The sequence below is a fragment of the Zophobas morio genome, unplaced genomic scaffold (genome assembly GCF_036711695.1).
Source record: "Zophobas morio isolate AGI-343-1 ecotype UQ-CSIRO unplaced genomic scaffold, CSIRO_AGI_Zmor_V1 ptg000009l, whole genome shotgun sequence".
Taxonomy (NCBI): domain Eukaryota; kingdom Metazoa; phylum Arthropoda; class Insecta; order Coleoptera; family Tenebrionidae; genus Zophobas; species Zophobas morio.
In genome coordinates this window covers 5,047,213-5,102,936 of record NW_026972114.1, presented here as the reverse complement: position 1 = coordinate 5,102,936, position 55,724 = coordinate 5,047,213, and the positions used below count along the sequence as shown (strand labels likewise).

At 33.0% G+C, this 55,724-nt stretch overlaps 3 protein-coding genes across 3 annotated transcripts; 1 reads left to right on the top strand and 2 right to left on the bottom strand.

Moving 5' to 3' along the window:
• Positions 1 to 27,852: 27,852 nt before the first annotated feature.
• Positions 27,853 to 33,551, bottom strand: LOC135125686 (uncharacterized). Its single transcript, XM_064051336.1, has 9 exons — positions 33,476 to 33,551; positions 30,302 to 30,333; positions 29,725 to 29,926; positions 29,552 to 29,672; positions 29,102 to 29,209; positions 28,954 to 29,053; positions 28,814 to 28,903; positions 28,612 to 28,767; positions 27,853 to 27,861 (listed from the first exon to the last, which is right to left on the bottom strand). The coding sequence occupies exons 1-9, from the start codon at positions 33,549 to 33,551 to the stop codon at positions 27,853 to 27,855; spliced, it is 894 nt and encodes a 297-aa protein (XP_063907406.1).
• Positions 33,552 to 37,066: 3,515 nt separating this feature from the next.
• On the top strand, positions 37,067 to 40,653 carry LOC135125685 (uncharacterized protein K02A2.6-like). The gene is made up of 6 exons (XM_064051335.1): positions 37,067 to 37,162; positions 38,289 to 38,464; positions 38,975 to 39,344; positions 39,498 to 39,719; positions 39,780 to 40,316; positions 40,411 to 40,653. The coding sequence occupies exons 1-6, from the start codon at positions 37,067 to 37,069 to the stop codon at positions 40,651 to 40,653; spliced, it is 1,644 nt and encodes a 547-aa protein (XP_063907405.1).
• A 10,545-nt stretch (positions 40,654 to 51,198) lies between these two features.
• Positions 51,199 to 54,001, bottom strand: LOC135125684 (uncharacterized). The gene is made up of 8 exons (XM_064051334.1): positions 53,935 to 54,001; positions 52,930 to 52,961; positions 52,404 to 52,605; positions 52,123 to 52,351; positions 51,781 to 51,888; positions 51,634 to 51,733; positions 51,494 to 51,583; positions 51,199 to 51,447 (listed from the first exon to the last, which is right to left on the bottom strand). The coding sequence occupies exons 1-8, from the start codon at positions 53,999 to 54,001 to the stop codon at positions 51,199 to 51,201; spliced, it is 1,077 nt and encodes a 358-aa protein (XP_063907404.1).
• Between the last annotated feature and the right edge of the window lie 1,723 nt (positions 54,002 to 55,724).

The window sequence follows — 55,724 nt, the reverse complement described above, 5'->3', positions numbered from 1 at the left end:
ATTAGTGCATGTGAAGTCCATGTGTCATTTTAGTTTTCGTGTAGGTACATATTTTGTCTGAACCATATGAATTCTGCAAAATAATCCTTATGCTTGCTGAGCCACATTTTAAGACTTTCATCTTTCTCTAGATTGTCTGTTTCCCGTCTAAGTATACCGGGTGTCCTACGTAACGCTTTCGGGCGCAACTCAGGTATTTTTGAACGGATTGTTATGAAATTTGAAATGTAGGTATTTTGATAGGTGAGGATTAATATGAACCGGTGAGAATAATCATTATCTTGAAAAAGTAAATTTTCCATGCCTTAATTTAATTTTGAAATAATTAAGTTTAATTAATTTGCATCACTTGATTAAACATGAAAAATAAATACTGTATGCAAAAATTCATGTCCGAAATACGTCTGGTTAGCCAAACCGATAAATTATTGCGAAAATAATTCCAAAAATTATTAAAGGATAGGTAGCTATGAAACAAAAAACTGCTATGCTCGCATTTTGGACACCCTTGCGGGAATTTGATACCTCTTTGCCAAGCGTTATTTTTCGAATTTTAAGAAAATACTAATTTTCAGTCATTAATTTTTTTGAGACAGCTGTATAACCAAATCTAAAAAATATTAATGCAGTGATAAATCACAAGTATAAAGTCATCATATTTTGCATATTTAAGATAGGATTTATTTAGCAAAATTTTGAGCTGATGTCATCAATTGTTTTTTAGGGTGGATTAGCAAATACATTTTGATCAAAGATTTACCATGTTTATGATAATTCAAAAAATACGAATAAAATGCGGATTTATACCGCAAAATTTTGATGTTTCATAATTTTGATTTTTTCCAAAAATCTGCACTTTTCGGGTAAAACTCAATACGGAGTCATAAACTACATGTGTAGGACTATGTTTTTTCATACAATTTAAAACCCATTTACTATGTGCAATTTTAAAGTGACGTCATCACATTATTGGTGAGGACGATTAGACAAATTTTGGTTAGCGTTTTACCATCTACATGATATTCCTAATATACTCGTAAATACAAAAATTTGACAACAATCGCCCCGTACTTTCGGAGATTATCTGCCTAATAAAAATCAGGGGCTGCAGACAGACGGACAGACGGAGTAATTTTTTTTAGTTTAAATAATCTACAAAATCTGGACGGCAGACAGACAAAGAGACCTATTTCTTCGTCCTGTAGGGGTAATGAAAGGTCGAGAAAACGTAGAAGTAGAAAGTCGGCCGATGGACTTGATTACAATACTTCCTTTACTTACGCTCAGTAAGTAAAAAATCAACTAAATGCGAAATTCTAACGAACAGAAATAAATAAAACATTTACCGACAAATATATTCATTAAAAAAAATTAAAAAAAAACTAAATGTTGCTTTAAAAAGATTGTTGTCAAAATCTACCAATAGATGTACAAATTAGATGTAGCTAAAAGAATGATCTCTGTCAATTAATATTAAGTGAGGATCAATTAATTTAGAATATAATCAAGTTCCTATCTTCAAATAAAAATTAAGTAAAATATGGATGCGTAGATCATTATAGCGAATTTGAAAATAAGAGAGGATTAAAAAAACTACACTTACAGAAGTATACAATTTTGCACTTTTCAAATTACATTCAGTTAAACGCTTTGGTGACCTGACCTGACCACGTTCATTATAACTGTAAATGCTCATTCACAATGGGCATAAAGCATAAGGATGTCGTAAGCATTAATGCATAAGAATTTATGTTTAGTGCTCTATTATGCTTCTATTCGTTTACAATGAGCATAATGCTTAGGACATCCTTATGCTTTATGCCTATTGTGAATGAGCACTTATGCTCATTGTGAACGAATACAACCATAGAGCACTAAACATAAATTCATATGCATTAATGCTTATGACACCTTATGCTTTATGCCCATTGTGAATGAGCACTAAGGCATAATTATGCAAAATTTTGAGGAGTCGTTTTCTAATTTCTGAAATTAATTGTCAAATGTTGTATAATTTTTATATATTTTTCAAAAAATTTACATATATCGTCTACTAAATATAAATACAACGATCTGATTTTAAAAAAATAATTTTTAACTTTCATTTGTTTTTATCTACGACATACAACTTATGTTTTTTAAATGACACCAGACACTTTTTTCTAAATTTATTGATGTATCATAGTGTACATAATACGTTAATATTTTCAAACAATAATAATTTAATACATCATATTTGCAATAAAATGTCTTTAGTTAATAATGTTTTCGTATAGAAGTTTAATTTTCAAATTTAAAACTCCTATACATTAATAAGTGTTATAAACCGTGTTAAACTTGCTATGTAACAAAAATTTTGGTACATTTTTCCGTCACAGTTACCTTGCTAAAAAAATTAAATTAATTTTTACCACAACTTTTTAACAAAATGCGAAACATGGTACATCAATGTATTCAGAAAAAAAAATCACAAGAATTAAAAAAAATATCTAGGATGTCATTTAAAAAACAAAAGTTGGATGTCATATGCAAAAAATAGAAAGTTAAAAATCAGTTTTACAATTAAGATCGCAATACATTTAAAATTATTCAATTTGATCTATTCAAAAAAATAAGATAGCTACGGTCCCGGGCTATTTTTTTTCGAACATATGGTATATTTAAACTAAAAAACCTTATCTTTATTATTTTTATTAAACATAAGGCGGAATTATGTATTTAGTTAATTAGCATTTTACCCCTGTCTCCACGATAATCCTAAACTGTATCTAGAATTTCAAAATAATCTGTATAGTATATAATTTTGGAAATTGTCTCTAACAGGAACGGCGGACAAATGACAATGAAAGACATAATTTTTCATATTCTAGATCTAATAAGAGTTATGTAACATCGAGAAAACATGAAACTAGCCATTCCTCAAACGATTCATTGTAAAAATGCTTTATTAATTCAAATAACATATTTTTACTCAATGCAAGCAGTCAGATACAAGTAGAATAAGAAAAGTACTCATGATTTTCTTAAATACTGAACTGATCTGCTAGAATGCAGTGTTGCAGATTTACGGATCTGGTAACGTTGGTCCGATGTGGACGATTTTATGCAGGCAGATATTATATATACAGCTAAGCGACACGACGCCCTCTGCAGAAAAGGGGAATGAACTATTTCTGTATAAAATTTGACGTTCAACAGTTTTACCAGACCCACTTTTTTATTTCAATTTTTAATTGTACTGGGCCCAAGAAGGTGATATACATGGTTAAACGTTATCAGACCCGAACCCGGGTCTGGTAACGTCTCAAATGGTCTGGTAACGTTTACTAGATATAGCGAGTCGGGACTGTGTAAGCGGTATAACAACTATATATATATATATAGTTGTTATACCGCTTACACAGTCCCGACTCGCTATATCTAGTAAACGTTACCAGACTGTGTAAGCGGTATAACAACTATATATATATATATAGTTGTTATACCGCTTACACAGTCCCGACTCGCTATATCTAGTAAACGTTACCAGACCTTTTGAGACGTTACCAGACCCGGGTTCTGGTCTGATAACGTTTAACCATGTATATCGCCTTCTTGGACCCAGTACAATTAAAAATTGAAATAAAAAAGTGGGTCTGGTAAAACTGTTGAACGTCAAATTTTATACAGAAATAGTTCATTCCCCTTTTCTGCAGAGGGCGTCGTGTCGCTTAGCTGTATATAATATCTGCCTGCATAAAATCATCCACATCGGACCAACGTTACCAGATCCGTAAATCTGCAACACTGCATTCTAGCAGATCAGTTCAGTATTTAAGAAAATCATGAGTACTTTTCTTATTCTACTTGTATCTGACTGCTTGCATTAAGTAAAAATATGTTATTTGAATTAATAAAGAATTTTTACAATGAATCGTTTGAGGAATGGCTAGTTTCATGTTTTCTCGATGTTACATAACTCTTATTAGACCTAGAATATGAAAAATTATGTCTTTCATTGCCATTTGTCCGCCGTTATTGTTAGAGACAATTTCCAAAATTATATACTATACAGATTATTTTGAAATTCAAGATACAGTTTAGGATTATCGTGGAGACGGGGGTAAAATGCTTATTAACTAAATACTTAATTCAGCCTTATGTTTAATAAAAATAATAAAAATAAGGTTTTTTAGTTGAAATATACCACATGTTCGAAAAAAAAAATAGCCCGGGACCGTAGCTATCTTATTTTTTTGAATAGATCAAATTAAATCATTTTAAATGTATTGCGATCTTAATTGTAAAACTGATTTTTAATTTTCTTTTTTGTGCCTATGACATTCAACTTTTGTTTTTTAAATGACATCCTAGATATTTTTTTTAATTCTTGTGATGTTTTTTTCTGAATACATTGATGTACTATGCTTCGCATTTTGTTAAAAAGCTGTGGTAAAAATTAATTTAATTTTTATAGCAAGGTAACTGTAACTGAAAAATGTACCAAAATTTTTGTTACATAGCAAGTTTAACACGGTTTATAACACTTATTAATGTATAGGAGTTTTAAATTTGAAAATTAAACTTCTATACGAAAACATTATTAACTCAAGACATTTTATTGCAAATATGATGTATTAAATTATTAATGTTTGAAAATATTAACGTATTATGTACACAATGATACATCAATAAATTTAGAAAAAATCTCTACATGAATCTTAAAAAAATATTCAGGGTGTTTGGTGTAATTTAAAAAACAAAAGTTGTATGTCGTAGATAAAAACAAATGAAAGTTAAAAATTATTTTTTTTAAATCAGATGGTTGTATTTATATTTAGTAGACGATATATGTAAATTTTTTGAAAAATTATAAAAATTATACAACATTTGACAATTAATTTCAGAAATTAGAAAACGACTCCTCAAAATTTTGCATAATTATGCCTTGGTGCTCATTCACAATGGGCATAAAGCATAAGGATGTCATAAGCATTAATGCATATGGATTTATGTTTAGTGCTCTAGGTTGTATTCGTTCACAATGAGCATAAGTGCTCATTCACAATAGGCATAAAGCATAAGGATGTCCTAAGCATTATGCTCATTGTAAACGAATAGAAGCATAGAGCACTAAACATAAATTCTTATGCATTAATGCTTATGACATCCTTATGCTTTATGCCCATTGTGAATGAGCACTTACAGTTATAATGAACGTGGTCAGGTCAGGTCACCAAAGCGTTTAACTGAATGTAATTTGAAAAGTGCAAAATTGTATACTTCTGTAAGTGTAGTTTTTTTTAATCCTCTCTTATTTTCAAATTCGCTATAATGATCTACGTATCCATATTTTACTTAATTTTTATTTGAAGATAGGAACTTGATTATATTCTAAATTAATTGATCCTCACTTAATATTAATTGAAAGAGATCATTCTTTTAGCTACATCTAATTTGTACATCTATTGGTAGATTTCGACAACAATCTTTTTAAAGCAACATTTAGTTTTTATTCCATTTTTTTTAATGAATATATTTGTCGGTAAATGTTTTATTTATTTCTGTTCGTTAGAATTTCGCAATTAGTTGATTTTTTACTTACTGAGCGTAAGTAAAGGAAGTATTGTAATCAAGTCCATCGGCCGACTCTCTACTTCTACGTTTTCTCGACCTTTCATTACCCCTACAGGACGAAGAAATAGGTCTCCCATTTCCGTCTGTCCGTCTGTCTGCAGCCCCGGATTTTTATTGGGCAGATAATCTCCGAAAGTACGGGGCGATTGTTGTCAAATTTTGTATTTACGAGTATATTAGGAATATCATGTAGATGGTAAAACGCTAACCAAAATTTGTCTAATCGTCCTCACCAACAATGTGATGACGTCACTTTAAAATTTCACATAGTAAATGGGTTTTAAATTGTATGAAATAACATAGTCCTACACATGTAGTTTATGACTTCGTATTGAGTTTTACCCGAAAAGTGCAGAATTTTTGAAAAAAATCAAAATTATGAACATCAAAATTTTGCGGTATAAATCCGCATTTTATTCATATTTTTTGAATTTACATAAACAGGATGACACAAAAAAAATATTGAATGCGTGATTTATTTTATTAATTTAATCAGGAACTGCAAAACCGAATGTTTTAAAATCATGGAGATGTTTAAGATTATCATAAACATGGTAAATCTTTGATCAGAATGTATTTGCTCATCCACCCTAAAAAACAATTGATGACATCACCTCAAAATTTTGCTAAATAAATCCTATCTTAAATATGCAAAATATGATGACTTTATACTTGTGATTTATCACTACATTAATATTTTTTAGATTTCGTTATACAGCTGTCTCAAAAAAAATAATGACTGAAAATTAGTATTTTCTTAAAATTCAAACAATAACGCTTGGCAAACAGGTATCAAATACCCGCAAGAGTGTCTAAAATGCGAGGATAGCAGTTTTTTGTTCCATAGCTACCTATCCTTTAATAATTTTTGAATTATTTTCGCAATAATTTATCGGTTTGGCTAACCAGACGTATTTCGGAGATGAATTTTTGCATACAGTATTTATTTTTCATGTTTAATCAAGTGATGCAAATTAATTAAACTTAATTATTTCAAAATTAAATTAAGGCATGGAAAATTTACTTTTTCAAGATAATGATTATTCTCACCGGTTCATATTAATCCTCACCTATCAAAATACTTACATTTCAAATTTCATAACAATCCGTTCAAAAATACCTGAATTATTGCGCCCGAAATTGTTACGTGGGACACCCGGTATACTTAGATGGGAAACAGACAATCTAGAGAAAGGTGAAAGTCTTAAAATGTGTCTCAGCAAGCATAAGGATTATTTTGCAGAATTCAAATGGTTCAGACAAAATATGTACACGAAAACTAAAATGATACATGGACTTCACATGCACTAATTTCATTGTAGCGTTTGCCACGCTAAGTATTATTAAGGGATCGAGATCCTTCGAGGGCCTGTAAATTTGCAAACGTTTTATGCATTGAGTTTTGACACTAAGATTACCGATAATTCATGAAATTATTTTTTTCTATTTAACAACATAGACAGAGACAAGCTTAAAATTACAGAAAATTATAGAGCATTTTGTTGTGCTTCTAAAGTTGCCAGCTAGGCTTAAAAACATTTTTTGGTGATTCTGTCTCGAAATCATTCATTAATTACGGCTATTAATAAGCGAGATATATATTAATGGGTTAATACAGCAATCAGATATACCCCCGCGCACTTGATGTGAAATTTTTTATTTAAATGTTCTAAATATCATGAAATTTGAAACTGATTTTCAGCAGTTTCGTGTATGAAATTGCAATCACCGGAGAAGTATTGCAACCAACTCGTTTGTTAATAGGCGATTATTAATCGCCCTTATTAACAAGTATTGATTAAATAATTGCTATGGAGCATTGTAACTTTTTTGAAGAGGGTCTTTTTATAACTAGTTTAGCGTTCTTAAATTTTTTAATTAATAATTTGAAATATTAAAGTTACTCTTAAAAAATATGCAATTTTAGATCTATAAATCAATCTTAAAGTTTCTAACACATATTGTACCATTTTGTGGTTAAAATTTCGATTTTTTTAGGATTTTAATATTAAAAAATCTTAATTTGTGATTTATGTTAAGTGTAAGAAAAGCTTAGATATCATTTAAAAACTTTATGAAATAAACTAGAAAATTTTTGTGCTAACATTTTTTTTACAAATCTGTAAGCCTAAGGTCAAATAAAAATTGCATTAATAAATCCCAAGTGTAAAATTATGTTATTTTATAAATTTTCTTGAAATTTTAGGTGGGAATAGGTATCCAAATTTTGGTTGAACTAACTCGATAGACATGTACAACTAGTAAAAAGAAAATGTTACTAATGTCTATCAAACTTGCATATCTGTTAATAAAAAAAATCGCCTTGGCGTTAATTTTATTAATGAGTTATCCGTTTGTCATGGCACTAATGGCGTCAAAAAGACAGGCAGATAAGATATATTTTTGGTTTTTATTATTTTCTTTTGTGACACTTTTGCATATCCACTGGTTGTAAATTCAACTTTCAAGATACACAAGAAATTTTACAGATCAATACAATGTGAAGCGATTTTCCATAAATTTAATGTGGCAACAATGTCGGGATTGATAACGTCGGTTTACTGTGCTATTTATACTGACACGGGACTGAGAAAGCTGTTGAACATAGTGGGTCTGGTAACGTTGGATGAATATGGTGTTAACATTTTTCAAGGAATAATTTTACCCCTCTACTTTTTTTTAAGTTTGTTATTGCAAAAACCATTAAATTTATTATATTATACTCGGAAAAACAGCCGGGCTTGGTAACGTCTGTTTAATATGTTGGGTCTGGTAACGACGGTTGGATACGTATATATATATATATATATATACATTTAGTTTATTTTGTTTTAGTTGTTGATTTAATTAATATACTTATTAATATAGTTCTTTACTTTTAAGAACAGTATTGTCATGGACGCGTGCTAAAATGTATCACATTTATTTGCACAATAAACATGTTATTATTATTAATATTATTATAGTTTCGTTCATTAGTGCAGTTCATAGCACCGATTTAACGTACATTTGTGTTATTTTTGACTTCTGATTGCCAGTATTATGGAGAAAACCATTGATAGCGAGTGCACGGAGGAAAATCTAAGGTAAGGGCTATTTTAGAATTACGTATTATTTAGCAACAAATGATTAAGGTGCACCTTTTTTTACCAGGGTGGCAGGTTATTGCACGAGGTGAAGCCGAGTGTAAGCAACCCACTCGCGTAAAAATAGTATACATATTATTATCGAGTTGAATAAGACGCTCATGCGACAAGTATGTTATACATTATACAACGAGTGTAGTAGGTCACACTATTGTTTCTATTTTGTTGGACAATTTTAATAAAAAGTTTAAAATTTTGAGTTACAAAAATCTACTTTAGTGTTATGTGTGACACTCGTTCTGACACTGTTTTTAGTGTTATAATGAACACATTGTACAGGGTTTCTATAAATGAATATAGAGTCGGAGTAGGTCATGTAAACGTGCCGCCTCTCAGATTTAACTGTACGGAGGTCCATACATCCCAAGGACGCATGACACACATGGACCACACACACATGTGTATAACTGGTTGCCTAAACGCTTCATATGTTTTTAAAAAAGAAAACTAATTCATTACGATAAAAAGAAACAAATTTATTGCGGTTAAACATCGTAAATGTTGAAAATGTTCATCATTCTGTTCATGGCACATGTTCACTGTCTTTTTAATTTCAAAAATGTTCTGTAACATCTTTTTGTCAAAACTTTGGACCCGTTGTTCAATTGTTCAATTCTGCTTAAGTCGTCTCAAATCATCAACAATTTCCTCAGATGAAGTCTTCCACGAGATTTCTCTTTGTTGACACTGCCAGTTCGAATAAATCTGTTGATTACATCTCTAATGTGACCCTTTGACGATGTTTCTTGAATTATTAAATGACGGTATTTGGCCAGATATTCTTGTTTTCAAGCGGATACAAAATACACCCACTCTTCGTTTTCGAAGTCCCATTACGATATCAAGACATAACGATGAAAGTGTCTTGTTCAATAGAATAAACCATTTTCACAGTCTTCGCTTCCTTGTACAAAAACAAAATCTTAGTACGCAACCGCCAAGAGTTTTAAAAAGTAGTATTTTGTTGTTTTGAGCTTGGATCAACCAGAATTACTGTAATTCGCATTTGAAAAATATTAAAACAATAAAAACGACGACTTTAAAGGACAAGTGAGAACTGTCATAATGATGCATAATCCCAGGCATAATTTCAGCGAAGCGGGATTATTGAGATCCATGGCCAACTACGCCCTTAGAATCATTTTTAAAAGCCCTGTATAACTACAAATGCTTTTGTATTTATTTTGTAATATGTAAATAGAACTGGGAAACTGATTGTTTGCAGGTATTACTTTTTTTTAAACCTTTTTAACATTGTAAGAATGACAGTTAAGAGTGATTGTTACTTTTCAAACTTGGTAGGTACATAAATTACTCGAGAATGTTTTCAAGCATGAACTGAAAAATAAAAGATATCGTCTAAAATGTGTACTTAATTATACAATATAATTTTAATAAACATTTTTTTATTTCACGTTTATAGCCTTTCTAGTCATTTTGTATACATCTCTGCTTAACGTCTTTAAATCAGTATACATAATATGGAATAAGACATTTTCAGTGCCTGCAAAAAATTTGCGTAAACTCAAATGTGCTAAATCTTTTGTGGCTTACCGAAACTAGAAGAGGAAGTGAAAGGTAATTAAAAGGGCCAGCAGTGAGGTAGAAAATTTTTTGACTCTTTAACAACATAAATAAGACATCTTTTTGCAATTTTACATCAGCTTCATACCACTTTGAGAACCATAGCGACGATATAATTGATTCGCTCTAGAACAAGTTGCAAAGTATAACTTAACTTATTGCGAAGTACTCACAGCATCAATTAAAATCTGACCAGAAAAACAAGCAAATACTAGAGTGACAACCCAGGTAGACAGATGAGTTATAGCAGCAATATAATCGCCCTAAAAAGGTCAATTAAATTATTGGTAATATTACTTTGCTAAGAGTTACCTCAGCAAACTGCTTCTCTATACAAGCACAAACAATGATTGTGATTGTGATATGTGTTAACATTCCATTTGAGAAACAATAGTCTAAACAGGTGGCCAATCTGTAAAAAACATGAATAAAATAATGAATAAATATTCGGTTTTTGTTACCTCACTATTTCTCGGTGATACGAAATACATTTGTTTAGTTTCTTACGACAAATTATGTCATTCTTATTTTCAAAACAGTCGTGAAGCATTTGCTTTAAATGCTCAATTTTTAAAATAAGGTGTTGGGTTATTTCAAATGCGTGGAATGTTATTAGCAAACTGGGTTTTATCAATATCTGGGCACCGACTGATATACATATGTAGTAAATCCAATAAACAATTACATTTTTCGTGCTAAAGGGTGTCCAGACTGGTAGTATAAATCCGCAATTATCTTCATAACCAATCTTCTCGTTCCTTGCTTCGCAAATATTTTTCTGAGTGTACTTTATTATGCTGTACTGTGTTGGAGTGCAAATGAGATAGATAAAAACTACATTTGATATGAAATTTAGTCTCCTATTTTTTTCGTCAAAATTGGGGGGTTTTCCAAAAGTTTTAAAATCGGAAATATCCTTCAAAAGGAGTGCTATTTTAGCCTGATTCTTTATGTACATAAATGCCATGTAGTACATTCCACCAATGGATGCGACTCCGTCGATGTCCTCTGTGACTGGTATGTCCAAGTTTTCTGGTAAAAGTGATAAGTAAAATTAGACCGATTTAATACATTTTGTTGTTGGCAATATACTTATCGTAGTGACCACGAGGTGTAGCAGTACCGACAATGGAAAAACAAAACTAAGTAAGACAAATAGGGTGATTGTGATGACGTAATTTCTACCAGTTTTCAATTCTTCCTTTTCATTCGGCCATAATAAGGTATATCTCAAATTTCTTCTTGTCGACTGACAAATGATAATTTCTTCATTCGGGAGTGCCATTTAGTATAGCTAAAAAAGTAAAAAAAATTGGTCGAAGGTTATTTCTACAGGACTTCCCTCTCCCCTGAAGTAGAGTCCAATAAATCCCATTTAGGTTTGCCGACTAAGGTATTTTGACCCGTCACACCTCTATGGTGTGGCGTAATTAACATCCCCGCACCCCCTACGTCTTTAAATTTGAAATATATTTAAAGCACCTAATTAACGAAAAAAATGTAGACAATTTCAATTTCTCAGTATATGCTTAACTTCGACTGTTTATGCTTATACCAAATTTGACTACTAGCACAAACATCAGCGGTTAGAAGAAAATGAAATTTGGTTGATTTTGTGTCCTCAACGCAGAGGAAAGAACTGATCGATTAATTCATACTCAGTTTTTTTTAAACACTGATAAATTTGAAGAAATTTAGCAAAAATGTAAGGTGACAGACAAATTTTGACTAACGATTTATCATGTTACAAATAATCTTAAAATATTTGCACGATTTCATAGAATTCGGTTTTTGCTATTTCAAAGATACATTGTAAAATATTGATATACAATGTTGATTTTTTTTCCAAAAAACTGGACGCCAAGAGTAAAAGTCAGCACGGATTCATAAGTCACATCCAGAGATAATATATTTTATAGAATTTACAGAAGAGCATTCCTTCCAGAGTTCGTCCTTGAGAACGGACAATTTGCCCTTGCTGTCAACACCGACTTACTTCTAATCGCATGTCATAAAAACGTCCAGCTTACCACCCCTATAGTAAGAATAATTTATGGATCCAACCCATTGAAAGACACTCATTTCTCTCGGTATCGGATTCTGTATAAATTCTTAACTAATAATTTGTATTTTGCCCTTATTTTTAGGGGGGGATGAGCAAATCTATTTTGATCAAAAATTTGCCATGCTTATCATAAATTTAAAATATTTCCAAGATTTCAAAGCATTTGGTTCTGTAGTTGCTGATTAAATCAGTAAAATAAATTCACGTATTCATTAATTTTTTTTGGGTCACCTGTATATGCATATCCAAAAAATATGAATGGAATGATAATTCACAAGAAGAGACACATCATATTTTGTACATTTTAAATAGGATTTATTCAGCAAAATTTTGGGGTGACGTCATCAATTTTTTGGAGGGGATAACTAAATATATTGTGATTAAAATTATATCATGCTTATCATAACTGTAAACCATCTGCAAGATTTCAAAGCATTCAGTTTTGTAGATTCCAACTTAAATGTCAAAATGATTTTCCTAATTTTGATTGCTTTCCGAAAATCTGGACGTTTCTGGCAAAATCTCAATTCGGAGTCATAAACTACATATGTAAGACTATGCTATTTCATACAATTTAAAACCCAATTATTATGTACAATTTTGAAGTGACGTCATCTCATTAGTGGTGGGGATGATTAGACAAATTTTGGTTAGCGTTTTACCATCTACATGATATACCTAATATAAATACAAAATTTGACAACAATCAGCCCAGTACTTTCGGAGATTATCTGTCTAATAAAAATCCGAGACGGCAGACAGACGGACAGACAGACGGAAACGGGAGACCTATTTCTTCGTCTTCTAGGGGTAATGAAAGATCGAGAAAATGTAAAAGTAGAGAGTCGGCCGACGGACTCGATTACAATACTTCCTTTGCTTACGCTCGGGAAGTAGAAAGACTGTTTTGTTTAAAATCCAACGAAATAGAATATACGAAAAAAAAAAAGACAAGACACACACACAGCACTAGACAAAATTCAACAAGTAAATGGTGTGGTGACTAGACCGAACAAACAGGTAAATTTGTACCAGTACCCACTGTCCGGGTCCTTTAGAAGGGATTGCCATAAATCAACCCAGACACAAACGGCGGCTAATTATGATGGTCTGTTGTAAATCAAAATGAGACGAAGAAATTTCAGATGTTTAATCGTTACGTCTTAAATACTCAATTATTTATTAAAATTTTAAGTTCTGATTTTCAGCAAACTAATTTTAAACATAGTATCTCCAGGACCGTTTTTGCAAATTACTACTTTTCGATTGATAAAGCCTTAAAGCTAAACCTATGATATTTGGTTTAATTATGCCCTTAATTTCGAAATGATGCCGAACGAAAATTTAAATTTTTCTAAATCCGTTCTGTTGAGAATATTAAGAACATTACATACATATAAAATTTTAGTCAATATTGTTGATGGTTCGCAAGATATTTGTTCGGGTAGATGTATTGAGTCTCCCATAAGAAAAATACGGAAGGAATCCTCAGAACATCTGTTCGACAGAATTCTAAGATTATGATAATTTTTTCTGAATGCCTTAAACGAACAAATTTTGATTAACGATTTATCGTCTTTTCTATAACCTTAAAACGTTTGCAATATTTCAGTAAATTCGGTTTTGCAATTTTCAAGTTAAATTGTAAAATACAATTTTGAATTCTTTCCCAACAATCTCGATAGCTAGGGTACAAACTCAACATGGATTCATAAATCACACATACAGGAGTACGCAATCCTATAAAATTAAATATAACACCAAAAAAAAGGACAAATTAGTAGTAAGTAAAGTGGTACTTTTCACTCCACATTTTGTTTTTCAATTTATTATAAGGTGCTCTATCATTTTTAACAAGCCAATTTTGACGTTGAAATGTTTTTTTTTAGTTTTTTATAAAAATCTCAAAGTAAGCAGTTTCTATCTGGATGCGCTGGATTCATGGTCAAAATCTTTAGAAATCCACAATTTTTTAAAACGTAACCTTAAAAATGAAGTGAAGTGTTAAAAAAATTTATTAAAAAAAACTTCACGACAAAAATTGACTTTTTTATTTTATAAAAAAGCACTAAAAAACTTCTACGTCAAAAATGGCCAGATTGCTTAAAAACATGATAAAGCACCTTAAAATAGACGAAAAAACAAGAAATAAGCTTAAATAGTTGAAAAAAAAAACGTGAGGTGAAACGTATCATCTTACTTTCTACTGATTTCAGTTTAGAAATTTCATCTAAAATGTCCAATAATCCAATCCTTAAATCCGACTCATTCAGATGAGAATTAGATTTGAAATAATAAACAATGCTTTTAGAATTACCAAAAATTATATTTGGTAAATATGAATTAAATCGACAAAATTGTAAAATCATATTATTATTGTTTTAGAGGGACATGAACGAAGAAAATTTGATTAACGATTAAGTTGCAAGATGTCGTAATTTTGAATTTTTCTTCGAAACTTCGGATGTCTAGGATAAAAATTCAATAGGTGTTCATGAACCATATGTGCAAGGGTATTGTATTTTATAAAATTTAAATAATATTTGCTACTGTAAATTTTGTAAATGGCGTCACCAAATTGATGGTAGGAATTATTAGCCAAATTTTGATAATCTACACAATATTCGTAATACACATATAAAATTTAACAACTCGTTCAGTAGTTTCGAAGAGTGTATGTTTAGTAAAAATCCGGACAGACGGCAGACAGACAAACAGACAGATAGACAGACGGAAAGGGGAGACTTACTGTTCCGTACTGAGTTTATGCTCTGAAAGTAAAAAGATGCTTTTAATTAATATTTACATATATCGTTTATTATGTGTCTGTTATATTTTTAGGAATATTCATTGCATTTGTAATTGTAACATCCTCCATATTATGTGAAAAATGTAAATAATTGTGTCAAAAAAAAAGAGGTAGATTGTTTCGAGGCCCACCGGGATATTTACTTTTGTTCTTTGCATTTTAGGGAAGAGATTACGAAAATTTGTTAAAGAAAATTTTTTTATTTTTTATTTATTTGGCTAAAAATTATCACGTTTAATTTTGATTAAGCACGCTTTATAAACCTCGGGATATTTTTTTCATCAGGAAGGATGTGGAGTGAAAAATTCTGGACTCATTTTGGATTATTTGAACATTCCACAACACATTAACAGGTAAATCGATGTAGGATGTATATGTGTAAACATCCTAGTTATAATTCAACTTACTGTATTTAAAGCAAAAATGGCAAGTAAATAAAATTATAAATAAAGATATAAATAGATAATACAAGATGTATATTCCCAATAAACAATACAAAAATAAATAATAAATAATAAAAAAATCCACTTCGCATTCGAGCGCAATATGTTACGAAATTACACTTGTTTATATTTTCTCTGGAGTAATCATGGCAGGAAAGGAATTAACAATTATTACAATTATTATAACCAAAAATCTGCATACACGAAGGTAGAGTTTATGCCCATTCAATGATGAGTTTTCCCATTTGAGAATATTTCAGTTGACATTATTTCAACAAGAACACGTCTGTCAATTCCGACATGCAGTGTAATACTAATAATAGAACAGGTTCCTGAGATTGAATCAATAAAAAAGTCTAATATCGTTATAGTAGTAATATAATAATAAACAAAAAAATCTATCTAATTTTGGTTAGCGTTTTACCATCTACATGGTATTCCTAATATAAATACAAAATTTGACAAAAATTGATCAAGTAGCTTCGGAGATTATTTGTCAAAAAAAATTGACAGATGGCGGACAGACGGACCTCTAGACACACGGAAACGGGAGACTCATCAGGAAATAAAAAATTATAACGGATTGTTTTTTAGACTAAATAAAATCAAAACAAAGAGAATAGTGGGAGGTACGAGTAAAAAAGAATACTTTAAAACAGGCAAATTACCGCTAAGAACACCACCAAAGGAGAGAGAAGAAAGAGACTAATGAGAATGACTGACAAGAAATGCAAAACACAAACAAAGGAAGAAAAAAAAAGAAGAAACAATAAAATAATTGAATAGCAAAACGTTTATACAGAAGAGATGAGATAAAAAGAGAAGGGACAACAAGAGAAAAACAGAAAGGGGGTTTACACCCTCTGTACCAGTACTATTACTGATTTCGGTCCAAAAATCAAGAGATAACAGAAACAAGGGTAATTTAATAACCACTTTGGTGTAGAAAATGGACGGAAAGTGAACAAAACAAATATCAAAGAAATAGCATAAAAGGGGTATCATGTTAAAAGAGCCGATGCTGAAGGAGAAGGAAGGGAGCAGTAACCTAATTAATAAATAAAATAACTATAAATTTAATCAGGGTGGGAATATATTAATGAAAGGTTAATGAAAGTACAAGAAAGATGCTAGAATTCAAGAGAAAAGGAAAAATCGAATAGAATTCGCGACAGAATATATAAAATATATCTGGTGATATGAATGCTAGACTAGACAGTAAACCTAAAAAGTGAAAGATGGAAAAAGATGATAGGATAATACGGGAAATATATAACTTAAAAGCCAGAGTGGAAAGATATCGTTAGAGTTTTTCATAGATAATTACTAACCTTATCTTGAAACATTATAGCAGAAAATAAGGAGCAAAAAGGCATGAGATGTCGTGGGATACCCGCATGGAACGAAGTTTATTACGCTTGTATATAATTTATGAAATAGTACAATGAATACAAATTTAAGAACTACTATGTTGGATATCATAAACTGCTCCCAGTCAACGCGAAAATTTGTATATTTGTAGATGACAAATAATAATTGGAGATTCAGAAAATAATCTAAAAACACATATAGGGATATGGCATGGATAACCAAAAAGATGTGGACTAGAAATCAATTATGGGAAAACACAAATAACGCAAATAACCGAAAATAAGGACAAAACAACACAAATGAAGCATATATAATAAACGATGACAATATGGAGCAAACGTCACATTGCAATTGTAATAAATAATAAGGAAGGAAATAAACAACATAAAAGAAAAAACTGGGAAACTAACTATTAAGAAAAAAAAAATCTAAGAAACAAGAAAATATGGAAAAAACAGAAATAATGGTGTACAAAACAATTCAAATACGAGTTTAGTTACATGAGAAGTGAATTCTGACAGGATAACAAGAGAATACAAGCAGCAACAAAATAAGAAATACAAGTATACGGAGAAAATTGAACTTACAAACAAAACAACAATTAATAGAGGAAAACAAATTTAGATGGCTAGGACATATGTGCCGGCTAGATGCAAAGAGACAAGTGAAAAAGTCTTTAAATGCTTGTAAATTAAAAATTTTTGTAGCTTAATCGAGCAACTGCAGAGTAAAATGTCGTCGTTAAAGGCAAACATTTGAAAACTTCATCTTCTGACATGCGAAAACTCACTGACACTGTGGCAAAATTTTTGTAGACATTGTGAAACTTACTTTGGCGGACTAGAAAAAATATATGGGAAGTTTTTCCTATGAAAACATTCCACCTTTCATTATTTCAATACATGATCTCATTCAGAGTCAGAATCAATGGGGGGAATGACTCAAATGATTCTAGTGAAATAATCGAAATGACAAAATATTAAAGCGTAACTTACCAGAGAATGACGTTTTCTTTTTAATTCCAGAAATTGTTTAATTGAAAGTAATAAGTATTACCATTCTTTAAACGATCATTTTATAACACCATCTAAGTATAATAATTATAATAACCTTTTGACTATTAAACATATTTTGTAAAAACATACAGTTTGCCTTTGTCTAAAAACATCATGAATACTTTACTTAAAAAAATTGTATGAAACATCAAAGATGTTTTTGAAATTATATTTCTGGTTGCGTCTTGAATTTTTTAAGCTCTTTTAAAATGACAAGAATATTATTATCTTTTTTTTTAGAAACTGACTTGTATGGATATGAAAAGATCAGTATCGTCTTGTTTTGTACCGCTTAGGTTTCTAGATAAAAAACAAACTGGTTTTTTCCCACTTATCTGTAATTTAAAGTAAAATAAATCTCATATAAAATTTAAAAAATAATTACTCGAATTAATTAGTTTTAGGATAATTTTCTTTCGCATAAATATTTCACCAGGTTGATAAATGAACCATACTATTAAAAAAAAAATTCTTAGCCGTTATCAATTATATCTCACTTAAATATTTAGAAGCGTGCATCTTTTCAAATACCTATTTATTAGTGAGTTAATTGTCACGTTTATTTCTAGCTAATAATGTTAAATTAATTAATCAATAACTCAGACACGCCCAATTAAATAATAGGGCGATGGTTTAGTTTTAAATAAAAAGTATCCTTTAAATTTTTCATTAAGTGCTTAAGAGAAATAAGTTTTTTAGTGTTTAACAACACAGCACTAAGCCCTAACAACAATTACCAAGTCAGTCACAAATTTTGCTAAACAATTTTGCTATATGTGATATTTACAACTTACGTATATTTACCCAAATATTCCAGATTTCGTAGTGAAATGTGTCATGTTTTGTATTTTCAGTAAGGTGACAATCTTACACCGGTAGGTAAGTTTAAGAATTACAAACAATATTTTGAGTATTAACAAAAGTAAACAAGAGATTGAAGTTTTAAAAATATTTTTACGTTTTTATTTCTTAGTTGTTCAATAAAAAACAAGAGTAAAGTAACGGTAAGTTTAAATCGTGTGCATCGTTTTTAGCATTCTAAAAAGTAAAACAAACTTACCAACAAATCTAACATCTTACGTGAATAATATGTAGATATATATTTTTTATAGAATCCACAAGAGCTCTCACTTCACAAATATGTAAAAATATATTCTTGAACATTAATACCTAATGGTCTGATAGCGTACACCACGGACATTTTTTCAAGAATGATTGTAGTTTCAACTGATGGTTTGTGCTTACGCTACCAATATTTCTCTAAAATATAGCTTTGCTGTATAAATTACTGGTCATTATTGAAGATAAAAATAAAGGTTTAAAAATTAGTGCTTGTATGTACAACTTACGCGTTCGTTATGAAATAAACGAGAATTTGAATTCACTCATGAACGAAATACGGCGAATATTAATATTACCACTTATTATTTATTTGTATTAATTAATTTATGAAAAAATCAAATTGAATTGAACTAAGCAGGTTAATAAAATATTTAACGGATAGAACATGAAAATAATGTGACTATATTGTTATCAAAAACGTTATGTAAAGATTTTCTAATGTTTAAAAAGTTCTATGTTTCTTAAACATGTCTTCCATACCTGTTACGTTAGTAATATTGGGCTCTGAAAAATAAAACTTATTGTTTTCGCTATGGTTATCTGAAAATATAAAAGTTATAAAACACTTTTAAAATACATTAAAGTATTTCAACGATTTCAGAGACAGTAATTGTATTTTCTTTATGCAAGTACCCATATATATACCTTCTGTGGATCGATTATGAATCTTGCTTGCGCATTGTTACTATTATAGTTATAGATTTGTTTAAAATTAAAATTTATGAGATTATTTCTTATTTATGCCTTTATTGTTCCGAACATTTTTGAGTCGTCAAAAAAGATAATGATAGTGTAAGAAATTATTAATCTGTGTGACTGAAGTTTTAATTAAAATTCTCATTCTTACAGGTATTTGTTGGTTGTTTCATTCAGTGAATAGTGGTAGTAGCAAAGACTTCAAAAAAACCTACAGTAATGTTAAGAAGCTGCATATGTAGACCTCAATTAGGTTTCTTATAGATGACATGTAAAGTCATTCTGTGAGTAATTCTTCCTTTCGGAATTAACTGAGTAGTAGTATGTCGGGCGATTTTTAGAAATTGAGAGAATATTGCAGTTCGTCATGTGAATCAATTCTTCTTTTTTGGAAGGGGAAACTGCGAAAGAAATCCATGAAAATATTTTTTCTACATTGGACGACTCATGTCCTTTTTTCTTTGAGGTAATGACAAAAACTACCGTCGTACTAAAAATCTCTTGATGTATGAATACAAGAATGAAGGTGCGTGAGTTATGCGAAACCAAAGGCATCGCAACTGAAAAAGCTTATTTTTTAATCCCCGACGCAAAAAGAGTTTGTGCTTGTTTGTGAAAGTCTAGCTCCCAAAACGGTAAACCGAATTCAATGCGTTTTTTTTTTGAAATTCGGTTTCATCGGAATGGTTCTTATCTATGTTTGATGATCGTCGCAACCAATCTTGATGAATTTTGGACTTTTTAAGGATTTATTGTTTAGTCGAGAGTTTTTAAGTATTAACACCTGTCAGCTGAGTCTTTGTTATCCATTTTATCATAATACATATCGTATATGTCAGGTATGTTAAAGAAAAAATTTCAAATTTTAAAATTGGATGAATGTGCGCATTGTTCATAGATTTCAAAGCAGCGTTTGGTAGCGTGAATAGAGTTTGCCGTTATTTCTAGCCAAGTAGGTTTTATTTCGTTTAAAAGTTTCTGATAAAGAAATGGGATTATTATAATGAATAAAAATAAATAAAACAAACAAATTATTACTTGTTATTTTAAATACTTGTTAGTGCTAACATTATTATAAATACGGTCCGGTAACTCAAATTTTATAGACAGAGTGAGATGTTTCAGGACGAGGAGACCGTAGGGAGCCGAGTTTTTAATTTCGAAACGAGTACTGCGAAAAGAGTTATCGGAGGTATGTCGTTATGGATTTTATTTCATACTGTCAACATATTTTTTTTATTCGATAAAATAATTACTATTTTGGAAAAAGTTCAAATCGAGTCACTTTTTCTGACATCGTTAGCAACCGCTGTTTGGCTAATGTTTTAATTTGTTTATTCGTGCAAATCAGCATCAAATGTTTAACAAACTAAAATTTTCATTGAAGAGACAGACTGTTCTAGGAAACTTTATTACAAATCACTTCATTTACGAGCTGCTGAAGGACCGGCGGTCTCATTGGTAATTCTTACCTACTTCAGTTCTTACCTGGCTTGTACTTAAGAATGAAGCGAAAAATGTTCCAACAATAAAAACCAAAATGTACAGATTGGAAATATAGTAAATGGGGTAGTACATACAAACGTATGCGTAATATGTCGTTAGACATTAGGTATTTATCAATATTAGCAAATCTCTTAGTTTACACACTATTGGACGAGCACTCCTTAAAACGGTGAGAATACTAACTTATCGCATTATTCCATTGACACCTACCTAAAACTTTGCCAGATGAACCTAATACAAATTTGCGGTAATATTTGATTTTGAAGTTTCTAGAAGTAAATAAATGGGAATATTATAATGAACGAATAAAACAAACAAATTATTGTTATTATTATTTGTTGTTTTAATCCATTAGACGCTTATAGGCTATCGCATACTTTTCTTGAAAAATCGGTAATAAATTCAGTGAAGCATCTTTGCCCCTTAATTCCTATGGGTAAATTGGGATTTTGAATAGAGATCGCAGAAACATTTTTTATGGTTTTATGGTTTATTTACATAATTTACTTATTTACAATGAACGTTTTTAATATATAATACAAGTTCTTGATATTATTTATTTTTATTACAATTAATAATCTTGTGTTATTTTTCATTTTCAACAAGAAAATTTTGTCGCTTATTATCTAACATATTTTTATACAATGAGAAACACCATATGTTTCACATCACAGGACGTTGCAGGAAAATATTTAAGTAAATAAGCTTTTGTTATTTCAGTTCGACGCAAGAACCATTTCAAAGAAAACAAACAGTGAAAAAGCGGAACAGATTCACAAAGTTTTCTTTTTTTTTTCTGTTTTGCAGTGGGTGAGAAATATGGTGTATTGTACATTTTACAATAAAAATTTCGATTTCAGGCAAATTTCAGCACCACCAATGAGGTATTGCCACGGCACGTACTTGCCGATATTGATTCAGATAATTATCCGCTGAATTAAGACATGAAACTGGAAATCTGACACAAATAAAACGTGGTGAAGGCCCAAATGCAAGCAAATAAGATTTTATTTGTGGCAGGGTATTGTTACCTACCGTCTAATTGTGGTTTTCATGGTTGCTTAATTGTTCTGTTCTTCCCTGTCCGGTAGTAGTTTGCAACAACACCGTTTCCGGATTACAGATTTATAGCATCCTTATTACACAATCCTCGTTAACAAATTCTCAAGAATTACTTATAACGAATAAATCATATTCAAATAATCCCCAATAGGTACAGACGGTTTAAAAGCTCCTTCGCATAGTTTTATAAAAGTTATCGATGAATGTTTAAACATATTTGAGACTGTTTACGAAGAAATTCATTATAAGTACAACCTAAAATTGACTTTAATTGAAATGTTCAAAAGTAATTCATTGTGTCAAATTTGGATAAATGACGGTCAGTGTAAAGAGCATACAGTATTTACATTAAATCATCTAATTATTATATGCAAATTATTTAAAAAAGGAAAATGGCATCAAAATAAAAAAAAAATTGTCGAATATGCAAATTTGGTGTTTTTGATTCAAAGAAACTGGTTTAAATTGAGTTTAAATGTAAAAAAATCAGGATATTTTAAGCTGCAGTTTTGTAAATTGAGTGGTTTATTTGTGTCAGTTTTCCAGTATCATGTCTTAATTCAGCGGATAACTATCTGAATCAATATCGGCAAGTAGTGCATTAGGCCTTTTGGGGATAGCACTGCTAAAACAAAAAAAAAAACGCGCCGTGGCAATACCTCATTGGTGGTGCGGAAATTTGCCTGAAATCGAAATTTTTATTGTAAAATGTACAATACACCATATTTCCCACCCACTGCAAAACAGAAGAAAAAAAAGACAAATTTGTGAATCTGTTCCGCTTTTTCACTGTTTGTTTTCTTTGAAATGGTTCTTACGTCGAAGTGGAATAGCAAAAGCTTATTTACTTAAATCTTTTCCTGCAACGTCCTGTGATGTGAAACATATGGTGTTTCTCATTGTATAAAAATATGTTAGATAATAAACGACAAAATTTTCTTGTTGAAAATGAAAAATAACACAAGATTATTAATTGTAATAAAAATAAATAATATCAAGAACTTGTATTATATATTAAAAACATTCATTGTAAATAAGTAAATTATGTAAATAAACCATAGGAATTAAGGGGCAAAGATGCTTCACTGAATTTATTACCGATTTTTCAAGAAAAGTATGCGATAGCCTATAAGCGTCTAATGGATTAAAACAACAAATAATAATAACAGTAATTTGTTTGTTTTATTTGTTCATTATAATATTCCCATTTATTTACTTCTAGAAACTTCAAAATCAAATATTACCTGGTTGACGAGAAATATCCGCAAATTTGTATTAGGTTCATATGGCAAAGTTTTAGGTAGGTGTCAATGGAATAATGCGATTAAGTATTCTCACCGTTTTAAGGAGTACCTACTCGTCCAATAGTGTGTAAACTAAGAGATTTGGTAATATTGATAAATACCTAATGTCTAACGACATATTACGCATACGTTTGTATGTACTACCCCATTTACTATATTTCCAATCTGTACATTTTGGTTTTTATTGTTGGAACATTTTTCGCTTCATTCTTAAGTACAAGTCAGGTAAGAACTGAAGTAGGTAAGAATTACCAATGAGACCGCCGGTCCTTCAGCAGCTCGTAAATGAAGTGATTTGTAATAAAGTTTCCTAGAACAGTCTGTCTCTTCAATGAAAATTTTAATTTGTTAACGTAATTAAGTAGGTAGGTAAACTTTTAAACCGGATCCACATTTTTACTATGAAATGTGGGTACAATATGCTATATTCCTTTCTCGCTGCAAGACAGAACAAATAGATGAACAGTTTTCAAAACTGTTCCATTTTTCCACTGTTTATATTCTTGTGTCGAAGTGAAACACTAAAAAGCCGAAAGTCCGGAGATAAAAGAGTGAGTTTTAAAACACATAAAAACGACTTCTTTTTGGAAAAGCTTATTTACTTAAATATTGTTCTGTAACGTCCCGCGACGTGGAATGGAGTTTCTTAATGTACAAAAGTATGTTGGATAATAACCGAAAAATTTTCTTGGTTAAAACTAAAGGAAACACAATTATTACTTGAAATTAAAATAAATAATATCAAGAACTTGTGCTATGTATGAAAAATATTCATTTTAAATAAGTAAACTATGTCAATAAACCATAAAACCACAACAATCTTTTTTTTGCACAAATTATATTTCAATAAATTTTCAGTAGCGAGTTATCGATATACTTAATTACATTTACAATATTAAATGTGAAAGAAAATGTCTTATTTTTTAGTTTATGCGGCATATGTTACCCGTTTTTTAAGACATATATGAATGGATATGTTTTGTCTTTAGTATATATCTGTCCGTCTCTAGACTAATAAATTTTCTAAAAAAATATAGTTAGTTTTGAGAAAACGCATTTGAAACCATTTTCCATTTTCCATATTATTAGTAACAAAAGCGAGCTCGCGAAAGCGCAAAAAAAAATTCCAAGTCCGGTAAAATTTAGTCTTGTAAAGTGTTACTATGTGTTTAAACATTTGATGCTGATTTGCACGAATAAACAAATTAAAACATTAGCGAAACAGCGGTTGCTAACGATGTCAGAAAAAGTGACTCGATTTGAAATTTTTCCAAAATAGTAATTATTTTATCGAATAAAAAAAATATGTTGACAGTATGAAATAAAATCCATAACGACATACCTCCGATAACTCTTTTCGCAGTACTCGTTTCGAAATTAAAAACTCGGCTCCCTACGGTCGCCTCGTCCTGAAACATCTCACTCTTTCTATAAAATTTGAGTTACCGGACCGTATTTATAATTATGTTAGCACTAACAAGTATTTAAAATAACAAGTAATAATTTGTTTGTTTTATTTATTTTTATTCATTATAATATTCCCATTTCTTTATCAGAAACTTTTAAACGAAATAAAACCTACTTGGCTAGAAATAACGGCAAACTTGTGTTAGGCTCATCTGGCAACGTTGTAAATTATCTAAATACTGACTGTGAGATTTTTACACATTTTTTTCGTCGCCCTCTATCGAGTGGTAGATTTATTAAATGTATTGTTGGTGTGATTTGTGTTACCTATGCGCGTGATTGGTGTCCAAGCTTTTCGCCGGCGTTTGACGGCCAACTGTTGGTGCGCCATCTCTTGTTCGCCGGCCGTTGGCCTGTTCGCTCCAAACAATAGCATGGGTCTATCTATATGTATTTAATCAATGGTCATAGTGAGGCATAATCACGGGCCTAATTTCAGCGAAGCGGGATTTTTGAAATCCATAGCCAACTATGCCCTTAGAATCATTTATATAAGCCCTGTATTTCCATTTAAAGCCCGTTATATTAGCATGAATAAACATTTTTTCGGTGAGAATTTCAATAAAACTAAAATATAGTCTCTGATAAGCGGACAACAAAAATAAACAAAATAAGTTTAAGCTATTCCTTTCTTAAAAATATCATTACAAATTTTATTATTTAAGAATTCTTCTAGGGAAGACAGCATTTTTCTTCTTAAGAACTTTGGCTATGGTAATTTTGCTATGAACCCGTTAAAACTGGCATTTGCTGCTTTTGGGTACCTAAGTATTTTTTGCTTTCGATGACGATCCTGGTATATTAATTACAAATTTAATAGGAATAGTATATGGTGTAACAAGAATCTAAAATTGCATCTTAAACGCAAGTGTTGAAGTTATCAACACAAGCGTGTAAAAGCAGTTTTACACGTGTTGCACACTATACCTTTTCTACGCCTATATTCTTTGAGTTGAACAAAAAATGACTTGACACATGAGTAGTATATAAGTAGGTCTGACGTCAACTCCCACTTGACGTCGGTCCTGGAACCTACCTGTATTACACACCAGCCGTGCGTTGCTGGTTGCGGACCATCGGCGTTCGCATCTCGGTTGTGTTTTTGTTATTTTGAATCTTGGTAATTCGGTTTAGGTATTACAATATAGATTTTGAACGGATTCTGAATAGAATGTTAGGTTTGAAGAAAAAAATGTCAAATAGAATGCCAGTTGCAGGCTTTGAATCTGTGCTGGTTTTCCGAACCAGAACTTAAGTCTGGCAACCAGTCGGCGAACTGCTTGTAGTCGAAGCGAATTAAAAAATTAGATAAAAAAGAAGTTTCAAATTTAGAGGTCAGTAATTTCAGCGTAATAGCATGGTAAAGAGACACAATATGCATTACTGGGCAATTGACAATCAACACTGGTTATGGCACATCGACAACCAAGGTGTCTGCTGGTCTCTTAACGTATGGGACGTAGTGATTGAGGAACGGGTAATTGGCCCTCACTTTTTCGACGGCAATTTGACAGGTGCTAATTATTTAGAATTTCTTCAAAGTGATTTAATTGATGATTTAGCTTTGAACTACTTACCAGAAATGAATTATATGTAAGATGGTGCGAATCCACATATCACTTTATCTGTGCGAAATCATTTAGATCAAATTTTTGCACGTCGTTGGATTAGAAGAGGACGTTCAATTCCTTGCCCTACAAGATCTTCAGACACCTTGCCATTATTTCTTATGGGATTACGTTAAAAGTAAAGTATTTTTTTGCCTAGTCAGAGGTATTTCGCACATACATTTTTGCAACAGTATTTATTTTTCATGTTTATCAAGTGATATCAAACTTAATTAATTCAGAATTAAATTAAGGCATGGAAAATTTACTTTTTCAAGATAATGACTATTCTGACCGGCCCATATCAATCCCCACCTATCAAACTACTTGCATTTCAAGTTTCATAAAATTCCGTTTAAAAATACCTGAGTTATTTCGTCAGAAAGTGTTACGTAGGACACCCTGTATATACACAGTGATTTTGAAACATATGGAAAAAAAAAGAGGAATAGCTCACAATAAGATTATATCACTGTGTAAAATTCACGCTCCTAAGCGGTAATAGTGAGTTTCTTGACCTACTTCTTTCAATCAATGGTACAGAACGACTCGGATTAATAACCAAAAAAGTGACTCATAAGAAGCGTGCAAAAACACGAAAAGGGCCAGTCATCATCGAGTCGGGGAAGTTGCTTTATTGTGAATTTTTCCAATTTAGAGTGTATCGATATGGTTATTGGTGTGCACGAACATTTGCATCAGTGGTACAGCATCTCCGAGATCATGGTACCTTCAAACTCAAACTTACGATCGTGGCCGTGACAGGACAGAAAGAATACTACAAGCTGAAGAACAAATTTTGGAACGCGACGAAGAAGAGTCCGACATCAGCACGCGTCGACTTGCAGCTCAACTTGGAATTTCACAGTTCGTGGTTTAATTAATAGCATCTAAGTTGCTCTTAATTTTGTTCAAATAAATAATGCAAAATTACTGTGGCAAGGACCAAACATCCGTCAGAATCAAAAGTCGATCACCATTAAGCTACTACCGGCTCGTCTAGACTCCCTGAAAAGTTTTATGATCGCGGAGTTGTTAGTTGTGAAAAACCTATATCGATTTCTGAAGAAATTGATGCCTGATTCTTATATAATTTTTAAAAGTTTTTGGCATTCCACATCTATTAGTGAAAAATATTTAATTGAATGAAAAAAACTTGTTATTTCATTTTTTAAAAATATATATAATTGCAGTGTACTAACTACAACTTTGTCACGATTTCAAAATTGTGAAATTTATTTCCTATATTTTATAAATTAAAGATCTCATATTCTCTTGTAACATTTTGATACAAGAGCAATTACTGCACACTTTATTTAGTCAATGGAGTCGTTGGCAAATTTTGACTTATTCTTTTTTATCCAAAAGACTACTTTTGGCAATTGTTTTGGCTATTGAATGTCCTAAATAATCGACTTTTATCATTAAAAAAAGACATGTACACAAAATCTTAGACTCTGTATTGGAGAGAGTTAGAAGGGAAAAATATTATTTTTAAATTTTATTAGGTTCTTGGTCAGATTACAGGTGATTCTCCCAGTCTAAAACTGTGTATTACAACTAATGTAAGTATAAAGAGTATCCACTGTCAGAAGGATTATCTGAATCTTCAACTATTCTTTCCAATGCATAAAGGTATAGAAATAAAATTTTCATCAACTCATGTCAATAAGTCAATAAGCAAAGCAGAGAGTAGGACATTTTAACAGCCTGAAAAATATTAATCATTCTTCTGTAAATCTCGTTGTCTAACTTTACCGAAACAAGTAGTGGAAATGAGAGAGAACTGAAAGGTCCGGCGGTAAGAAAGAAAATAGTTTGACTTCTTCTTAACATAAACAAAATATCTTTCTGCAATCTAACATCCACCTCGTACCATTTTGAAGACCAGATGGATTCAGAAATTGATTCACTCTAGAAACAATATAATAAACAAAATTCTTTACCTTATACAGCTTACAGCGTTTATTAGAATCTGTCCAGAACAACAAGCAAACGTTAAAGTAAGAATCCATCCAGAAAAATGTAGTATGGCACATAAACGATCACCCTAGAAAAAAATATGGTGGAACCTTGTCGAGTTTATCGTGACATTTATACTTCTACAAATTGTTTCTCAATGCAAGCGCAAATTATTGCGGTAATGCAGGTGTGCGTAAACATTGCATTCGAAAAGCATTCATCGAGTGCTTTGGCCATCCTAAAAAAAAGCATTGTAGTACAGAACATCGTAGTTTAAACGCTGAACCTGATTATGTCTACGTGGTACAAAATGCAATTAGTTAATCTACTTTGTGAAATTTCGAATTGGGTATTATCGATAGCTTCGCAAATCATTTGATTCAAATGTTTGATTCTTAAAACCAAATGTTGAGTTATCTCGAACTCATTGTATGTTATTAGCATATTAGGTTTCATTAGTAACTGTGCGCAGAAAACAATATACACATGAAAGGAATAATAAACAAAAACATTTTGTGTGCTGAAAGGTGTCCAAAGCGGAGTGATAAAACCGCAATTTTCAGTCAAATCTTGATTTTTATTTCTCTCTTCGCATTCTGCTTTTCCTTTGAATTTTAATAAATCATACTGTACTATACCAACAGATAGATAAAGGAAAAAAAAAGTGGAGAAAAAATTCAAAACTTGCTCCTTTTGGTCAAAATTGGGAGGCTTTCCAAAATTTTCAAAATTTGACATTTCCTTGAGAAGTCTTGCTACTTTTGATTGATTTTTCGTGTATATAAAACTCATATAATATGTACCAGTTAGAGAAGCTAATGCGCTAATGTTATCTACTACTGGCACATCTATATTCCCTAAAATGTTTTTTGATATAAAAACCATATAACAATCTTTATCCATTTATACTTGTCTTAGTTGTTATAACATGGATCAACACACACAAGGGGAATGCTGCTGTTATCAATACGTATGTCACAATTTTACCAGTGTAAGAGTTGCTGGGTTCAAGTTCCTCATTAATATTTGGCCATAGTAAAATGTATCTTAGATTTCTCCTTGTCGAACGACATATGGTAATTTCAGTAGCTGCAGCTGCCATATGTTTAAACTGAAACAACAATTAACAAATATAGATAAGATACTTAAGTTGCTTGACAATTCGAAGCTTAAAATTGAATTAGGACCACATCATAGACAAGGGTCACAATATTAAGTAAGTTTAAGATGATCATATAATATAAATAATATGTATTGAATGTTTTACATGTGTTGTAATTTTAATAAACATCATTTACAAAAATATTATTAGTGCGTGATGAGTGGTACAAAATGGTACATTTCTCCATAAAAAAGGATAAGCTTACCTTAAGACTTGTATTTGCCCTGACTTTTTCTTTTAGTAGTTACGACTACAACAAAGAACTTCACCAGAACAGTTACTGCACGTCAAAATTTTCCGGCGACTGGTTAAATAAAGACTGACTATTTTGCTCAGTGCCGCGCCACATCCTCCATCTGTGGGAAATGATATGTTTTATTAGCATCACAGTAATATTGTAGGAATAATGTCTGTCTCACTATTATTAACTCATCAATAGTATTGCATTCAGAAACTTACATTCCAAATTATCAGTTGAAAGCATGCGTTATTATTATGGAAATTACTGTTTAATTTAACATATGTAATATACCTGTAAGCAAATAATACACAAAACAAGAATTTTTAAATTAAACAGCACAATACTTAGAGTGTCCAATATTCCAAACATTTATAAATAAAGTAATGAATTTTTAATAATATAGCTACTGCAAAAGTGTATGGAGAGATGATGTGTGTGATAAAATAATTATTTGATATGTATTTTATCATAGCCTTTCTACAAAATTTTGTGACAAATAAAGCAAAAAAAAAAATGCTCTAGGAACATATTGCAATATTCATTACTTATAAGGGACATAAAAATAATATAATAGTCTAATAACCATTGTAAACATGTACTTGTTTATGTCAGTTTAAAATTGTTAGTTTTCATCTCAATAATAAGGTAAATAATTCATATATAGTTCAGTTAAATTTTCATGTTCATGCTGAGAGTTTTTAAGGTATTCTAAGTATTAAATACCGTAACCGAACTTAGTTTTGATTAAAAAAAAAGAAGAGTGGGCTGATTAAAAAAAAGTTGACAGATAGAAAATACTATCTGAATGTTTAATTTTGTTGATGTTTTGTACATTTAAATAAATTAATCATATTATAATACTAATTTATTACTCCTATTATCTATTATTTAAAAAAATGCCACACTATTGCAAAAACTGTAATAAAGAAATTATTCTACGGATAAAATTTGAAAACATTTAGAAAACAGTATGTTGTCATGTTACCTTTTGAACAATTGACAAAAAGTGGCTCCGACATTAAATTATATACTCTGAATTCTAAGATTCACATAATTTTTCTTTTTATTATCTTAGGGGGACGATTCGTAAGACGAGACGACCGCCAATTCGTTTATGGTGACGTCGACTTTTGGAACCAATCTTAGGATTGAAATGGGCAAGGACTGGTGGTTCAGTTAGCTTGCATTTCAAGAACTCAAAAGCACTCAATTGTTCATAGTCCCAGAAAATTTTAATTTTGGCGAAGTTAGTTTATATAAAGGTTGTGAAATTTTTGCAAAATTTTTAATAAATTTACTGTAGTACCTATATATTACAGACCTAAAAACTTTGTACTTGCTTATGCGTTTTAGGCTGTGAAAAGATTTTTTTAGAGTTTAACTTGTCAGAATCTGGTCTAATATAATTTGTACAACAATGTGACCTAAAATTTTAATTTCTTCTGACAAAAATACACATTTACTAGTTCTAAGTTAAAGATTAGCTTAATGAAGATGTTGTAAAACCAATTCAAGTTTTTGCAAGTGTTCCGTAAAATTTTTTGAAAATATTAAAACGTCATCAAGATACCAATTGCTGATTTTATTTTGGACGTACCTTTCAATAACACGCTGTATTGTACAGTAAACGTTATGCCAAAAAAACGGTTCTAGAAACTGGGTTTTTGTGAGATAATTTTTTTGTGGTTAATTAGTATAAGAAGCGAGATGATTTGTCTCGAATAATCGCACGTCACCAACCGTTTTTGTTTTGACAGTGTTTTAGGCTATGTTTTCCGAAAAAAAAAGAGTGCATTGACCCAGGGACGCACGGATGGAGTTTTAACTCGGCGTTGTCAATTTATATAAATTAAACACGTATACGGGGCGAAGTTATTAATTTTCGTTTAAAAAAATAATAAAAACCAAAAATATGTTCATTTGTATTTTTTGACAAAATGATGATTAATAATGAGGATTAGGTTGTTGGGGACTTTGTTTCTCTCTCTTTTTCTATATAGCGTGGTTTTACATGCCAATGTTCTGACCTCGACACAGACACCGTCACCGACACCGACACCAAGCTCGTAGTTCAAACTCGACATTCCTGTTCCGGCGCGCGTCGACTACGTGTTCAATATTACGACAAGAAAGGAGTTAAAACTCCAAAAATACAATCATTTGTTATCTATGTGACAGTAAAAAGAATATCTTTGCAGTTAAAATTAATTTTAATCTTTTCAGATATTGTTCCATATGCTTTGCTTCAGTTTTGGTGTCTAGTATCTGTATCTAGATACAATCGAATTTAAGCACAAAATATCTGTATCTAGATACAAAATTAATGGCGCAGATACAGATACATTTTTTTATTTGACTTTTTTTTTTCAATAGTTATTAGTTGACTTATACTAGTAGTAATTTTTGATATTTCACGTTGGTTATTTTGGTCACATAAACAAAAATAGAGGTAAGAGGTCCACTAATAGTGTTCTGTCACGGAAATTTTCATGTTTTAAATACCATCATTTCCTACATTGTAGTCTTCAGTACTTATACATCTTTAAATATAATCCTGAGGGGTAATAAATCTAAGTCATGGTAAGATGGTATATTAAAAACCATAAACCACAATTCACTATTCACTGGGTTTAGGCTTGTCGGGGCAATGCATTTTATCTCTGTACCTGAGCAACCCGGGTCCGGTAGGCCCCCTGGTTGTATTTGTGTTATTAAATAAGAGTAATTTTAATAGTAAAAATATTTGTTTAAGGTATGTTATTATTTTTAGAAAATAATAATTAACTGTTACATAATGATTAATTTTTTCAATTAGCACAAATTAGTTCTGTAATCGACTAATCGAATGTTCAATACATACATTTCTCTCGCATAAATCGCATATTTGTTAATGTTTTATAAATTTATACCTTTATTTTTCAGACAAATGTAGTATCTTTTCCTGTTGCCACAATGTGTCATTTCTTCACTTTTTCATTGTTGGACCTAACGCGAGGCGGGCTTGGTAGGTCCGTTTTGCCCTAGAATCTGCCGATTATGTTTAAGTGTAAATCTTGGGCAATAAAATTGATATTTTTACAACCCTCGGTAGAATAATTTATCGTGATATATTTTTAGAAATCGTTAAACGAGATTAAAATAATGTGAGTTTCAACAAAAATCTGAACATTTAAAGCTGCACTCTGGTGATTCCGGCCTGCCAGGCAGCCTTTGATTCTATAAGGGATTTAAATACCTTTCTAAGAAATTGTACTTACTTTGCATTAAACGGAACAAGCAGTTCTTCCTAAAATGTATATACCTGCCGCATCGGGATAGACGATTACCGGACATGGTCATAAAAACATCGTAAGCCGATATTGAAGAATAATAATAATTTATGACAAGTTTCCGACAACAGACCTTCAGCACAGAATAATCCTTTCCCGTATTCTTTTGAAATATTAATTTTAATGTTGGAGATAATTATTAGATATACTCAAACAAAATTTGGATATGTAGTATGGGAATAAAAACAAAAAAAAATGTTTAAGCGTACGTAATAAATATTGCACAATTTGCGATACATCAAAGAGCGAAGCGATGGCCTATTTGCAGGAAAAAAGAAAAGATTTTTCAGTCTTGAATAACCATGCTACAGTAATAGTATATTATTAGCCAAGGTTGCAGAGCCAAGGATTCAAGACCGAGCGCAAATTAGAACCCGAGACGCGCAGCGTCGAGGGCTCTGAAGCGCGAGGTCTAGAAGTGGCTTTGCAACCGTGGTTAATATACTATTTTTTTCACTAGTAGAAACCATAAGACAATAAATTGAAAAAATAAACGTTCAGTTTTTTGACGCAACATGATTTTGTTTTGATTTCTAATCAAACTTAATCTAAATCTTCAACACAAAGAAAATCATTTATACTTGTCGCTGAGTTAATCATTTTATCTTCTACCGTCTACCAACTACCATGCGTATACTCAAGTAATGTTTGTAGCACACATTTGTTCTTTTTTTAAGAAATAATCACATCAAACATTGCGTACATAACCTCAAATTTTCTTTTTGAAACGGTGGTCGCAAAAGTTGAATTTGCTACCACTAAATGAGTCGACATTTGCATGCGTCCTGGCTGCTAGTGAAAAAAATGTTTATTTTTTTAATGTAATATCACAATCCCTTCTTCTGGACCTCTGGAACGGGTGTTTAGTAGCGGAAACCAAATTCTGCCACCAAGAAGAAATAATTTAGGTAACAATACGTTCGAAATGTTGTTAATTTAAAAAAAATCATTAAACAATACATAAAAAAATACATAAACATGTTTTCAGTTATTTTATTCGCCAAATCTTCAAAATGTATCTTGTATCTGTATCTAGATACATTTAGAAAAAATCGAAAACAATCTGTATCTAGATACTTTTATCTTCCATATATCTATATCTGTATCTAGATACTTTTAAAAGTATATATCCCCACCACTGGGTACCAGTTAGACACCTGTTCTGATTGCTTGGGCTTTACATTGCTCAATGCTACCAGAAAACTGTTATGTTAGATATGCAAGATTTGTCAACTGATTTTTCGTGCTTGCAAATATTCTTGTATTATCTACAATTCTACATATAGCAAGTGACTTAGTGTATTTTCTATTTAGGTGTTAATTCCTACATTGAAACCACAGTTTATAATTATAATAATTTATTTACATTTACAGAAATTTCAACATCAGGCATGTCGTTTTATGAAACAGGGAAAGAAGGTCTTCTCTAATTATTTTCAAATTTTAAGATGTTCGTTGTCACCGTTGTCATATTATAACACTTTTCCAAATTACAGAAAATTTAGATATCTTTCAAATCTAAAATTTGTGCAGGACGTTCCTCCATGAAATAAACGATGTACTCGTATACCGGTTATTGAAAATAATTGTGTATTGAGTAAGCTTTGAACAGTATAATTTGCTAGAAGTTGTCTGTGGCTGTTTCTTGCACACGTAAGCACATCAAATTTTCTATTTCATGAAGTCAATAAACAAAACAGTGAGTAAGAAAATTTGACAATCTGAAACATATTAATCATATTCTAATAAAACGTATTGTATACTTACCGAAACCAGTAATGGAAATGAAAGAGTACTGAATGGTCCAGCCGTAAGATAAAAAATTTTCTGGCTTTTTGTTAACATAAATAAAATCTCCTTCTGCAATCCAAGATCTGCCTCGTACCATTTTGAAAACCAAATGGATTCAAAGACTGATTCACTCTACAAACAGTATAATAAAATAAAAAACTTTATCTCTTGTAGCTTACAGCATTTATTAGAATCTGTCTAGAAAAGCAAGCAAACGCTAAAGCAAATCTTTGAGTTTTACCAACGTCCGATTTATTATACGCCCATCAATCGTAACATTGGTGTCAGGAGTGGGATTAATTGTGAAATAAATCGGGATTCGAATTTGTGTTGATACTACTAGGGGAGACCGGAACAAAGTGAACTTTCGAGAAAATTCTCTCGCGCGACGTCCGTCAAGACTCTAGAAGTTTCTATAAGAAAATTTTATGCCGACTACCACAAGAGCGCAAACAGCCAACATGGAGGAACAACTGACCAAAATGATGAAAATGTTGAGCGAAAATCAAAGAATACTGGAAGAAAATAGGAAAGAAGATCGAAGAATAATGGAAGAAAATCAAAGAATAATGGAAGAAAATCTAAAAGCTATGCAAACTACACTTTTGAACAGCCGAAGTGAAATCCTCCAAGTCGTGCGAAATGAAGTGGACGAGGTGAGAAATGAAATGGAAAACAAGATCAAGGAGCTCGAAGAAAGGTTGCAAACACCACGACCTACACTTACGACTCCTGCAGAATTCAGTCCGGTGAGAGTTCAACCCCCTATTTTCGATAGGCAGACGTCGTGGACTACTTATAAGAAGCAATTTGAAGCTGCGGCCTTGTCGAATAGCTGGAATGACCAACAGAAAGCGACCGCTTTGGTAGTAGCACTACGAGGTGCGGCCCTGGAGATTCTACAGACATTATCAGAAGAGAACCAGAAGGACTATACCGCCTTGACGACCTCCCTCGAACTCAGATTTGGAGATAAACACCTCCGGCAAGTTTTCGTAGCGCAGCTTAAATCTAGGATTCAGAAGAGTAGTGAATCTCTTCAGGAGTTTGCGGCTGATGTTAAACGTTTGGTACACCTCGCCTATCCTGAAGCTCCGCAAGACTTCCAAGACAGTTTGGCAGCAGAAACCTTCGTAAACGGCGTAAGAGATAGTGAGGTAAGAAAAGTCCTGCAAATCTCCGGGTTCAAGAAACCATCCGAGGCGCTGATTCGAGCGTTAGAAGTGGACGCCACATACAACAGCTCACCTCGTTCCAACGTTAAGATACGAGGCATCGGGGTTGAGGGCGAAGTAAACCCTATTCAAGAGAGTCTCGACAAAATGAGCGAGAACTTTGAGAAATTCGCCCGCGAAATAATTGCCGAAATCAAGAGGGGCAGTTCGAGACAATATGGAGGGCGCCTAGAATGTTACAGGTGTGGGCGTCAAGGGCATATTAGGAGGGATTGCCGTGTTAGATCGCCAGCGCCGATGAGGAGATCGCAGCCGCAACCTCCTCTACATCAGGAGCAGGAAAACTAAAGGCAGTCAGTACCTCGGGGCGCGTACTGGCTGCTAAAAGAAAAGCCCCAACGACTATAATGGTTAGAAGTATCGCGGGGAGCGTCGACATCCCGACAATCAGCGGAAAAATCAATGGACGGAAATCGAAGATCATCATCGACACAGGAGCCGAAGTGTCTCTTGCACGCAGATCCAGGTTATAAAATTGCCAGATTAAATCAGTATGTACCACCACGAATGTGAAGACGGTCACGGGAGAAACAACATCGCTTCTGGGTACAGCGGTGGTGAATGTAGAGCTCGGTCGAATCCGAATAAGGCATGAAGTTCTGGTGGCGAAAATTGTAGACGATTTCATTCTGGGTATGGACCTAATCAGCCGGTATGGTTTAATGATCGATCCAGAACAGAAAATTCTGCGTTTCGGAGCCGAAGAATTTGTGCTGGGACGTCCGAATGTGGAAGCAGCAACGGTCAGACTAGTGGTCTGTCAGACAACGAAGGTAGATGGTAATGCAGAAGTCATCGTCCCCGCCAGAGTAGAGACGAACCCCGGATACAGTTTGGGGATGGTGCAGCCGGCACGTGACTCGACCCACAAGCTCCTGATCGCGAGCACCCTAGTCAAAACCGATCGTGACATACCCTTACGTGTGGCAAACGTGTTTCCCAATGCAGTCAATATTAGAAAAGGGGAGATTATCGGAATGTGTGACCCAGTCGCCCGAGTATTGAACTGCGAAGAAGAAGACGTTGAGAATGAGTCTAAGGAAGGGGATACCAAAGGCTTGGAGGTCAACTGGACCAGCTGTCTGCTCGTGAGAGAAAACTGGCCAAAGGACTCATTCGTAGGCACCGTAATGTCTTCGCCTCAGAGGAGGAACCATTCGAGAACACCAACATCGTAGAACACCGAATAAACACTGGTGACACGCAACCGATCCGTCAGGCTCCTCGAAGACTACCCCTAGCCAAACAAGAAGAAGCTACAAGACTCGTGGACAACATGTTGAGAGATGGGGTAATTGAAGAATCCAACAGCGCGTGGTCATCTCCAGTAGTCTTGGTTACCAAGAAGGACGGGACTACCCGATTTTGCGTCGATTACAGGAAACTGAACGACGTCACGAAGAAAGACAGTTACCCCCTTCCTCGAATAGACGATACCTTGACGACCTTATCCGGCTCGGCGTGGTTTTCGACCTTAGACTTGAAGAGTGGCTACTGGCAAGTAGGCTTGCACCCGGACGACAAAGAAAAGACTGCGTTCTCCACCGGAAGTGGCCTCTTATCACTTCACCGTTATGCCCTTCGGATTATGTAATGCGCCAGCAACATTCGAGCGGCTGATGGAGATGGTGCTGAAAGGATTGACATGGAAGACCTGTCTGGTATACCTCGACGACGTCATGATTATGGGCAAAACGTTTGACGACCATCTGAAGAATCCCGAGGAGGTGCTAGAACGAATGGAAAACGCTCGTTTGAAACTAAATCCCAAGAAATGCTCACTCTTCCAGAAACGAGTCGAGTTCCTGGACCATATCGTGTCGGAGAAAGGAATAGAAACCAACCCGACGAAAGTTGTTGCTATCCAGGATTGGCCCATACCAAGAGACAAGCATGAACTACGAAGCTTCTTGGGACTCTGCACATATTACCGACGATTTGTAGAAGGGTATGCCGACATCGCAGCACCGTTACACCAACTGACGGAGCAGAAGGCGACTTTCAAGTGGAGCAGTACATGTGAGATGGCCTTTAAGAGACTGAAGACGGCTTTGTGCACCAGCCCCATTTTGGCTTACCCCAGGGACAAAGGAAGGTTCGTCCTCGATACCGATGCGAGTAACTCGGGAGTTGGGGCCGTATTGTCGCAGATACAAGATGGGGAGGAAAGGGTTATCGAATATTTTAGTAAATTACATTCCAAACCAGAGAGAAATTACTGTGCCACAAGGAAGGAACTGCTAGCCATTGTCAAAGCCGTCAACCACTTCCACAAGTATCTATACGGACAGGAGTTTCTGATCAGGACCGACCACGCTGCCCTCTCGTGGCTACTGCGGAGAAAGAATCCCGAGGGCCAAGTAGCGCGTTGGCTGGAAAGACTACAGCAGTACCACTTTAGGATCAAACACCGAGCGGGACGATTTCACAACAACGCTGACGCTTTGTCAAGACGCCCGTGCGGAGAATGCAAGCACTGCGACAGGATCGACGCGGAAGTAGGGAATCTGCCCGTTCGTCGAACGATTTTTGAGCAAGATGAAGAATGGACAACGGCTCGGCTAAAGCGTGAACAAGAAGCAGACGACATAATCGGGCCAATACTAAAGTGGAAGGAGGAAGGAGTCGAACGACCCGGCTGGGCCGAATTGTCCGACCAATCTCCCAGTTTGAAGGTGTTATGGGCCCAATGGAATTCCTTGGTCATGGAAAATGGGCTCTTGAAGCGGAAGTGGGAGAGTCCTGATGGGCGTACCTCTAAGACGATGCTGGTACTCCCCAAGGTAAAGGTTTCCAAGGTCTTAGAGAAAGTTCATGCCGGAACATCTGGAGCCCACTTCGGAGTGAACAAGACTTTGTCGAAAATCCGGGAGAGGTTTTATTGGGTAGGCTATCGTGACGACGTTGAAAGTTGGTGTCGCAAGTGTACGATGTGTGCGGCCAGCCAAGGTCCTCATACCGGGGCGAGGGGAAAAATGAAGAAATATAATGTTGGGGCACCTTTCGAAAGAATCGCCATCGATGTGGCCGGTTCGTTCCCTGTAACAAACGACGGCAACAAGTTTATCCTGGTGGCTAGCGATTACTTCAGCAAGTGGCTAGATCCCTATGCCATTCCAAATCAGGAAGCCGTCACGGTCGCGAAAGTACTGGTTGACAATTGGATCAGTAGATTTGGCGTCCCCTTGGAACTTCACTCCGACCAGGGACGCAATTTCAAATCCAACGTCTTCCAAAGAGTGATGCAGCTACTGGGAATATGCAAGAGAAGGACAACGCCACTACACCCAGAGTCCGACGGCATGGTGGAAAGGTTCAATCGGACTATGGAGCAACACCTTTCGAAAGTGGTAGAAGAGGACCAAAGGGATTGGGACCAGCACCTTCCACTATTCCTGTTGGCCTACCGCGCAGCTATTCACGACACCACGGGTCAAACACCTGCTCACGTTCTATTTGGGAAGGAATTGCGGCTGCCCTGTGACCTAGTCTTTGGATTGCCATCCGAAGAACCAATGGAAGTACGTGACTACGTGGACGAACAGAAAGAGAAGTTGATCAACGTACATGAACTAGTGAGGGGTCGGATCAAGATTGCCAGTGACCGAATGAAGACAGGTTACGATGTGAAGGCCAACTGTGGCGGATTCCAAGAAGGTGACTTAGTGTGGCTGTATAACCCCCGACGGAAGAAGGGACGTTGCCCAAAACTGGCTCCTGACTGGGAAGATCCATACACTATCGTCACTAGAATAAATGACGTTGTTTATCGGATCCAACGTGGACCGAAGACGAAGATGAAGATCGTTCATCTTGATCGACTAAAACGGTACGAAGGAAACAACGAAGACGCTTCCGATCGGGACGATCGGATTACCGTTACGACGCCCCAGTACGACGCCTATGGCCGTTGAGAGCTTTCTGGACGTACGCACGGCGCTGATGGGTGAATCATCACTGCTGACGGTGTCGACGGCCGAGAGGCGGGCGCATAAAGACAGATCTGGAGCCGTCTCGAAGCAGCGTCCAGGGGAGTCTCGAAGCGAAGTCGCGATGGATGTTCGTGAAAGATCTCGATAAGAGAATATCAGTTTAAATAGAGGCGACCGTAGGTAATGAATTATTCAGCCAGTGAAGACAGTCAAGAGCGCCGGAATAATTTCTGTACATATTCGTTGCAATAGATAGTGTTGTAATTCGAGCTGAAGAAATAAATCTTTGAGTTTTACCAACGCCCGATTTATTATACGCCCGTCAATCGTAACAATATATTTAAATGTCGCTGTAGGGGCGCAGTAACAAGACCAGTGTGACTTTAGTGTTTTTACTTTGCGTGTTTTGCTGTACAATGAAGATTTAAATTTGCTGCTTGGATCAAATTTGCAAACAGACTCCTTTCTATAAAGGAATGTAATTTTTGTTCCAACATCCCTCCTTCTTGAAGATATGGAAAAGCATATGTAGTGGCTTTTATAGATAAGAAGATAACAGCGAAGCAAGTGAAAATTTATGATCTGAAAATTGCGACTACTTTTACTACCTTAAAGAGTTCGACCATTAGCGTAATCACTTTTTACTGTTGAAACTGGAATTTTAAGCAAAACCTACATTTTGTAGAAATATTTAAGTTTAGTCGTACCATTATGACGATCAAAATGACAATGCAGTCACTCGTATTACAGTAAATTTTACAATAAATTGAAACAAACTTTTGTTAAATATGTTCAATTCTATATTTCATTATATCAAACTGTAAGTCATTCGTTTCATATTCTTTCAAAATATTAATATTTAACAAAATACTTTCTCCTTTTCAGCGAAAAATTTCACGTGTATGTCATTTTTTCTCTGGGTATATTTGTCTGTGAACCGTAGCCCTCAAATGGATGAACCGATTTCAGTACGTTTTTTTTTTTTGTTGAAAACTGGTTTAATCTGGATGGTTTTTACCTATGTTTGATGATAATCATTTCAGCCATTTCAAGATTATAATTTATCAGTTTATGTCTGCGAGTCTGTGGTATTGTAGCTCCCAAACGGATCAACCCATTTCAGTGCGGTTTTTGTTTGAAAGGTGTTTCAATCCGGATGGTCCTTACGAGGAATGATGAATAATTTGGTTTTCATAGTCTCCGAGGGTGAAAGAACAAAAGGCAATAACTGCATATGTAAACTTCAATTAGGTTTTCTATAAAGTCATTCTGTCAGTAATTCTTCGTTTAGGAATCAACTAAATGTGAATATGTCGAGTGATTTTTAGAAATTGAGAGAATATTGTAGTTCATCATGTGAATCAAGTCTACTTTTTGGAATGGGAAATTGCGAAAGAAATCCATGAAAATATGTTTTTCTACACTAGACGACTCATGTCCTTTTTTCCTTTGGGGTGATAACTTCAGGCGCGGGAGTACAACCGTTGAAGACACACACTTTTTAGAGGTCCAGAAACTGCCGTCATTGTAGAAATCGCTTGATACATGAATACCTACATCAAACATCAATGAAGGTGTGTGAGTTAATCGAACAATATATATCGTATATGTCAGTTTATAGCTATGTTAAGGGTTATATCTGTATTAAGGTAAATGCCGAATATCTGGTTTAGTTAACGTTGAATTAAAATCATGTTAAGGCTTTTGAGATTGAGTTATGAGGTATTCCAAGTACTACATTATTAAAAAAATCTCAAATTCTAAAATTGTACAAATTCATGCTGTAGCCTCAATTAATGAGTTCATGGATAGATATTAAATACTTTAGGCAAATCCATTATGTGTAGCTTTTGCAAGGGGATTTAAATTTCATCTTGAATTAGTTTTGTTTTCGTTTAGACAACCATAACATTGTTAACCTTTCGCAAACGGCGAACAGAGTCTGTTTCATCTGTTTTTAACTATCTTGATGACCAGACGTTGTATTCGCCCCTGAAAAAATAAAATATTTAAAAGTACCGCTGTTAAATGACCCTCAAGTACTCTACTATTAGTCTCTTCTCAATATATCGACTAAAAAGGATGTGATATCACTTATGGAAGAGAAGTAATTCGTTACTGCAGAACAAACTGCTTGCACAAGTTTTTGATTCAATTCCTGCTTATCCAAAATTTTTAAATTGTAAAACATGAGTCCAAAAATCTGCTCTTTTACAAATATTTAATATAATTTTGGAAGAGAATACTTTAACATCCGCTTGGCAATAAATCGTCTCTCTGGCATCTTCAACAACTGCAATTATGATTTTAACAGAAATAAGATTATGTCACTTACAAGTACGAAACATAAGTTCACCAATTTACTTATGTCTAATAGAACAATTTTCTAGAGACGTAGGAATGTGCTTTAGTATTGAGAAATGTACTACCCAAATAGTCACAACAGATGTTCAACAACTTATTCCACATGCAACATAGAACAATAAGATTATCTTCCGATCTCCTAAGATATCCTTGGATTCCCTCTGATTTCTTTAGATATTCTTTATCCTTCTATTTCTTTTGAATTCCCTTTAATCACTTAAAAACTCTTATCAAAACTTTTTAACAGTTTAAATTTTTTATAAAAATCAAGCCTCTTTAGGGATCTGTTGAAAATCTTAAATCAATAAAATGAGGAAATATTTGTCATAACTTCTGCCAGGCTAACCATAATTTTAATGAAAACTCGATACACATTTATTACAATTTTATCGAAAATGAAAATATTAACTGAGGAAGGTAGTTTTATGGCTGCAAACCCATTTTAATTTGGCAATTATAACGTAAATACGTTTAGTACAAGGCTATTCCGTTAGCCCTTTCAAGGGCGCTGCGGAATGAAGGGAGGCTCTCGTTGGCTGTCACCTCTAGCATGTAGAAGGTGACAGCCAAGGTAGAAGAAACGACCGCTATAAAAGGGCTGCTCTAGTTGCTATACTTTGAGATGTTGCGTTTAGCTGGGATGACACAATCCTATCTCGTTCTCCATCTAGGTTGCGCAATCGAGACACGAGAAGGTTTTAATAATAATAATAATAATACTTCTTTATTCCCAACAGGCAAAGCACAAACACAGGAAATATAAAATTAACGTTACATGTATTGGTTATAAGTAATATAACAAAAAATGAGAATGAAAACATAAAGAAAAAAAAATTGAATCAAAATTAAAATAAATTTCTTTAAGTTACAATGTCATTTGCTGCAGCAGTACGGATCAACTTCTTAATGTTGTCTTCGAAGATATCACAAGTTGAGCAGAATCTATTAAAGTTGTTACACATCAGATGTATTGGAGATCGAACTAAAATATTCGTGCGTGGAGTGATTACATAAAAAAAAATAGAACTTCTTGTACCTAATCTTGGAACGTGAAAGTCAATTTGAGACAATAGGTTTATACAATCAATTTTATTATTCAGTAAATTATGTAAGAATTTAATAGAAATGTTATTACGTCTATTTTCGAGAAAAGTAACGTGAAATCTGTCTACGAGAATATTTTGACTAAGGCCTCTGTGAGGTTAGAATCCATCTTCTTTGAACGCTAGATATTTTAAAAATTTTTGCTGAATGTTTTCAATCTGCTGTATATATACTTTATGAATAGGTGACCAAACTAAACAACCATACTCCAATTTGGATCTGATTAAACCATTATAAAGTGCAATTAAACACTGGATATTTGTGAAATCTTTGCAGTTACGAAACAGGAAACCTAGGGTTTTGAAAGCAGTGGCCACTATTGATGTTATGTGTCCGGAGAAACGTAACTCTGAATCAAACAGTACTCCCAAATTTTTAATTGATGTTTTACGAATTAGAATGTTATTATTTATAGTATAGAAAAACATAATCGGACTTTTTGACTTGGTAAACGTAATAATGAAGCATTTATCAATATTTAATTCTAATCGATTGTGCTTACATCACTCGACCAGAGTGTAAATGTCGTTTTGCAATAAATGACAATCAGAAATGGTATTAATTTTATAATATAGTTTAAGATCATCAGCAAATAGTAGTTTGCTGCAGTTAAGAAGCCCAGGTAAATCATCAATAAATGTGAGAAATAATAACGGACCCAAATTTGAGCTTTGTGGCACGCCAGAAGTTGGAACAACATATTTGGAACGTACACCCTGAAATTCAACAAACTGATAGCGATTCCATAAATATGATTTGAATCACTCTAATAACGAAGTACTCATTCCAAATTTTTCCAGCTTTTGTAACAAAATGTAATGATCAATGGAGTCAAATGCCGTACTGAAATCTGTAAAAATTGCATCAGTTTGTATTTGTGTATCCATATTTTCAGAAAGGTATTGACAAAAAGTAACAAAATTGGTGATCGTTGATCGTCTTTCCATAAACCCATGCTGTGAAATAGAGATATTCAATTTAATAGCATTATAGATGTACTTATGTATTATAGATTCGAAGACTTTTGATAAATTGGATAAGATGGAAATCGGTCTATAGTTAACAACCATGGTCGGATCACCTTTTTTAAAAACTGGACATATACGAGCCTGCTTCTAAATGTTGGGAAAGGTACCTGTTTTTAGAGAAAGATTGAATAACATATGAAGTGGTCTGACAAACACTGAACGACAGTCTTTGACTATAAAACTTGGAATTTGGTCTACACCGGATGTTAATTTGTTATTTAGCTTTAAGATTGCCTCTGTTCTGTTATGTCTTCTTCAGATATAGATTTTATATTTACGTATTCCAAGAAAGTAGAACCATTATTAAAGTTTCCATTGTCCTGGGATGTCGAATTTATATATACACTACCAAAGTACGTTGAGAAAGCATTAACAACTGCATCAGATCCTTCTTGTTGTAAATTCTGTTGATCTGTTATAATATTAGGTATTCTTGACCGATTTTTACGAGAGTTAATGTATGTCCAAATTAATTTAGGGTCATTAGTAACTTTTTCTTCAGTTGAACGAATAAAATTTTTATAAAGAAGTTTAGACTGATACTTGATACTAGCTCTTAAGGCGCTAAAATTAATATAGTCAGTATGATCACCGGTTTTCTTAAACCTTTTATGTAGCCTGTCTTTTTTACGTATATTTTTAATCAAGTCAACGCTAAACCAAGGAGGATATTTGAATGAAGATTTATTATATTTAAATACAGGAACAGTTTGATCTAATATTTTATATAAGGCATCATAGAAGGCTTATCTCACAGAATTTGTTTAAAAAGGTCCAATCAGTTTGTATCAAAAGCTCGTATAATCGAGGAAAGTTGGCTTTTTTGAAGTTGTATTTTTTATGAATTGCATTACTTTGGAAGTTGTTATATTTATCTGCTTGAATAGTTAATTGTACGGACAATGATGGATGATAATTGTCTTCTTTTATAAGCGGAAATTCCTTAGTGACTGAGCAGTTATCAATATTAGATAAGACAAGATCTAGAACCCGACCGATGGAATTAGTTACATAATTATATTGTGTGAAATTAAAAAGTTGTTCATAGTTTTTAATTAACATGGCGCGTTTGTCATTTTGATGGTCAGTATTATATTCAGGAACATTAAAATCTCCTAACAGTATAACATGGTTATCATATATAAATGGAAGATGTGACAGTAATTCAAAAAAGAGTTCATATGAAGCAAATTCAGTGGCTGGAGGTATGTAAGCAACAAGTATTATTAATTTAGTATTAGGCGAATATGAAATTTTGGCACCAACAATATCAATTGTTGGAACACACTCAGTGATACAATGTAGATCTAACTTTTCATTGGATAACGCATTACTGAATGCTAATAGTGCACCACCACCTCTAGTACCACCGATAATTGATAAATTACGATCACATCTCAACACATGGAAAGAAGTAGGAAAAAGTTCCGAATTAGCAAAATCCTCAGTCATCCAGGTTTCGGTCAATCCAATTATGTCATAATTGTCAGCAGAAATAGAAAGATTGTTAAAGAAATTAAGTGTTTTTGTTCGAAGTCCCCTAACGTTTTGATAATAAATATTTAAATTACGTTTATGGCATTTGGGCGAGGTTAGTTTAAAGATTTTTGAATGGTAGGTATACCACGAACATATTTTATAAAAAGATTTTCTTCTCCGTTGTCCAGACTTTGTTTAATTTGGTCCTTTAATTCATTATAATAGTGACGTTGTCGACTTGTGCGATCCAACGAAACTCAAATAGATTTAAAGCGAGGGTTACCTTCACTACTTGGACGATTTTTTTTTATCAGACTCAGTAGGTTACGTACTTGTTGATTGTCATTGAGTGTTATTTTAATAGGACACGACTTATTAGGATTTGCTTCAAATTTGCCAAGACGAGATGGAAGAAGAATCTGTGATTCTGGAGTCGTATAGTCGTTTGGATTGGCGTTAACAAATTGTAGAAAATCAGATAGAAATTCAGAGTCCTTTTCTCTACGATTTTTACTATCTAGGGAGGAATCTTGTTCGGAAATACCATAAAATATAATATTATTTTTCCGCTTTTCTCGTTCAGATACTTCTTGAACTACAACTTCAAAATCATAAGAGTTATCCGGAGTCTTTGAATTATTAGAACTCAATAATGTAATTTGCTGTTTTAATGTCTCAACTGTTTCAGTAAGTTTTTTTAGAGTGTCTAAGAACCCAGGGAGTAAAATGCAACAATTGCACGACTCTCCCTTAGAGTTAGAGTTTATATTGCATTTTTCACATTTCCATGTAAAGCCCGTCATAGCCTTACATACATCAAATTGATTTTTAGTAATACCCACACATTTAATATGATAATACAAAGTGCATATATTACATTTTATTCCAGGTACTGTGGGTGTTATTGCGCCCTTGCATGACTCACAAAAAACTGTCATGATGAATTCGTGCTATTTGTGAGTTGTATATGTACTTGAGGTGCTGATATCACACCCTTTTCTTTTAGAAACAGATACACAACTCTATCTTATCCCTCAGTTAAACAAAAACTATGGAGACTCACCATACAAAAACGAGAATTGGAGATATCAACACAATGAGCCTTGTTAAATATTCTTACATGTGATCAACCCTAATTCAAAAATGACCGATTACCCCAAGCAGTCAAAAATAAATTAAGCTACTCCTCACCTGAGCATATAAATTTGATAAATATCGCTCCACAAGAAACCACCTAAAACTTATGTTAAGCAGGTTAAGAGGACTTAGGAATTGCACTTATGGTCATTGTCGCGAGTGACGCAATTCCTTCTACAACGAGTGGATCACACAGACAGGTGCAATTTCTCTCCACCCGTGACGAGACGACTGGCCTGCGAAGCTGCAGATTGCATGAAGTAGAGCAGTTCAATACTCTAACGTTCATCAATCGCTTATTTGACCCGTACAAACCTATATATCAATAAACTGCTTGTACTACCCCTACATAGCTCAAAATGTAACTAAGCACTAAAAAAAAATCAAACTACAATGACACTTGAACTTTTACATAGATTTTAATATAGGGCTTTTATAAATGATTCTAAAGGTTCTACTGTTTTAATATTTTTCAAGTGCGAATTACAGTAATTCTCGTTGATCCAAGCTCAAAACAACAAAACATTAATTTTCAGAACTCTTGGTGGTTGCGTATGAAAATTTTGTTTTTGTGCTAGGAAGCGAAGACTCTGAAAATGGTTTATTCTGTTGAACAAGACACTTTCATCGTTATGTCTTTTTATCGGAATGGGACTTCGTAAACGAAGAGTAAGTGTATTCTGTAACCGCTTGTAAGCAAGAATATCTGACCAAATAACGTGATTTAAGAATTCAAAAAACTTCGTTAAAGGCCCACATTAGAGATGTAATCAGATTTGTTCGAAGTGGCAGTATCAACAAAGAGAAATCTCGTGGAAGACTTTGTCTGAGATTGTTGATGATTTTAGACGACTTGAGCAGAATTGAACAATTGAAGAAAGGGTCCAAAGTATTGACGAAAGGATGTTACAGAACATTTTTTATATTAAAAAGAGAGTGAACATATGCTTTGAACAGAATAATCAACATTTTCAAAACTTACTGTTATGTTTAACGTCAATAAATTTGATGAAGCCTTTAGGCAACCAGTTGTATAAATGTATGTGGTTCATGTGTGATCTTTGTCACGCGTCCTTAGGCACTTAGTACGGATCTCCGTACAGTTAAATTTGAGAGGCGTCACATGCCTACTGCGACCCTATAAACATTTATAGAAAACCTGTATTATTTTGTTGTAGAAATCTACCCAATTTTACATTCTGTTGTTTATATTGGAATCCGCTTGGCTCATACGTATTAAAACTAAAAATATGAGCTCTTATATTTACATTTAGGGGTCGTTATATAAATATGAATAAAAGTTTTTTGCTGAGAATCTCAATAAAACTAAAATATAAACACTGATAAGCGGGCAACAAAAATAAAACAAAATAAGTTTAAACTATTTCTTGGTAAAAAATATCAGTACAAATTTTATTATCTAAGAATTCTTCTACGAAAAAGAGTATTCTTCTTCTTAAGAATTGTGGCTACGGTAATTTTACTACGACCCCCTTAAAACTGATATTTGCTGCTTTTGGGTGTATATTTTGCTTTCGATGAAGAGTTTAGTGCAATAATTACAAATTTAGTAGGAATAGTATATTGTATAGCAAGTGTCGAAAGTTGGGTCTTAAATGCAAGTGTTGAAGTTATCAACACGAGCATGTAAAATTACGTTTGCACGTATTACACAGTATACTTTTTTTACATCTATATTTTTTGAGTTAAATAAAAAATGACTTGACACATGAGTAGTATATAAGCAGGTTTGACGTCAACTTCCACTTGACGTCGGTCCTGGAACCTACATTGCCCACCAACTTTACGTTGCTGATTTCGGACCACCGGCGTTCGAATCTCGGTTGTTTTTGTTATTTGATGGCGCTTTAGAGATTTTGAATCTTGGTAATTCGGTTTAGGTGTTACAACATAGATTTTGAAAGGATTCTGAATAGAATGTCACGTTTGAAGAAAAAAAGTCAAATAGAGTGCCAGGTGCAGGATTTGAACCTGCGTTCGTGTTCGAACCAGAACTTGAGTCTTGCATCGTATACCACTCGGCCAACCTGGCTTGTAGTCGAAACGAATTAAAAAATTAGGTAAAAAAAGATTTCAAATTTAGAGGTTAGTAATTTTACGGTAATAACATGGTAAATCGACAGAATATGCATTATTGGGCAATTGACAATCCACATTCGTTAGGGCTATATTTATTTAGAATTTCTTCAAAACGATTTAAACGATTTAATTGATGATTTACCTTTGAACTACTTACCAGAAATTATTTATATGCAAGATGGTGCTCCTCCACATTTCACATTACCTGTGTGGAATCGTTTAGATCAAAGTTTTGGACAACGTTGGACTGAAAGAGGAAGTCCAATCTCTTGGCCTACAAGATCTTCAGACCTTGCGATTATTTCTTATGGGATTACGTCAAAAGTATTTTTTTACCTAACCAGACGTATTTCGGAGATAAATTTTTGCACACAGTATTTATTTTTCATGTTTAATCAAGTGATGCCAAACTTAATTAATTCAAAATTAAATTAAGGCACGGAAAATTTACTTTTTCAAGATACTGAGTAGAAAAAATATTAGAAAGTAAATATAAATTGTTATACAAGCAAAACGACTTGAATTAAGAACCAAAAAAGTGATTGATAAGAAACGTGCGAAAACACGAAAAGGGCCAATCATCATCGAGCGGTCGGGAAAGTCAGGTTTATGGTCAGTTTTTCAAATTCAGAATGTGTCGATATGGTAATTGGTGTGCGTGAACATTTGCATCAATGGTACAGCATCTCCTTCAACCTCAAACTCACGATAGTGGTCGTGATAGGACAGAAAAAATACTGAAGACCAAATTTTGGAACGCGACGAAGAAGAGCCCGACATCAGCACTCGCCGACTTGCAGCTGAAGTTGGAGTTTCAAAGTTCGTAGTGAATCGTACATTAAAAGAACAAGGCCACATCTAATCCATGTTCAAAAAGTGGTTTGATTAATAGCATCTAAGTTGCTCTTAATTTTGTTTTAATAAATAATGTAAAATCGTTGTGGTAAGGAGCAAACATCTCTCAGAATCAAAAATCGGTCACCATAAACCTGCTACCGGCACGTCTAGATTCCTTAAAATGTTTGTTATTTTATTTTTCAAAAATCTATAGTTGCAGTGTACTAACTACAACTTTGCCGCGATTTCAAAATTGTGAAATTTATTTCCTATATTTTAGAAATTAAAGATTTCATATTCTCTTGAAACATTTTGATACAAGAGCAATTACTGCACACTTTATTTAGTCAACGGAGTCGTTGGCGAATTTTGACTTATTCTTTTTTATGCAAAAGACTACTTTTGGCAATTGTTTTATCTATAGAATGTCCCAAATAATCGACTTTTATCACTAAAAAAAAGCATTATTAATTTATTTTTAAATTTTATTAGGTTCTTGGTCAGATTACAGGTAATTCTCCCAGTCTAAAACTGTGCATTACAACTAATGTAAATATAACGAGTATCCACTGCTACAAGGATTATCTGAGTCTTAAACTATTCTTTCCAAGGCATAAAGGTAGAGAAATAAAATTTTCATCAACTCATGAAGTCAATAAGCAGAGCAGAGAGTAGGACATTTTAACAGCCTGAAAAATATTAATCATTCTTCTGTAAATCTCGTTGTCCAACTTTACCGAAACAAGTAGTGGAAATGAAAGAGAACTGAAAGGTCCGGCGGTAAGAAAGAAAATGGTTTGACTTCTTCTTAACATAAACAAAATATCTTTCTGCAATCTAACATCCGCTTCGTACCATTTTGAAGACCAGATGGATTCAGAAATTGATTCACACTAGAAACAATATAATAAACAAAATCCTTTACCTTTTGTAGCTTACAGCGTTTATTAGAATCTGTCCAGAACAACAGGCAAACGTTAAAGTAAGAATCCATCCAGAAAAATGTAGTATGGCACATAAACGATCACCCTAGAAAAAAATATGGTGGAACCTTGTCGAGTTTATCGTGACATTTATACTTCTACAAATTGTTTTTCAATGCAAGCGCAAATTATTGCGGTAATGCAAGTGTGCGTAAACATTGCATTCGAAAAGATTTCATCGAGTGTTTTGGCCATCCTGAAAAAAGCATTTTAGTATAGAACATCATAGTTTAAACACGGTACCTGATTATGTCTACGTGATAAAAAATGCAATTAGTTAATCTACTTTGTGAAATTTCGAATTGGGTATTATCGAAAGCTTCGCAAATCATTTGATTCAAATGTTTTATTCTTAAAACCAAATGTTGAGTTATCTCGAACTCATTGTATGTTATCAGTATATTAGGTTTCATTAGTAACTGAGCGCAGAAAACAATATATACATGAAAGGAATAATAAACAAAAATATTTTGTGTGCTGAAAGGTGTCCAAAGCAGAGTGATAAAACCGCAATTCTCATTCAAATCTTCATTTTTATTTTTCTCCTCGCATTCTGCTTTTCCTTTGAATTTTAATAAATCATACTGTACTATACCAACAGAAATATAAACGAAGAAAAATGTGGAGAAAAAATTCAAAACTTGCTCCTTTTGGTCAAAATTAGGAGGTTTTCCAAAATTTTCAAAACTTGACATTTCCTTGAGAAGTCTTGCTACTTTTGATTGATTTTTCGTGTATATAAAGCTCATGTAATATGTACCAGCTAGAGATGCTAATACGCTAATGTTATCTACTACTGGCACGTCTAGATTCCCTAAAATGATGTTTGATGTAAGAACCACATAACAGTCTTTATCCATTTATACTTGTCTTAGTTGTTATAACATGGATCAACACACACAAGGGGAATGCTGCCGTTATAAATACGTGTGTCACAATTTTACCGGTGTAAGAGTTGCCGGGTTCAAGTTCCTCATTAATATTTGGCCATAGTAAAATATATCTTAGATTTCTCCTTGTCGAACGACATATGGTAATTTCAGTAGCTGCAGCTGCCATATGTTTAAACTGAAACAACAATTAACAAACATGGATAAGACAACTCATACACAATAGTCACAATATTAAGTAATTGTTAAGATGATCATATACAAATAATATGTATTGAATGTTTTACATGTGTTGTACTTTTAATAAACACCATTTACAGAAATATTACTAGTGTGTGATGAGTGGTACAAAATGGTACATTTCTCCATAAAAAGGATAGGCTTACCTTAAAACTTGTATTTATTCTGACTTTTTCTTTGAGTATTTATGACTACAACAAACTCCACTAGAACAGTTACTGCACGTCAAAATTTTCCGACGACTGGTTAAATAAAGACTGACTATTTTGCTCAGTGCCAGGACACATCGTTCATCTGTGGGAAATGATATGTTGTATTAGGATCACAGTAATGTTGAAAGAATAATGCTTCTCTCACTATTATTAACGCATCAATAGTATTGCATTCAGAAACTTACATTCCAAATTATCGGTTGAAAGCATGCCTTATTATTATGAAAATTACTGTTTAATTTAACATATGTAAAGAAATAAAACAAGAATTTTTAAATTAAACAGCACAATGTACATTAAATACTTAGAGTGTCCAATATTCGAAACATTCATAAATAAAGTAATGAATTTTTAATAATATAGCAGCTACTGCAAAAGTATATGGAGAGATGATAAAATAATAATATTTTATCATACCATTTCTACAAAATCTTGTGGCAAACAAAGCAAAAAAACACCCTAGGAACATATTCCAATATTCATTACTTATAAGGGACATAAAATAGTTATTTATGTACCAAGGGCACAAAGAAGATGTTTATATTCGAGGGCAACGTTTACAAAATCGAGGACCTCTGGCCCTCGATTTTGTAAGTTGCCCAAGATTTATAAACATCAAGTTGTGCCCGTGGTGCATACAAACTTTTATTTTTCACGAGAAAATTAAAAAAAAACATTAATTCATATAATTAATTCGTAAAAAAAAATGTACGTGACGTTGATTTTGTTGTCAAGGAGATTCATTGCAAATACGGCGTCTATTTACGGAGTCCACACGTATATTTTCGACCGCGGAAATGAATGAGGAAAATTGTGGAATTCCAGAAAACATTGCGAAGAAAGCGCAAAAAAAACAATGAAAATGTGTTACCTGGAATATCAGGATCCATATATGAAAAAGAATACAAAATTTTCCTTAAATGGAAGATTAAACATTTTGCAAATCTTATCAGCGAGACAGTTATGATGGCTTACTTCTAAGAATTGGTGAGTTATTGAGTTTATAAAATAAGTATTTGACTGTGTTCTTCATTTTTAGTCAGAAAAATATTCACCCAGTTCCTTATGGTGAAAATACTCGATGGTCAAGACAACTTTAAGAGTAAACGACAACGTAGACATTTCTAATTATCATCGTTTGACATATTTCTGAAAAAAACTCAAAAGGTTATGTGGCAAAAAAATCGAGTTTTGACTGGCGAACAAGTCATGCAATTTCTAAAAGATGCTTCGGACAACAGATATTTACTTCAGAAGGTAAACTAAGTTATTTTTTGTTGATTGTAAGTATTTGAATACGAATGTTTTATGCATTAAAGGTAGTTGGAGAATGAGTGAACACAATTCTAGATTTTGATATAATACTTTATTCGGTGCTAGCAGAATGGAAGCAGAGGCAGAAATAATTCCAATAGAGGAACCTGCGAAAGGTTTAAGATTACTTGAAAAGTTTGGTATGAATAACAAGTTTGTAAATTGTAATTTGTATCTCCGTTATTAAATAAATTGTCAAAAAATAAAGAAGGACTTAAAAATAAACAATACATTTTTCTATTTTTGTTTAATTCGGTTTAGCAAAATAGGGCATAATGAGAGGGCATAATAACTCTTTATGCCCGCTCATTGTGCCCCGGATATAAGATGCCGCTTTACGTTTATCAAATCATGGATATAAAACAAACATTATATACGAGTGAAAAATAAATAATATAATAGGCTAATAACAGTTGTAAATATGTACTTGTTTATGTCAGTTTAAAATTGTTGCTTTTCATCTCAATAATAAGGTAAATAATTCATATCTAGTTCAGTTAAATTTTCATGTTCATGGTGAAAGTTTCAGTTATGTCCACCGGTAAGGTATTCCAAAAAATATTAAATACTTATTATTTATTATTAAAAAAAAAAATTCCACACTATTGCGAAAAATTTAGTAAAGAAATTACTCTATTGATAAAATTTGAAAACATTTAGAAAACAGTATGTTGTCATCTTAGTTTTTGAACAATTGATAAAAAGTGCTTTTATTTTTTATTATCTTAAGGAGACGATTGGTAAGACGACACCCAATCCTTCTATGGTGACGTCGACTTTTGGAACCAACCTTAGGATTGAAATGGGCAAGGACTGATCGTTGAGGTAGCTTGCATTTCAAGAACTCAAAAGCACTCAAATATTCAGACTCCTAGAAAAAATTTAATTTTGGCGAAGTTAGTTTATAGAAAGGTTGTGAAATTTTTGCAAAATTTTTAATAAATTTCCGATAATATTTATAAAGACCTAAAAAACTTTGTAGTTGCTTATGCGGTTTAGGTTGTGGAAAGATTTTTTTAGAGTGTAACTTGTCAGAATCTGGTCTAATATGATTTGTGCAACAAATACACATTTACTAGTTCTAAGTTTAAGATTAGCTTCATGAAGACGTTGTAAAACTAATTCAAGTTTTTGCAAGTGTTCAGTAAAATTGTCGGGAAACACCAAAACATCATCCAGATAAACGAGAACACATGACCATTTTAACCTATGGAAAAGCTGATCAATTAAGTTTTGAAAAACCGATATAGCAAGTGAAATCACAACGGAAATTTTTCCATGCCTACCTGCTAAAGCCCAGAAAACATGTCTAACGTGGAAAATTGCTGTGAATTGCCAAGATAAGGTAAAATGATTTTTCATCCGTAACTTCAACTTTATACTATACTAGAGTCGTGTGGCCGATTTCCAAAAGATCATCTGCAAAAACATCTGTATAACCAGTTCAATAAGGGGTTTTTTATCTGAGTGGTGCAAATTTGATTTTATCTTAAAATTTCTAATATGGCTTGCAGAAATTTCAGGTGCGATG

Bases quoted from the DNA above. Each gene is read 5' to 3' on its own strand.
- LOC135125686 (XM_064051336.1), bottom strand. From the start codon at position 33,551: ATGTCCGGTAATCGTCTATCCCGATGCGGCAGGTATATACATTTTAGG. The intron at 29,673-29,724 runs GTATAAATGGAT...AAAACATTTTAG, and splicing joins TGTTATAACAACTAAGACAA to GGAATATAGATGTGCCAGTA. The intron at 28,904-28,953 runs GTATAAATGTCA...ATTTTTTTCTAG, and splicing joins TTGAGAAACAATTTGTAGAA to GGTGATCGTTTATGTGCCAT.
- LOC135125685 (XM_064051335.1), top strand. From the start codon at position 37,067: ATGTACCACCACGAATGTGAAGACGGTCACGGGAGAAACAACATCGCT. The intron at 37,163-38,288 runs GCATGAAGTTCT...GACCATCTGAAG, and splicing joins CTCGGTCGAATCCGAATAAG to AATCCCGAGGAGGTGCTAGA. The intron at 39,345-39,497 runs GTACTCCCCAAG...TGGTGTCGCAAG, and splicing joins GTACCTCTAAGACGATGCTG to TGTACGATGTGTGCGGCCAG.
- LOC135125684 (XM_064051334.1), bottom strand. From the start codon at position 54,001: ATGTCTACGTTGTCGTTTACTCTTAAAGTTGTCTTGACCATCGAGTAT. The intron at 51,584-51,633 runs GTATAAATGTCA...ATTTTTTTCTAG, and splicing joins TTGAAAAACAATTTGTAGAA to GGTGATCGTTTATGTGCCAT. The intron at 51,448-51,493 runs GTAAGCTACAAA...TATTGTTTCTAG, and splicing joins GACAGATTCTAATAAACGCT to TGTGAATCAATTTCTGAATC.